This window comes from Spinacia oleracea, chromosome 6, assembly GCF_020520425.1.
Source record: "Spinacia oleracea cultivar Varoflay chromosome 6, BTI_SOV_V1, whole genome shotgun sequence".
Taxonomy (NCBI): Eukaryota; Viridiplantae; Streptophyta; class Magnoliopsida; order Caryophyllales; family Amaranthaceae; genus Spinacia; species Spinacia oleracea.
In genome coordinates, this window is record NC_079492.1 from 907,886 (window position 1) to 970,192 (window position 62,307).

At 37.6% G+C, this 62,307-nt stretch overlaps 3 protein-coding genes across 3 annotated transcripts; 2 read left to right on the plus strand and 1 right to left on the minus strand.

Annotated features, from left to right (window-relative positions):
* The first annotated feature begins 572 nt into the window (after positions 1-572).
* On the plus strand, positions 573-1,506 carry LOC110781180 (E3 ubiquitin-protein ligase BRE1). The gene has a single exon (XM_021985410.2). It carries the CDS (start codon positions 675-677, stop codon positions 1,332-1,334), a length of 660 nt encoding a protein of 219 aa, XP_021841102.2. The 5' UTR covers positions 573-674; the 3' UTR covers positions 1,335-1,506.
* A 24,178-nt stretch (positions 1,507-25,684) lies between these two features.
* Positions 25,685-27,536, plus strand: LOC110777334 (1-aminocyclopropane-1-carboxylate oxidase). The gene is made up of 4 exons (XM_021981942.2): positions 25,685-25,846; positions 25,941-26,167; positions 26,293-26,626; positions 27,006-27,536. The coding sequence occupies exons 1-4, from the start codon at positions 25,742-25,744 to the stop codon at positions 27,294-27,296; spliced, it is 957 nt and encodes a 318-aa protein (XP_021837634.1). The 5' UTR covers positions 25,685-25,741; the 3' UTR covers positions 27,297-27,536.
* A 3,815-nt stretch (positions 27,537-31,351) lies between these two features.
* On the minus strand, positions 31,352-34,487 carry LOC110777335 (protein CLMP1). Its single transcript, XM_021981943.2, has 2 exons — positions 34,231-34,487; positions 31,352-34,114 (listed from the first exon to the last, which is right to left on the minus strand). The coding sequence occupies exon 2, from the start codon at positions 34,087-34,089 to the stop codon at positions 31,741-31,743; it is 2,349 nt and encodes a 782-aa protein (XP_021837635.1). The 5' UTR covers positions 34,090-34,114; positions 34,231-34,487; the 3' UTR covers positions 31,352-31,740.
* Between the last annotated feature and the right edge of the window lie 27,820 nt (positions 34,488-62,307).

Consider the following 62,307-nt stretch of genomic DNA (forward strand, 5'->3'; position numbering starts at 1 on the left):
AAATTCAAGTATTATGACCAATTGATACAAGAAGTTGCGTCTAATGCATATTATACGTATAAACCTGGTTGATTACTCCCTCCGTCCCGGATACTTGACCTGTTTTCCTTATCGGGCCGTCCCTTAATACTTGACCTGTTTCTAAAAATGGAAATATTCTAACAATATTATATTATTTCTCACTCCACCCCTATTAACCCACCTACCCCCTACTCCATACAAAAAATAATTAAAAATTCAACCTCTACTCTTCCCTAACTCACCCCTTTACACATTTCCACTAACTACATTAAAATAATACCCCACTATCAACTACTACCTATTAAATTAAATAAGTCAATTCAAGTCCCTTAAACTCTGTGCCGGTCAAACCGGGTCGAGTATTCCGGGACGGAGGGAGTATTTAAAGTAGTCCGTAGTCCGTAGTCCGTAAGTAATAAATTAATTCCTTGAATTCTCACGAGTGTTACATGGTATGCCGTATGCACGTCCTTGTGAAAAGTGAAAAGTGAAAAGTGAAAACTAATAAAGACATTATAGCGCGCTATATATAAAAACAAAAGAAACAAACAGCCCTGTCTCTCTCTCTCTCTCAGTCTCTCTTAATTAGTTAATTATTTCTCTCTCAAAAACTTGTAAATTGTAAATAGAGAATAAAATCAATCAAAGTGAAGATGAGTCAAAGTCCGGCAAATGAAGAGCGTCCATTAATTTATGATCAAGGGAGGATGAGAAGCCTTGTTGATCTTCTGATGATTGAGAAAATGGAGGGTGTAGATGATAGGACGATGATGAGACAAGAAGGAGGCAATAATATGAGCAGGTGGAAGATTATAAGGGAAAGGCTAGGGTTGAATCATGGCAATGGCAATGGCATTAGTTGTTGCGGTATAGCTGGGTGGCGCTACGAGAATTCATCAATGGAAAACAGCGTTGAAGAAAGTGCAGGGACGACACGTGAGGTGGAGGTTCAAGTAGGGACGAATTTGGGAGCTGCGTTGGAAGTGGAGAGGCAATTCCGTTTCCGTGCGACAGAGAATAGAAATAGCGGTACTAGGGTGTCGCCACCGTTGAGGGTGTCGTTGATGAGATTATTGGAGGAAACAGAGACAGAGACAGAGACAGAGACAGGTGGTGGTGATGGAATAAGATCAAAGGAGGATGAAGGGAGTAGTGATAGTGTGTGCTGCGTGTGCATGGAAAGGAAGAAAGGAGGTGCGTTAATACCATGTGGTCATACGTATTGTAGGTTGTGTTGTAGGGATTTATGTATTAACCGAGGTTCATGTCCCCTCTGCAACCGTCGCATCCTCGACATCCTCCACATCTTCTAATTAATTATACCATTTAAATCATATAGGAACCAATGTGTTAATGTTGGACTTTATTACTGTCACTTCTTTTTTCCTTTTTGTTGCTCCAACCCATTTAATTTCCCATTTCGCATTTGTATTGTGAGTTGTCAATCATGTGTGACTTTGTGAAATACTACAATTTTACAGATCATTAACTTACTTTTTCTTTTACTTTAACCTTTTCCTGCACTACTTTAATACTAGTATACTACTTCCTCCGTCCCGGAATACTCGCAACGTTTTGACTGGACACGATTGTCAATGCACAACTTTGACCATCAATATCTTTAATTACATATTATAAAAACTTATAAAATATTAATATTTTGAAAATATATATTAAGATGAAGTCAACAATATATTATACGGATATTTCATGAAATACCCCCGAGTTTTGTCTTAATTCACCAAATGCCCATCAAGTTCCAATAATTCACCAAATACCCCTCACAAATGACTTAATACCCCAAATACCCCTCCATGACGTCATCATCCTTAATTAACTCAATTATCATCTAATTAACCCACCCATTTACACATTTTTCCTAATTAACCCGTTTTTTCCTAATTAACCCATCTTCTTCCTCTCACTCCTTCCGCCACCAACCCTTCTTCCTCTCCCTTCTTCCGCCACCACATCGCACCCGTTTTCTCCCTCCTCGACCCATCACCGCCGCCACCACCTCGCCCCCATTTACCATTGAAGCCCCTCGCCTTTTCCTCCTCCCTCACGCCCTCCCTCCCTACATTACCACCACCGCCGCCACTCATCACCACCATCTGATCTCCTCCCCCGACAACACCAACACCACTCATCATCACCATTTTTATTTCCTTTGCAAATTCCAATTCTTCAAAGCAAATGATGCGTCAAATCTCATCAATCGACATCCAAGAACAACTCTAAACCCAATTATCATCCTCCTCCAGATCCACTATCTTTCTTCAAAATAAACCCATCTTTTTCCATTATTGATTTCTTTGCATTATTTAGGTTTTCATCTCCAATTTTTTTTGGATGGATTCGCACTTTTCATCTCCCTATATCACACAAATCAAATTTTCATTCAATTCACACTTTTTCAATTAGTTAGTTCCAGCCAAAAATTCGTCTTAATCGAATAATTTTCAGCCAAAAATTCTAGTTGCTTCCTTCTCGTTTTCCAGCCAAAAATGGCGGTGCAAGGTGGGTTTGATAAATTGGTGGTGGTGATCGAATGGTCCAGAAAAGGGGAGAGAGTTTGAGTAGAATCTTGATTTTGTGGTCCTTGAGTTATGGTGGTTTCTAAGGTTCTTGGGCATTGAGTTCGACGAGGACGAAGGAGATGGCGGGGTGCTGGAGGCAGTAGCAGGGGGCTTCCATGGAGGAAAGGGAATGAGGAACAAGGGTGACCGAATCAATTGAGGTGGGTGGTGGGTTAATGGAAGAAGGAAGGGGAGTGAGAAAAGAAAAAGAAATGGGTGGGTTAATGGGTTAATGGGTGGGTAATTAAGGATTAGGGGGTTAATGAGGGATTAGGTGAGTAATTAGATCGTAATTGGTCGATTATGAGGATGATGACGTCATAGAGGGGTATTTGGGGTATTAAGTCATTTGTGAGGGGTATTTGGTGAATTATTGAAACTTGATGGGCATTTGGTGAATTAAGGTAAAACTCGGGGGTATTTCATGAAATATCCGTATATTATATACTAACATTTGTTTTCGTATACTTGAAATAAAATAGGGTCAAAGTGAATTATGTGAATAGTGCATAAAGTCAAACCGTTTCAAGTATTCCGGGACGGAGGGAGTACTACAGTACTACGTACTACGGACTACTTCGTATTTGTCAGGATCCAATTCAATTCTATAACAACCATCAAGGACGTAAACTACCCTCCTTGTTTATAAATTGGTAAGTGGTAACCAACTAACTAATCAAGTTTTAGTTGATTCTTCAAAATTAGTTCCCTCATAGTTTTTTTTAATGCAGAAATAGGAAATATATTACCAACTGAGGATTAAACCTCAAAGTTTAGGGTCATACATAGAAGCCAACAAGGGAAGGGTACCATCACAAAAACCAATATTGGTACCATTCTCAAATGAAGACCAGGCTTACAAAAGTTAAAATATAAACAAACCAAAAAAAGGATGTTAGTTCCATTGACGTTCTTCTTTATATACTGCAACCCGAGACTAACCAAGCTAGACAGTCGAAGCTTCCTCAGTAACCATCTCCATCTCGTAGTCATGAACTAAAGAAGTGGGAGGTTGAAAGTGGTATATCTTCATTGATTTCATCTTTCTCCCAATCTCCGCAAGACCATGAGCAATCTTATTAGCATCTCTCTTCACGTGGAGAATAATAACCACCCAGTTTCTCTGCAAAAGAGAGGTAATGTCCGTGATGATCGAAGAGAGATGATGATCTTTGTAGCTGTGAGGATGATTCAGCATGAACTTTAGAGCTTCAGCATCAGTTTCCAACTCCAGGTGGGTCATCTTCCTTTCCCAAGCGATAAGGAGACCCTCTTTGATAGCAGTGAGCTCAGCAGCAGCAGCACCTATACTGCTGAAATGGGAAGAAAATCCAATTTGCCATATTCCTTTGCTGCATCTAATGACTCCTCCACCCCCAGCATTGTTAATATCTAACCAAGAACCATCAGTATTGAGTTTGAAGAACTGCTTCTGAGGAGGTGCCCAAATTCTGACAGCAGTAGAACTATTCCTGATGACTGGGTCTTTAGACTGAACAATATTGTTAGTAAAGTTGAGATCGGCCCAGAATTTATTATAAAAAGTTAAGCAGTTTTCCATTTTTTGATTGAAAACTGCATTATTCCTATAGGACCAAATGTGCCATATAGCCATAGTAAACACCATTTGCCATTCAGTACACCCACTTAAATTGAAAGAAATCCAATCATGCCAGTTTAAAGAGTAAAAAGACTGTAAATTCAGATCAAAAGAGGAAGAGTGGTATTGAAAAATCATAGACCAGAACATGGATGAACTATGGCAAGTTCTGAACAGGTGAATATTATCTTCAGTAGAATTACAGCATCGAATACAAATAGGGTCAAAATTAGGAATTTTGTGAGAAAGAGTTAGGGCAACAGGGAGAATAGAATGACAGACGTTCCACAAAAGCATTTTATACTTGTATGGCACACTAATTTTCCACATTTTTTTCCAGTTGACATTAATTAAACATTGACTGAGGTCAGAGTTAGAGGAAGAGTGATAAGCAGATTTAATGGTGAAAGAGCCCTTATTATCAAGTCTCCAACTGATAGAGTCAACACAATCAGTAAGAGTAGGAAGGGGGGTAGCTTTGATAAGATTACAAATACAAGGAGGAAGCAGGTGCTCTACTCTAGACAAATCCCATTGTTTATTAGAGATGATATGAGAAACTCTTAAGTGAGCTATGGAATCAGGAATAACAATGTTAGGAAGAAGGTAAATAGGGCATTCACCCACCCAATGGTGGTACCAAAGAGAGGTATCTTTTCCATCCCCAATCCTTATAATAATTCCTTTTTTTAGAATCTCTCTTCCTTTGAGGATATCCTTCCAGATAATAGAAGAATTAGGGTTAGAGAGACAGTCCAAAAAATTAGAACTTTTAAGGTATCTAGAAGTAAGGATTTTAACCCAAAGTTTGTCAGGTTGAGTAAGAATTTTCCACCCTAATTTAGCCATAAAGGAAAGGTTCCATCTTTTTAAATCTCTAATACCTAGACCCCCTTTATTAATAGGATCACACACCCTATTCCAGTTGGTTCTAGGCACATATCTAGATCTATCAACTCTGTTCCAGAGGAACCTTTTACATTTACTTTCAAGATCTTGAATCACAGTGACAGGGAGCACAGAAGTTTGCATCACATAAAGAGGATAAGCATTAAGAACAGACTTAATGAGGGTGCATCTGCCAGCCATATTCAAGAGTTTTGCTTGTCAACCCCTAATTTTGCTAGAAGTTTTGTCTAAAAGATCGAAGAAGTCAGCTTTCTTAAGTCTAGTAGGAGAGATAGTACAACCTAGATATTTCCCAAAGGTGGTAGTGTCTTTGAAGGTGCACTCATTCCTAATATTACAACGAACATTATGATTCATTTTTTTAGGAAAAATAAGAGAAGATTTAGAGAAGTTAACTTGTAAACCTGACAATTGGCCAAAAGAATGAAGAGTCTCAAGCATCGTTTTCATGTTAGAAATGGTGGCAGACCCAAAGAGGAACACATCATCAGCATAAAACAGGTGAGAGATAGACACATCCTTAGACAATTTAAGAGGTTTCCAATTTTTATTATGAACATTATTTTCTATCATGTGAGATAATCTTTCAAGGCAAAGGACAAAAATATATGGGGATAAGGGGTCACCTTGCCTAATCCCTCTTGTAGGAAGAAAACTATCTGTTATTTGACCATTCCACAGAACAGAAATAGAAGAGGTAGTGATACAACTCATGATTAATTTGATCATGGAAGAAGGGAGATTAAACCAATGGAGAGTGTCATGAATAAAACTCCATTCAATACTATCAAAGGCTTTACTTAAATCAATCTTAAGTGCCATACATTTTGATTTAAAACTGGCCTTATTAAAAATATGAGCAATTTCTTTGATGATAATCACATTTTCATCAATGGTTCTATTCATGACAAAGCTTGACTGCAAGGGGCTGATAAGATTGGGGAGCAAAGGCTTAAGTCTATTTGAAATAATTTTAGTAATCAGTTTATAAATAGAATTACAAAGCCCAATGGGCCTGAATTCTTTCATACAACAAGGAATATTAGTTTTAGGAATCAGGCAAAGATAGGAATTATTAATATTATGGGGAATAGAACTTGAAGAAAAACATCTTTGCACAAAAGGAGTGATAGAAACATTTAAATCATTCCAAAACTTTTGGAAGAAAAGAGGTTGTAAACCATCAGGTCCTGGGCTTTTAATAGGGTTCATTTGGAATAAAACATCTTTAATTTCCTCAGCAGAAGGGCAGCTATTTAAAAAACTAACATCAGAACTAGGAATAATAAATAATGAATTGGGAATCTGCATGATTCTAGTGCTAGAAAGGTGAGAGGAAGTAAAAACCTTAATAAAATAATCTCTAGCCATAGATTTCAACATGTTCTGGTCATGAATCCAAGTATCATCATCATTTTTTAAACAAAGAATTTTACTTCTAGACTTTTTAACTTTAGCAATAGTATGAAAGTATTTAGTATTCCAATCAGCATACTTTCTCCAATTCAACCCAGCTTTTTGAGCCCAAATGATTCTTTCTTTCTGATAAATATTTTTAAGTTCAAAAAGAAGTTTCTTTTCAAGGTCAAAAATGAACTGGGAAAAACGTTTAGCCAAACTAATTTGACAACCATCAATTCTTTTGAGCAGATTAACTTTTTGTTTTCTTAAATTCCCAAAAATGTTGGTGTTCCAACTCTGGATAGAACTCAGAAAATTATTGCGGCCAGCTATAAAATTCATATCAGCAGCTATCCAATTACTAAGAAAATAATCCTTAAAAGCTTCATGAGAAAGCCATAGTTCTTTGCATCTAAAGGGAAAGGGACCAGCTAATTTTTCAGGAAAAATATTGACTAAAAGGGGACAGTGATCAGAATAGATTTTAGGTAAATGTAATACCTGAGTATGAGGATAAGTGTTAATCCAGCTTGGATTTGCAAGCGCCCTGTCCAAACGTTCACAAATCAAATCCATGCCTTCACGAGCATTGCTCCAGGTGAACGGATTCCCATTGAACCCAAGATCAACCAAAGACGCAGCATCAGCAAGCACATTAAGGTCAGCACATTGACTTCCCACAAACCTTCTTCCCCCAGACTTTTCAGCTTGACTTGTCACCTCATTAAGATCTCCTAAAACTAACCAAGGGGTAGTAGGAGGAGGGAGAGATGATTTTAGGTCTGCCCACAGCTCATGTCTCTTAGTGCTAGTGCTTGGGGCATAAACACCAGTAATAAGAACTTCTGGTTGAGATGGGTTGAGTTTAAACAGGGCATGAAAGTAATTAGGGGTTTTTTCAGTGTGCATTATAAGAGAAACAACATGAGGATTATAGAACATCCAAAGCCCACCCCTTCTGCCTTCAGCTGGCACAACCAAGACTTTATCAAAACCTAAGTGTTTAGCCACACAATTGGCTCTGTCTTCATTTTTTTTTAGTTTCAAGTAGAATGAAAATGGATGGTTTGTGATTGTTAATGACATCCCAAGCATAAGGAATAAACTCATTCTTAGTAGCACCTCTAATATTCCAAATTACAATCTTCATATTAAGATCAGGAAAAGAAGAAGGGGTGAAACCTGAAACTTTGAGATCATTGACTGGAATCCATGGAAAGAATCCCTCCCAGTCTTTCCACTTCGGTAGCATCTCCATCAGCACAATTTCCTTCATCTTGAGGGGTGACACCATTGCCTGTATCTCCTTCTCCCCTCCATTGATCACTCCCCAGTAATGGAGTTCTAGCTTGACACCCACTACCCCTTTTTGGATCGAGTAAGTTGTCGTATGGTTTGCTAGACGTTCTAAGTCTAGTTCTACTGGATTTGACTCCAATGCATAGTCTGCTGGGTTTCTTGGAGGTGGAATGAATGGTTGAGGAAGAAGAGCGGGTGGAGTAGGATGAATTGGTTGTTTCAGGGAAAGGTTGGTTCGTGGGTTGGTCAAGTTGGAGGATCGTGTTTGAAACTCCTGAAGACGGAGAAGAGAACTGTGCATTAATGCAATCTTTTGTGGAGTAGGTGGTGTTTCTATCGATGCCCATGGGAGTCGGAGCGTCGGCGCTGATGAGCTTCTTGGTGGAATGAATGGGTTGGCTGTCGGGTCGAGAGGTTTGGTTCTTCGAGTTATCGGTTTCTGCAGGTTGTAAGGAGAGAATGGAAGTCGAAACATTAGGGAAGTTCTGGAGTTCCCCGCATTGTGATTCTCCAAGTTGATGAAGTTGGTCGGAGTTGATGGTGGAGACAGTGGGGGTGGAGTTGCTGCATTGATGGGTGATGGGGATGAAAGCGGTGGGGATGATGATGGAGTTGGTGGGCGAGCTTTGGCTCTCCTTGATGCTCGTTGCTTGCGAAGGCGAGGGAATTGGGGTTTTCTCTCCATGGTTGTTTTTTTCATTGAGTTGTTGGGAAGACAGGGAAGAGGAGAAGACAGTGATTGAAGTTTTTCCAGGATTATTTGAAGGCGAAGATGAAGTGGTAGTGGAAGGGGCACCGGCTGAATTGGCCATTGTAGGTGCTGCAACGTGGCTTTGTAAAACTGGGGAATGAAAAGTTGGGGCTGAAGATGAAGGGTTTTCGTTTACTTGCTCAGAAGAGAGATTTAATGAGGGATTTTGATCATTCCCAAGGTTTTTTTCCCCAATTGCAGTAAAGGCAACTTCCTTTTCCATAATATTTTTCTCTGAATTTTCATTTTCCAGAATCTGCCAATGATTTCCTTTCCATGGAACTTTCGATTTATTTTTGTCTTTGTTTTTGTTGGGTTGAGGGATCAATGAGTTAGATTTAGTTTGGGTTATCGTGTTTTTTGGCTGGGTAGGTTTATTGGGCCTTGGGCCTCTCTTATTTATCACTGTAGTCCATGGACCATAAGAATCAATGTTTTGGTTTGATAAATCCAACAAGGCAACAGAAGAGGAATTGGTTTGACTTGTTGACATAAGGCAAGTGGGTTTGTTAATGGTTGGTGGGGTCTGATTTGTAGTGGATTTTTCGGTGGATTGAACATCAGAAGGTGGGCTTGAAACATGCAGCATCAAATTAGGAAAATGCGGTTTAGGATTAGGATTAATTGGGTTAAGTAGACACTTATCTTTTAAGTGTCCAATCTTCCCACAGGAGAAACAAAGAGAATGAATATTTTCATATTCAATTTTCTGCCATTGATTCCCAACCCATACCTTTGAAACAAGAGGAGAATTGAGATCAATAACCAGACAAACTCTAGCATACCTTGCGCGGGTTAGATGGTCCGTCGCATAATCGACCCGAATTGGTTGGCCAGCCTTTTTTGCGATTTCAAAAAGAGCTTGTTTATCATAATATTCCACTGGAAGTTCTGGAAATCGAATCCAAACTGTCATCGAGTCGAAAGGATTCATTGAAGGCCTGAAGTTAGGTTTCCATTTAGTTATCATCAGGTAATGGTCAAGAACAAACCATGGACCTCCCAAGAGTGCCTTATCATAATCATCCTGGAGTGAGAATCTAAAAAGATATACATTTTGGCCAAGATCTATGACCTCCAAACCTCCTTTTGGCCTCCACATAATTCTTACTCTTTGAGTAATAAAAGATGGACGAACTGATATTCCTAGACATTTACCCATAAGAGTGAGTTTCCAGGGTTGTCTAAGCTTGTTCAAAGTATCCCTTGGGAATTGAACAGCTTTAGAGAAGTCAGGAGGATCAACATCTTGATCTTCCCATTCCAGAGAAGTGATCTGAATTTTTTTTGCTTCCTCGAACCATTGGGAATTTCCTGCTACTACTTCTTTAAAGGACACAGGAAGCACGGCAGGGGATGAGTGAGGTTGTTGGGCATCATGATCGATCATATTAACGTCGTTAATTTGTTGATCCTCACTAGGATCATGACCCATGTCGATTGTTGTTGCTGCTTGATTTGTTTCCATACTGAAGACGAAGCTTGAAATGTGAACGAAATGGACTGGCACCTGCAAAACAAGAAGGAAAAAACACAAAAGAAATTGGAGAAGGAAACCCCTCCTTGAACCTAAGAAGACCCCTAGAGGCCTTCTCGCCAGAGGCGAGAAGGATAATCTCCAGTAATCAGACTTAGATCAAGAGAGAAGGTAGAGAAAAGATTTTAGAGAGAGAAACATTTCTTGACTCGTTAGAAATTGTTCTATGAGAAATTTGTATCCTAGTTCCCTCATAGTTGGTTCATGCTTGTCAAACAACTTTACTACTCAAATGGATAGTTTTCGACTCAAATACAAGTTTTCAAAACCAAATACAATTTCCTATCTTATCTTTTCAACACTTCTGCATTATTTTGACTTCTTTTTAAATAATATCTTTACCAAATTGATTCCAACATACAAAATGACGTACTCCTTTTTTTTTTTTATTGTCCCAACTAAATTTTATTCACCTTTGTTTAGGCTCCCACTTGATATTCAATTGGGCCACTAAGTCTAAAGCCCAATGGCTCTAAACAACAGCATCAAACCTTACCACTATGGCTATTCAGCCACCCATTAAGGCCCAAGCCCCAATAGCAATAAATGACCTATGGGCATTTATTATGCAAACACTATAAATAGGCCACCAAGGCTCACACCTCAAGGTACGTCCAATTTATCGCCTTAAGACTACTCTTTTAGAGAACTTCTCTCTAGAATCCGAGCATCGTTCTTACTTAGGCATCGGAGGGGCTTTCCTCGGAAACACCCCCGAGGCTAGTGACTTTGCTCTTGTGCAGGTGAATTCGGACTCGACTCATTCAAGCAAGCAAGATCTTCAACACATACGAAAGGGCCTTCATTCGAAGCCCATTGTTTCCATCTTTACAACACCGGAACAATTTGGCGCCGTCTGTGGGGAAGAACACTTCAAAGCCTTTGAAAGACATTAACCACCTCTTTCTGCAAAATGGTTAATGATGTTATCAACAACAATGATGACGATATGATAGTGCGGTCAGATTCGGAATCTGACGAAGAGGAGCACCCTCAATCGGTGGCGAGGTCACAGCCAAGCAGAGCTACGACCGCCACAAACGCAGGATCTCCGATTCCAACTAAGGAAGAGCTCACTGCGGCCATGACCATCATGCAAAACTTCCTCTTCAATGAGAAGCAGCAAGGATTGGCAAAAGACCGCAGAGAAGAGAGGAGGACCAGGCGAAGGCTGAACGAGCAGCCCAGTGTAGAAGTGTCCAGACCCGAACGAGAGCTCCTTCCCTTGACAGGAACACACCTGACGTCGAGATGGATGGAAAGCACGTGGGACACCCAAAAAAGGGCACAACAACAACCAGATTGGTTTGCAAAACCATCGCCCACTCCAACAGCTCTCCAAAGCGAATCGACTACTCATAATACTCGGATCCGGAGCTCGGTGCTCAGCAGGTTGAGGCCCTCGGTCCACTCAAGGTTAAGACCCTCGATCCACACGAGACTCGGGGTAGGCGAATCAAGAAGATCTGGCGAACGACCCGAGGTCAGTAGCCGAGAAAGAAGAAGAGACAGGAGGCATGATCGAACCCCTAGCCCCCATCGTACGCCCGAACGTTCTAATCACAGAACCTCGGCGAACGAAGGCATCAGGGCTAGACTCGGGAAAAGAATCATGACTCCCACGTCATCCCCTTTCTCGGACGAGCTGATCAGGGAAGAGATACCAAAGGTAAGACTGTCAGCACACCTGACATACAGCGGAATCACGGATCCGAGGGATCATGTCATCTCCTACGAGCAGCAAATGTTCTTGAGTCCCTACTCCGAAGCATGTTGGTGTAAATATTTCCCAACCACGCTAACCGGAGTGGCGGGAGAGTGGTTTAGATCGCTGCCGAAGGGATCGATCAAAAGCTGGAAGAAGCTGAAAAAGAGATTCTGCACACAGTTCGTGAGCAACAATCGCCCCGAGCGAACTACGGCAGAACTGACCTCAATCCAACAAGAAAGAGACGAAAGTCTAAGAGAGTTCATGGCCAGATTCATGAAGGAATCAACAAACATACCAAACTTGCAACCAGATGTGGCCATCTTCGCCTTGAAGCACGCGCTCCAGGAAGGGAAATGCTGTGATAAGCTCTCGATGAAAAACCCCTCCAAAATAGCCGACGTGCTCCAAATGGCTGATGCGTTCATCAGAACCGAAGAGTTCAACAAAGCCGCTGCAAGGTTGAAAGGATCGTCGGATCTGAGAGACACAAAAAATGCCCAGAGCAAGCCCGAGGGCGGCTCAAGGAAAGGGAAGGAGAAAGTAGGAGCTAGAGAGATGAGCCCGAAGAAAGACGGGAGAAGGGGTGAACTTCAACCCAGATACACTAACTACACTCCACTAACTCTGCCCCGAAAAGAAATCTTTAGCCTCAACAGAAATGATGAAAAGTGGAAACTACCTGGGAAGCTCAATTCCAACCCAGCTCGGAGAAACAAGAACAAATGGTGCGAGTTTCATGATGACTTCGGTCACCACACCGAAGAATGCAACTCGCTGAAAGACAACATTGAGGACCTCGTTCGCCGAGGCTACCTGAAACAATACTTGTTAGACCGAAGGGAGGAAAAAGAAAAGGCCGCAAGCGGCAAACAACACGAGCAACCCCAGAAAAGGGTCTACGAAGCAACAGGGCACAAGAAGAATGACATCCTAGTGGTGTTCGGGGGACAGAAGTCTGGCCAGGCCAGCAAGAAACACCTAAGAGCTCTCACCCATCGAGTCAACTTCAGTGCAGTGGGAGACAACCAACCACACCCCCCGAACATGACATTCACTGCCGATGATTGCTTCGGAGTTCAGTACAAACATGACGATCCTCTAGTCATTTCCATGGACCTCAATAACCACAACGTACACCGAGTATTGGTCGACGGAGGAAGTGCCGTCAACATCATCTTCAGAAACTGCTTCGAGCAACTGATCCTCGAAGAGTCAGAGGAAGCATTAACGAAAGTCAGTTACCCCCTGATCGGATTCAACGGATCCGCAGCTATCCCTCGAGGAAAGATCACCTTGCCAGTCACAGTGGGCGAAGGCCAAGCAGCAAAAACCCTTCGGGATGAATTTCTGGTGATGGACTGCGGCTCCGTATACAACGTAATCATGGGAAGAACCATGATTCACAAGATGCAGGCAGTCCCCTCCACATACCATCAGCTGATGATATACGTCTCGGACGCAGGATTCGCCGAACGAATTAGAGGTGATCAAGAGATTGCAAGAAGAACCTGCCACACCGCCATCAAAGCACATGCGTTGGCAGACTTCTTGGCCGAGTGCTCATACCAGGAAATGCTGGATGATACCAAAAGCACTTGGGAGGTCTTCACTGACGGATCTTCCACAGTAAACGGCTCAGGAGCAGGAGTTGTACTAATCCCCCCAACGGGGAAAAGCATAGAGTATGCATTGAAGTTCGGATTCAAAGCAACTAACAACGAGGCCGAATATGAGGCCGCAATCGCAGGGATAGAGCTTTGCTTATCCCTGGAGGCCGAGCATGTTTGCCTCAAAACTGATTCCCAGCTTGTAGCCAACCAGATCCGAGGGGAGTATGAGGCCAAGTGGCCCAGCATGACAGCTTACTTAGCAAAAATTAAATCCTTAACGTCAAAGTTAAGATCCTTTGAAGTCATTCTCATCCCCCGAGGACAAAACACGCAAGCAGACGCACTGTCAAAACTCGCAAGCTCAACACTCATCGACTTAAACAGGTCGGTCCACGTGGAAGTTCACCAAGAGAGAAGCATTGACTTGCTACCCACCACAGTATGCAGTTTACGTACCGAACCCAGCTGGATGGACGCAGTAATTGCATACAAAGAAAGGGTAGAACTTCCCGAAGATAAGCTACAGGCGAGAAAGCTGAAAAGATTCAACAAGTGGTTCATCATCAGCGCCGAGGGAGAGCTCATGAGGAAATCATTCTCCGCTCCACTGCTAAAATGTGTGGGTCCAACAGACGCTGACTACATCCTAAGAGAAATCCACCTCGGGATATGCGGAAACCACATCGGAGGCAGAACATTGGCACACAAAGCCCTTCGGGCCGGATACTGGTGGCCCACTATGGTTTCCGAGGCAAAGCAGATGGCAAGGAAATGCGAGAATGCCAAAAGTTCGCACCAGCTATCCATCAACCAGCTCAAACCTTACAATCAACACTGTATCCCTTACCATTCGCACAGTGGGGGTTAGACATCATTGGTCCCTTCCCCTCAGCTACGAACCAGAAGAAGTGGTTGATTGTAGGAGTCGACTATTTTAGCAAATGGGTCGAAGCTGAAGCTGTCTCCTCCATCACCGAACCTCAGGTCCGCAAGTTCATATGGCAGAACATCATCACAAGGTTCGGCATACCAAGACTGATGGTCTTCGACCACGGGAAACAGTTCGACAACACCCCACTACAAAAGTGGAGCAAACAGTTCGGCATACACCTAGCTTACTCGGCAGTTTGCCACCCACAAAGCAACGGGCAGGCCGAAGCTGCTAACAAACTTATCCTCAACGCACTCAAGAAAAGAGTCGAGGATAACAAAAACAAGTGGTTAGAAGATCTACCCGGAACGCTATGGTCCCTTCGGACCACCGAGAAAGAAGCTACTGGGCAAACACCGTTCCACCTTGTATACGGATCCGAAGCTGTCATCCCTGTGGAAATCGGAACAGAAAGCTTGAGGATCCAGGCATACAACAGGTATGATGGACTCCAAGGAGAAAGCAACAACCAACTTCTGTCCGAAACTCTCGACCTACTAGACGAAGCTCGGAACGACGCGAGGACACTCAACGCAGCTTATTTGCAGAGGGTCAACAAGCATTACAATCGAAGAGTCAACGCCAGACCCCTAAAAGTCGGTGATCTAGTACTCACAAACGCCGCCTCGGTTCAGAAAGGACGGATCCATGGCAAACTCTCAGCCACCTGGGAAGGACCATACATCATCCATTCCGAAAAAAGGCCAGGCACGTTTATGCTGAAACACTTGGATGGAACAATCTTGAAGAACCATTGGAATACCGATGTTCTCAAGAAATATTTTGTATGATCTCTGTCTCTAAACCAAGTAAGTTGTTTAATGAGAAGAGGAAAGCCGTTTGGCACCATGTGTTTCATTAAACCTATCTCTATATTTCATTGTCCCTTTATATATATACATGCAGCCTCGGATCTGATCAATCCGAGACTAAAAGCAGGTTGACTTGCCCATTCCTTGATAAAATGCAAGAAATGACCAAATCATACACTTCGGGGAATCGTCCAGAATCCTCGGATTCGCGATACCCAGATAAACCTTGTTCGCAACAAACAGTCGCTCGAATCAAGTTATAAAACTTCGGCTCAGATCCACGGATCGCCAAAGTCATAACTAAGAGGCAGACTAGCGATCTCTTGCCCAGGTTTCCGAACCACAAGAGATCGGAAGAGCAATCCAGACCTCTGAGCAGATCGACGGATTTGAAGAGTCTGGAAATTAAAGAGTCTCTTAGCAGATCTACGGATTTGAAGAACTCGCAAAATTAAAGAGTCTCTTAGCAGATCTACGGATTTGAAGAACTCGCAAAATTAAAGAGTCTCTTAGCAGATCTACGGATTTGAAGAACTCGCAAAATCAAAGGGTTTCTTAGCAGATCTACGGATTTGAAGAACTCGCAAAATTAAAGAGTCTCTTAGCAGATCTACGGATTTGAAGAACTCGCAAAATTAAGAGTCTCTTAGCAGATCTACGGATTTGAAGAACTCGCTTAAGACCGACAAGCCTTCTCGAATGAGTTCTACTATAGAAGCTTTCAGCGTAGACCGCTAAAAAAAGATTGAACATGTGAGAGGATCCGAACGAATTCTGCTTTGATGAAAGCGATCACCTCCCGTGGACAACCGAGCAGGAGCCCTAAGCTGTGAGTCTGCGGGGTCATAAGAGCAGCATCCCAATATGCCTTGTTCCTAGCAAACCACAGAAACCAAGGCAGCAAGACATGAGAACACAAAATCAAAGGGTTTCTTAGCAAGTCTACAAAAAGAAGAGCTCGAAAATCTACGGATTCAAAGACTTAAAACTTCGGAAGTGCAAAAAACTGAAAAGAGGCAGCCAAGTAACAAACATTCATTTTTCATTCAATATTTGGGGGAAGTACAAATACATCAAACAGCTCGGTATATACCCGAGGACCCTCAAAAATTGAAAACAAAATGAAACAGTTAAAATCGGCAGCCATCAACAGACAATACCGGCCTACCGAATTACTAAGAAAGCAAAAAGAAACAAGTACAACGCAGCGCCGAGGCAAAAGGGGGAAAGGCAAGCACACATTCGGAAGTTCTCAACTGGAACCAACCGACTCTGAAGAAGAAGACTGCCCGAATCCCTAACTCTTGGGAGTCTCAGGAGCAGCCCCTAGGGGAGCATCCTTCGAAGAACCCCCAGCAGTAGTGTCACCTTCGGAATTCGCCTTCTCGGCCCGAGCCTCTGCAAGAGCAGCTTGGCGTTCAGCTTCAGCTTCGTCTCGATCAGCTTGGCACTCCACCAAGTGATCCTGGGCCCGCATCCAGAGAGCAACTTTCTCATTCCAAGGGAAATGAGGCATATGCTTCGCAAACATGCGCCGAGCACCCAGGATGCCATTCCAATACTGCTCTCTACACTGATCAGCAGTGTAGAGGTCAACTCGCTCTTGCTCCAACTTCCGAATGGCCGCATCCTTCTCTCGGATCTTCAGCTGGAGAACAGGTACCTTATCGGCTTGGTTCTGAATAATCTCCCGATGCTTGACAAACTGCTGAAGCCTCGCCTCCGCATCCTGGCTCTGCTTAACGGTCGCCTCAAATTTAGACGTCATCTCCTTGAGAAAACTGTCTTTTTCTTCAAGTTCGCTCGCAAACTTGGCGGCCATATCTTTCCTCTCCTTGTCGAAAGAAGCTATTTTGTCAGCATCCTCTTCGACTCGGAAGGTGAGCTTTCCAACTTCGGCCCCGATCTGCTCAGCAGAAGCTCTAGCCTCACGACTGTACTGAAGGTACAGCTGCTTGACCTCCACAAGCTCGGAGAAGAGCTGCCCAGCCTTCTGGTCCAAGATAGGAATATCACGAGCATAAGCCTCCTTATATCTCCTCAGTTGTCTCTCCTCAACCGAGCTGCACTCGGAAGCGAACGAGGACCAGAAAACAGCCTGTGAGCGAAGGAAAGATGAGCAGAAGTAGGAAAAACATAAAACAAAAACACAACTCAAAGAGAAAATCCAACACTTACCTCATTCAGGTAGTACTGGGCCATCATAGCCGGGTTCCTCTCTTCAGACCCAGGAACCCTCCACTGCGGGTTGGCCCGAAGAAGATTCTCCCGAGCAGCTTCGGGACCCACCAAAGATCCCACGTGAGCCATGGGATTCTCTCCCAAAACTTGAGCCCTAGCATATCGAGCCATTGCCTCCCTTACTTCCTCGGGGATCCGCTTCAGCGGAACATCCGAGCAAGGGTCAGCATGGATCAATCTATCCAGGGCCGAAGTCGAAGTAGAGCCCAAAGTCGAGTGGCGCCTCTTCCTCGTCAAACCTTGTTCGGGCTGCTCCTCCTCAGCAGAGGGAACATCCTTCTCAGCCTCGGGAACATCCTTCTCAGCCTCGGGAACCTCAACATCGGGGCCTGTGAGATCCACCATCTCCTTATCTGGACTTCTCTCTCTTTCGAGAGAAACGTCAGCAAATTCCTTCTTCTCCTCGACCACGATAGGGGCATCCGAGCCAGGAACAAAGTCGGCTTCAATCGCCTCCATCACCTTGGTGATATCCTGGATCTCGATCCCTAAAGCAGTAGACGGCTTCAGCGGAGAGGGGATGGTATCTTCCTCGGCCAACGGTTGATCCACGGGCGGCGGTTCCGCAACCACCACACTCTTTAACTTCTGCCCTGGCAAGGGCATGAAGTGAAGGAGATTCTTGGGAGGAGGCATGTCTTCCGAAACCGTTTCCTACAAAACAAGCGTTCAAAGATCAGCTTCGAAAAAAGGGAAAGACGGACTACAAGAAAACCTCCGGGTCAGAGCAAATACCTTCTCCGAGGACTGAGAAGCCTTCGCCTTCTTCGGATGCGCGGAAGACCTCAGAAGAGTGCTACCCTTCCTTTTCCTTTGATCCTAAAAAGGGAGACCAAGGGTCAATAAATTTAGAGGAAGACAAAGGAGGAAATAAAGAAAAAAGGTGAAGTACCCGGTTCCTAGATAAAGAGATATCTATCCGAGCCGGAGATGAAACCGAAGGAACGGCACGCGGCACAGCGTCAGTCCCAGGACCCTAGAAAGATGGTCCAGGACCAAGACGTTAGCCGGCGGCCAACCAAAGAGAAAGAAAAGACAAGCAAAAACCGAGCCTATAGAAACACTCACCGGATCTGAAGTTGTCTTCAAATCAGGAAGCACGACCTTCACTGGAACAGCTTCAGGAGAGGAGGCAGAATCCCACGGATCAGCTCGAACTTCGGATATCCGGGCAACACCCGAAGGAGACAACACGTAATCCTTCAAACGAGGATTACGAGGATTCCCTTTCCCGAACTTGTAATCAGGAGCCGAGTCGTGAATAGTCTTCAGATCCAAAGAGATGCCCGAAATCGCAGGATCAAGACAGCTAAAGCCGTACTCTGCAAAAACAAAGCACAAAAACGAGTCAGTAAAACGAGGGAAGAAGGAAGAGGACAAACTCACTGAAACACGGTCCCAGCCGAAAGACACCTACCCCTGTCAAAAATCCTGCTGAGACCGGCGACAGCAAGAATGTCCTCCCGCAAGATGTAGTTGAGGTTCGGGAGCCAGCTAGACGGCAGTTTATAGTTATCCTCCCGAGCCAAAAACCACTGGAGGAGATCCACGTAGTGGTGATGGTTCCGATCCGGAGCAGCCACGCCTCCCATATCAGGATTAGGAGTCACAAACCACTTCGGAGGGCGATAAAAATTGGGATGCTTCGGATCCGTCGGCACGCGAACAAACAACCACTCCGTCTTCCAATTATGGTCAGAACTGAGGTAAGGGTATGCCGTAATATAGTTCGGCTCCCCTCTCCTTCGGGACTTTTTGTTGATGATGGTCCACCAACCATACCCATCACCTTTGGAAGCATGATTGAAAGACAGATCGTGGAGATCCCGAAAAACGGCGACAGAGCAGGGGAAGTTAACAAAGTCGCACACCCATCTAAATCCGATGATGTGCCTCATAGATTTGGGTGTAAGTTGGGCCAAACTGATGTTGTACGACACCAGGAGCTCGGAAATGAATGGATCCAAGAGAAAACGGAGACCGTTCTCCAAGTGATGAGTGTACACAGAGATAACCCCCTCGGTGGATGAGTCACCCGAGTACGCTCCTGATCGGGAAGCTCACACCAGTACCCCAAGGCGTGCTGGATTCCGTATAGCTCCTCGGCTCTCCGATGGTAGTTCCCCAACTTCGCCTCCACCAACCAGTCACCACTGACAGATTTCTCCAACGGACCATCGATCTTGGTGGTCTCATGCAAGATCGGGGCATACTTGCCCTTCGGATCAGCTTCAGTCCAATGAACTGGAAACTCAGGGTAAGAACGGCGTACACCCGAAGAACCAGCTTTCTTACCAGAAGTAGCACGTTCAGACACACCAGACCCGCCAACAGCACCATCTTTGGAAGCATCCCAACCAGTCGAACGTTTCTCCACCGGCCTCTCCGAGGGTCCACCCCTTGAATTCTTCTGTACCCTTCCCGAGGGCACATCCTCCCTCTCACTAGAGGAACCAATGACGAACTTACTTTTTCCTTTATTCTTTGCCATGATCGCGAATTCTCGGTCTAGGGTTTAGATTGAGGAGTAGAGGAAAGAGCGAAAAAGCAAGGAAAATTCAGAAGCAAGTTACCTTTTTCCGAAGCGCAATTCGCCGACAAAGCGAACGACACAAGTTCCCGAAGTCCAGAACTGACCGAATTCCGTAGATCTGAAGAAACTCGAAAACTGCGATCGCCAGAAAAAGAGAGGAAATGCGTTTGAAAGAGAGAGAAAGTAAAGTTTGAAGAGAGCAAAGCGCCCAATATTTATAGAAAAAAAAGGAGGCGCATCAACTTCTTTTCAAACCCACGATCTCCACGACACAATACAAGTCCCAACACTTGTCATCAATGCAAATCATCCCTTTTCAAAAAAAAAAAGAGGGAACTTTTGGACTTCTGACAGCTGGAAAACCCACCCATTTAATTCTAAATGGACCGGGTCTGGGGGGCATGTTGTTTAGGCTCCCACTTGATATTCAATTGGGCCACTAAGTCTAAAGCCCAATGGCTTTAAACAACAGCATCAAACCTTACCACTATGGCTATTCAGCCACCCATTAAGGCTCAAGGCCCAATAGCAATAAATGACCTATGGGCATTTATTATGCAAACACTATAAATAGGCCACCAAGGCTCACACCTCAAGGTACGTCCAATTTATCGCCTTAAGACTACTCTTTTAGAGAACTTCTCTCTAGAATCCGAGCATCGTTCTTACTTAGGCATCGGAGGGGCTTTCCTCGGAAACACCCCCGAGGCTAGTGACTTTGCTCTTGTGCAGGTGAATTCGGACTCGACTCATTCAAGCAAGCAAGATCTTCAACACATACGAAAGGGCCTTCATTCGAAGCCCATTGTTTCCATCTTTACAACACCGGAACAACCTTAATTTAACTATATTATCTTTTTTTAAGCTGTATAATTGTTAATTAGAGTGGGAATGGAGGAGGTGTAAGCTAAAACAAAAAAAACAAGTACGTAGTACTCCATGAAAGAGAAAGAGAGAGAAGAGAGCAGTCAATTAATTCAAAATCCGATTTTTAAAATGGTTGCGGAAATAAAAATTTAAAAATCTTACAGTATAAAGTTTCCAAACTTTTTGAAATAGCGGCCTGTACACTTGGGCTAAAGCCCATTAAATAACCAAGGTCATTTAAGTGCGACCACTTATTTCTAAATATCCCAGACTTGGGCCTTGGCATTGCTATATCATCTATTATTCATCTTGCAGCCCACTAATTTCCCAATCCCACCCACATAGACTCACATCCGCATTCCCACTCCCCTTTAAAACGATAAATGATACCAAGTACATTGTTAATAAGTCCGTGTCACTATCATTTTTTTAGTTTTTGGTTTAATAAGTCATATAATTTAGATTGAATTATGAACTAAAAATAAGCATATTTATACTCCGAAGCAATCATGTTAGATTTTTTAAATATCAACTTTTTATAATTCTTCTTATCAATAATTGAAAATATTAGAGTTTGAAATCGTGCATTGACAAACGTGCATAAATAATTGTGTCATACGGAGTATAAAAAAGAAGAGAGGAAATACTAGCTTGACCATGGCTTCCTCAGAGGTTGTCTACACTTTTTAACTACATCATCCCGCACCATATTATATTATTATAGGTCATCTTATACTCTCTACACCACCAAAGAAGAACATGGTTATTTCGTTTTTTTTTACTTTGTTTAATTTAGGGTTATACAAGAAAAGTACCTAAAGTAAGGTCACAAATTGGGCGTAGGCTAGTATTGGTTTCCACTTATAGAAAGAGCTAGGTACAAATAATGGTTAAAATTTCGCCAAGATTATCGGAGATGCTAATTATAATAAGTTAGGTACTTCTCTACCTACTTCAACATTTTTCAATACTCAAATTAATTGTGCTTGTTTTTTTTTTGAAGAAAATCATTATAGTAAGAAATTACTTAACTAATTAATCATTGTTTTTTCTATTTCTATTACTTCCTATGTTGTTCCAAACTAACGACTTTTAAAACTATGCATCTAATAACTGTAACAGTTTTAGATAAAAGTATTGATGATTTTGATATTGTAAGGTAAATACATACCATAAGAAATGCCCAAGCAAAATGAATAAAGGTAAGGGATCCCACATTCCACACATTCTCGTCCACTAGCTAGCTTGTCAAATCCTAAAAAGAAAAAAAAACATGTCATGTTCACAAAACATTTAGTTATATGCATTGCATGTGGGATCAATCTACATTATCCCATAAACATTGATTTATCTATCTTTCTATATATGCAACCCATACTTTGTATGATCAACAATCTACTTATAACTTGAGTGGCTAGGGAAATTACATGTATACGCTTATCACTGGTTTGAACCTTATTCATTTACAATTTTATTTATTTTTTGAAGGGTGGGGAAAATTTAATTTGTATTACCCGTATGCTCATTCGCATAAAATAAAAACAGTATTGTTCAGACAAAATTATATATGGATTATATTTTCAGTAGAAAGAATATAATATTACGTCATATATAGAACATTATATTATGCATGATCAAGAATTCAAGATAATTAAATTCATGCATATAAGCTAATTTCAAAGAAATCCATTGAATGTGAAACACTATACTGATATAATTTTTGATGCAATAATCTCAGATGGTAGGACATAATATAGCTCAGAAATTTTTGATGTGATTCATCTACATCAATTTGTCAAGTATAGTACTCCGTACATGTTTATATACTTGTTCCGTTCCTTGGTAGTTATGAAGCTAGGTATATAATGAAACTTCATAGAAGCTAGCTAAGTGATCCACTTGTTTGATCGAATAGGCATCCACTGCACGCTCGACAATTCCCTTTTCTCTTAATCTAAAAAGATCCAACAAGGCTAGGACACCAACACTAACACGAGGACAAACATGATACATACAATAAACCCATGCATGCTTATATCACAATCATATGGTTTTTTTTTAATAGGTAAGAAGAAGGGACCATACTGAACCATCACCTTGCACAGGTTAACCAGCCTAGATAAGCAGGTCTTCGCTTGAGCCACTCCAAACATTTTTGCAGCTGATGGGACTCCACTCTATAACCTCCAACTCCACCAACTTATGTTGGTTTCACAATCATATGGAGTACTTCATACAATATACGTACTATATATAAGTACTCCTTTTATCTTATTTTACTTGCACGAGCAACAATTAAATTAGGAAAGTAAAATGAGACGGAATTGAAGCAATAGCAAAACTTATTGAGTACTTAATTGTATTACTTGCATGTAACGTCTCTATTTGTATATCATCTACTACAACATGTTTGTGCAAGTAAAATGAGAGTGTTTGAAAACATAGTTAATGTGAAAATGTGAGAAAACGTAAAACTATTGCAATCTATAGAAATGAAATATGTGAAAATCTATAAATTTTAATTTTTTTGGTTAACTATTATGGAAAATAGAATATTACATATTTTTACTTCTTTAAATTTGTTTCCCACATGTTTCCACAGTTCTTCCATCACGGAAAAGTGTGAAAAATAAAACAGGCAAAATATAACTAATTGATTTCTCCATTACAAATTTTTATATAAGGCGGTTTTACACAAAAGACTACATTGGTGTCATATAAGTTAAAAAATAAAATCAATTAGTTAAGCACTACAACTTATTAGTTAAACACTAAAACCAATTAATTAAACAATGAAACTAATTAGTGAATAAATTGAACCAATTAGTTAAGTAATCAAAGTGGTCTTTTCGGTAAAGCGGTCTTACACAAAAGTTACCGTTTCTCCATATTTCAACAAACTTATTTTCTCACTTTTCTATTTAAAGTACCAAAAAAGATAAATTAAGGAATTATTATATTTCCATAATTTTACACACTTTTCCTCTTTAAACAGAGTTTCCAAACACACTGTAAATATACTTATTTTTTTCCGCATTGAGAATACAAAGGAGCATGCGTGGTAATATATACGGGGTAACAAACTCTCAACATTATCGTCTTAATTAAAAAATATTTAATATAGTCCTTAAAGGTTTATACCTTTTTCATTCTAAAAAATTTAAAATATAAATAGCCGCCCATTAGATTATTCTAAATTTAACAACTTAAAATTTTTAGCTACGACTTACTTGAACACTTGCATCTTCGTACAACTCTATGAAATTCTAAATTGATATCTTTTTTCCCTAATTAAAGACAAAAAAGAATTACCCTAAAGAGGAAGAAAGAGGAAGCTGGAAGTCTTGTTATTTTTTTTTTAAATCAAAACAAAATGAAAAAAGAAGAAATTTGAATGGCTATATATTCAACTATGTGAACATGAGTTGTTATCCAATATCCAATAATAACATTCTACAATTGGAAATTGATTAAACGTACACATTCTATAATAGATAAAAAGGTTTGTGTAGGTTTAGAAGACATCTTTACTTTTAACATCCATTCAAAACATTAATAATGACACATAAGCTACTTAAGTAATCGCCCATTAATAGACACTAAATTAATTAAGTATATAAAATCTAATTTAATCTTATACATGGCTGTACTCTAATACTTTCCTAGTTATCTTACTACGGAGTACTCCGTATAAAATTAGCAATAAAACATACTCTAAATAGATCGAAATAAAGAGGAAAGCAAAATTATTGTTCACTACGATACTAATTGTGACTTCTTGTGCATCATTAATAAGTTAACAATATATTTCCAAAAGTTTCATCTGCACAAAGGTTGTAACACGTGTAAAACGGAGAATGATAAAGTGATCGACCCTAAAGGTTGGTAACCCTTTCAATATTGAATTTTGATTGGTTACAAATGCATTAAAACTTTACTTACAACACTTTATCTCTCCAATTATTTGTGCTAATATATTATTTTATGTTATGTATCGACAACCCTTAGGGTCAACCAAACATTTTCCGTTTAAAACTCTTCGCTATGACAAACATGAGTGCATGGACACGTTGGGATAATAACAAAATTTACTCCATCCATATATGGAAAACATGATTACAAACCAACTTTAAGCTCCAATCAAGAATAAAATGAAGTTAATTATTATCCTTAATATTTAAGAGAGTGTAACGAAGTTTAAAAAATAAATTGGTCACGGTAAACAACTAGTTTGATCAAAATTATTGGTCAGAATCAGAACTCAGACTATTTGAAATGAGACATTCTAAATAAATTCTTATAAAAACATTTTGACGTGTCCTTATTCGCTAGACTATGCATTCTATATCAGTTAAACGAAATATAAAATTAATAAAGATAAATTAAGTTAGAGTACTTAGCTAGTTTGACAAACATGTAATCAATTCGTTAGAGATTGCTAATCATTAAAACATGAAAGAAAAGCAAAAGAATGGCGCATGCAATGGTGAAAAAAAAATAAAAAAATAAATAAAGAAGAGAGTAAGGTTTGACACTTTGGCCCCTACCCAAAAATCTAAAATAAAAAGATAAACTAAAATAAAATAAGGTGAGATGTCCTCTCACAATCTCACTTGCCAATTTGGGCTGTTCAATACTTGGGCATGGGCCCACACTCACACCCACTGAAGGAGAGATGGTCAAGGCCAGTTAGCCAATTAGTGATGATTTTATGGTCATGATGTGGCCCATTTAGATGTGTTCACATCTATGCTCCACGTGTACATATTAAATCCAAACTTTAATATTTTTTTTTATTTTAAAAATTATTCAGGTTTCTTACTTTCCTACAGGTTTCTCCATAAAGGTTTGAGCTTTATGTATATTGCCTATAAATAGAGCCCAAAACTTCACTAAGTTGCATACACTAATTAAGAGATAAAAAACAAAGGTAGAAAAAATGGAAAATTTCCCAATTGTTAATATGGAGAAGCTTAATGGTAATGAGAGGAATGTTACTATGGAGAAAATCAAGGATGCATGCGAAAATTGGGGTTTTTTTGAGGTAATTATAACAACTGAGGAAAAAAAAAAAAAGGGTACATTAATTATAAATTATAATATTATAGAGAAATACTTGATTTGTTTTATTTTTATAGGTGGTGAAGCATCCTATATCAACAGAATTGTTGGACACAGTGGAAAGGGTTACAAAAGAACACTACAAGAAGTGCATGGAGCAAAAGTTCAAGGAGATGGTTGTAATGAAAGGCCTTGAAAATGCTGAATCTGAGATTAGTGATATAGATTGGGAAAGCACTTTCTTCCTTCGTCATCGTCCCACCTCTAACATCGCCGAGGTCCCTGATCTCAGCGACGAATATCGGTAATACTTTTCTCTCTAAAACCTAATTTATTTATTATATGTATATATGTACTTTATGACTTAGTATGAGTAAGGTTGCATGTATCTGAACCTTTGTCGGCTCAAAATGATGTACCGTATTTCAGGAAGGTTATGAAGGAATTTGCAGGAGAATTAGAGAAGCTAGCAGAACAACTCCTGGATTTGCTGTGTGAGAACCTTGGGTTGGAAAAAGGATACCTAAAGAAGGCATTTTATGGAGCCAATGGACCCACCTTTGGTACTAAGGTTAGCAACTACCCACCATGTCCTAAACCAAATCTGATCAAAGGACTCAGGGCCCACACTGATGCTGGTGGCATCATCTTGCTCTTCCAAGATGACAAAGTCAGTGGTTTGCAGCTTCTCAAAGATGGTCAATGGCTTGATGTTCCACCTATCAACCACTCCATTGTCATTAACTTGGGTGACCAACTCGAGGTAAACTAATTATCTTTAAGCCCAGTCTAACACCTAGAGTCATAGGTACGTACTTTTAATTGTTAGATGTCAAGTATGTGTAACATAACACAAATATCATATCATATCATATCATAGAAGAACGACCAAAAACATAGAGCAAATACTTGGTTAAACGTGTTCATGTTATGTTTGTGCAAATTCCGTATTATTCACGAAATCTTCCATACAAAACTCAAGTGTAAAGAGTAACGCATAAACATGCCGTGTCAAGTTTGGTTTAGTTCATGTCACTTTATTTATCTTCACAAATTTTTCTCATGTTTTTAGCCATGTTATAATGTCTTGTCAAAACTACCAGTTATTTAAACAGAAAAGTTGAAACATTTATATGGTGTAGGTCATAACTAATGGAAAGTACAAGAGTGTGATGCACAGAGTGATAGCACAGACAGATGGAAACAGGATGTCAATAGCCTCATTCTACAACCCAGGTAGTGATGCCGTCATCTATCCGGCCCCGGAACTGGTTGCGAAACAGGACGAGAAAAGCTTAACCTACCCGAAATTCGTGTTCGAGGATTACATGAAACTCTATGCAGGCCTTAAGTTCCAGGAGAAAGAGCCAAGATTTGAGGCCATGAAGGCAGTTGAGAACACAGTCAATTTGGGTCCTATACCAACTGCTTAACTCATCCTTTCCTAATCAAGTCATTATTTACTATAATTACTTGTTTGGAACTCTGTTTACCATTAATATATTCTCATTTCTCAATGTTCGTGCTTTTTTTTGTTTATTTGTTGTAAAAAGTGACTATAAAAAAAAAAAAAAAGAGGAAGTTTATGCTTTTCAATGATAAATTAAAATGTACTAGTAGTCATTAAATATTCTCTTAATCTTACTAAAGAAAGTGACATGTTAAAAGTTGCATTTGATTGTTCCGTTGAAATTGTACTATACTTATCAACAGAAAATGAGCTGTAAGCTTTTAAAGTTATTTATTTTTAATTTTAAATAAAAAGGAAGAAAACAAACAGAATAATTAATTGCAAGAAGAAGAATGATCCCTCTTACCAATTCTGATGTGATCTTTTTTCTGGTATTCCAAAATCCTATCATTTCCTCAGCAATTAGCAAACAGAATCTTTCCCCAAGTTGTTACAATTGCTTTCTTCATGACTACAGTAATCAGTAATGCTACAAGAAAGAGAAAGACAGTCAACATTTTAATCATACAAGTTAAATGATTGTTGCCTATACTATTCAAGATCGAATATATATCTTTATGAAAAACTTATTGTTAGAAGAGAAATTAAAACCAAAATGACTATTTGGTATTAATTTCAAGTTGAGGGAGGACCACCAATCTGGATTGAAATGCATAGATAAAATATCGGAGTATGTCACATTCACTATTATCAAATGAGTAAAGTTACTCCGTACTTTCTACTCCTTTTGTACCTCAATAATAGAGTGAATATTATGATTAAAAACTCGTATCCAAGGAACTATATTTAAAAATTCATACCTTATATATCGTGAACTAGAAATGCGGCCTATTATTCTCGGACAACCCAGTCATCATCCTGTATACGATATACTAGGTCAAGTTAGGTGGTGCTTGCTGAATTTTCAAAGTGTTCAAACAGGTAAATCTGAACAGCAAATATCGGGTGGTCCAAGTACAAAGTATATTTAACTGAAAATTGCACACAAAGTCAGAAAATTGACCTCTTTCCATTGAAAAATGTTACAGTACTAGTTAGTACCCATGTTTAGAGAATTATGGACAGGAAAAACTTGTAGTTTGCAGACAGGAAATTAGGCAGTTGAAACCAGAAGAATTATACTACTCCAGTGTTTATTTAAGCATTAGAACATGCAGATTACAGACAGCTGGGAACCTACATCATTAAAGAGTACACACCCAAATTTAGGCAAGATTTGAAAACTATGGAAAAGTCTAAGCTCAAGTTTTCTACACCATAATTGAAAACTAGTCTTGGCAATAATTCACATATGAAAATAATCATCTACTTTCAGATTGGCAAAATATCTGCACAGCACCAATCAAGCCAGCTACGTAATTTTTCAGGGGCAATTGTTGACCGTTTTAGTCTTAGGCTAAAGTGTTTATGAATCGAATTCAAGTGAATGTCAAATTATATCCAAGTCAAATAAGATAAGGCCAGACGACATCTCCTGTGTTGTAAACATAAGAAAAACTTAAATACTTAAAACGGCTTTTTGAGAGGCTCTCTAGACAATCAACTAATGTCAAATGATCCGACCATAACAAAAGATGCAATGTGAACATCAATTAAGATTTATTTAATTACCTCTTAAACAACTCCCATGGTCCCATCCCGTCATGGGCAAGGTAAGGGGATTGAGTGTACTCACAAGTAACAGCCTTGTTCAATAAACAGAGTGGCCATGTACGTTATTCAAACTACTCCAAGATAACAATCATTCAACCACCAATTATATCGGCCATACAAGTTTAGGGGGTAGCCTTACTCCTGCAATAACAGAGACACTTCGTTATTCAGGCGGATCAAAAATAATGTTAGGTCCACTTGTATACCAAATAAAACACGACAATAATCACATTCAACCACCATTCCCTATCAGTTATAGATGCTGAGAATGGCCCAGTGAATAAATTTGATTTTAAAGACAATGGGCCAACATCACACATTTCTTCCTCGAACAGTTAACTGTAATCAACTCGTAAAGCATGTAATCATCAGAATCCACTAATAAAGATTAACTTTGTACAACGACCAAACAAACATTCGTCACTCAATTATCATAAAAATATACTTGATGCTCTTGGTGGCTATAAACAAGACTAACAAGTACATATTCTTTACTTATTACAAAAGACAAGAATCATATTCATATGCTATATGATTTATATACGGCGCGAGGATAAAGTTCAGATAATTAAACAAAAAATTACATACTGTTTATCCTCAAAGTCAGATAGTTTCCTAATTGTTTGTGCTTATCAGATTAATACTCCACTATTATAACACTATGACAGCAGTCGAGTTGCAGATAATACTATGTTTGTTCAAGTCTTGAATTACCATGACATCTGCCTCAACTATATCTTCCTTTGGAATTGAACTCGGATTCTTCATTTCACTTCAATCCTCGACAATCTGGGATGGGTACAGAGTACAGACTCATGATACTTCTTTTCTGGACCAAAAACTTGAATTTTTTGGCAAGATAACAGGATGGAGTAACATAGCCCTACAAATGACCAAATGAGTAAGAGAATCTAAAAATCAGCTAATCCATCATAACAAAATACTCTCCACAATGTGATTAGACATATCTTTTTGTGTCTCCTAAGTCCTAACTCCTAAGTGACTAAAATATTTGAAGAATAACAAGATATTTAGCATCAATTCTATCCTAATTACCTTTCTAACTAACAAGGGTATCTTTGGTGGTCCAATTACTACCTAATCCGCCACTAAACAAACGAAAATCCTCCAAAATAGCACTAAGATAGTATATAACTGACATGATGGATCGCAAAACACAAGGGGAATTCAACCCAATTATGTAAAGCTCCAAAGCCTCTGTTTGTCTTTCTACTATCAAGAGAACATAATGGAATGAAGGAAACAAACTCTTTGATCATAATTAACATAAATTGCAATTATTCAAGGAAATACTCTGTCCCCTGACTCTTTGTGAATTGTATGCCATCTGAACCAAGTAACCAGATAAGAGGGGATAATAGACAATCAAATAACAGCTAAAGTACACAGCGATATTCTAAAAGGTAAGGGAGATTAAATACTCCAGAAAGTAAATTGCAATCAAGTTGTAAACCACATAAACAAATACGAGTATTACCTTATCTCCAGCAAAAACGGATCCCATGAATTTAACAGAATAACAGGCCTCTGCATATGCTTACGCTTGTACAAACTTTGAAGAGTTGGTGATTTGGTTGCCTCCTAGACCTCTGTATATGCTTTGGTAAGTAAAGTTAACAAAGGCAAATAGGCCATAGAGTGATGAAAAACACTGAAAGTATATGTTCAAAGTCAGCCCATTATCCTTCAGCACTAGCGAGTGTGCAGCTAAGATGTAAGAAGGGTCTTCAAGATTATACAAACATGAAGCAGAAAATCTTCAAGGACCCTTGAATAACCTCGCTTTCACAAGCAAGCAAACACAGCAGCAGTTAACGTCTGAATTCAAAAGAGAGCAGGCATACATTTGCCATTTCAATTCCTAAAGATATCATCTTTAGAACATATATTGGCCGTTGATTGACAATACCAGCAACGAGATCTGAAAAATACAGACAACAAAAATAGCAAGTAAAGTTGGCTAAAGTATTCAACCTGCAACTACATTGCATAATATGTTTCTTCGGGAGAGCTCACTCGCCATCAACAAACTCAATACATTTATCCAAACACTATTCAATATTAATTTTGTTGGCATGTGTGTCCTGCAACGAGTCATTCAAGAATTCTCATCATTCAAGCTATTAGCTTTCTGACTCCTCTCATGTTATAATCCTAAATGATCAACTGGATAGCAACTTTGAGAAACAACAATGACATTATGAGAGGCAGTCAGGCAGGGTAACAAGAATCGAAATATTGCTTAAAGTTGTACAGAAACAAGTGTGCTTAATAACACTCAACTTGGGCTAAGATCACAAAAACTGTGAAACTATGTAAGCACTGATGCATAAGAAACATTACTGAAACATAAAACCCAAAAATTGAGACATTACAAATATGAAAAATTCGGCACCCAAAAATTCAATATTAAGTTTAAGCAAGCCAAACAAATGGGGAAAAGAAAGAAAAAAAAATCTATCAGTAAAAGGTTCTAATTATTAAAAAAAAAAAAGAACAAAACTGCTACAATTGTGTAACATAATCATCACATAACACAGGTTATCCTGAAATCATCAACCGCTAGTCTTGCATGAGTACCAAACCACCAACTTCTGAGCCTGGCTTATGCATTTGAAAGGGATGAAATCTACCGTGTCTTTACCTTAGGACATCCTAAGTTATCATCTCATGCTAGTGATAAATTCTGGGATGCTTGAAAAACTGGCAAGCTTGTTATTTTATCAACTAAATCATGTTCCTTCAGCCTGGACACCTGCTTCAGCAGACACAATTACATTATTATCTTTCTTCTCCTCTCCTCCCGCTAGATCTCCATTAGAGCAATGATTGCTTGTAACTGTAGAAATATCAGCTTCTGAAGCTCCTGCTAACTTAAAACGTTCAACAGCAGCATCGAGATTCTTATTCCAATCAGCAACTTCCAATCTAAATTCAATTTGAGACCGCTCAAATAGCATATTACCCCAGAAGAGATGAATCTGTGATCTCATTACAACTGCTTGCTCAGCTAGTTCCTCAGGAGTAGGCTCACTAGGGATCTTACCTGAGGATTCCCCATCATTTCCTGGTTTCTTTCTTCTCTTTAGCAACTCCTCCACCTTACTTGAACTTGGGTCTTTTAGCTCATTGGCTCTCTGCTCCTCTAACTTTTCCCACATTTCAGTAGCAGCTTTCATCTTCTCCTCTGCACTGTCAAAGAGTTGGAATGTTTCAGATGAGTCCCAGCTTGAAAGATCGTCTTTCTTAGCCTGCGCGTATGACCAGTGAAGCTTTGCCATCTCAAATTGCTGCTGCCCCATTGCAAGTAACCCTTCATAGAAGTCAGGCTTAATCGAAAGTGCCTCTTCATACTTCTCTTTGGCTAAGGAATACTTTTCCTTAACCCAATGGTATGCTTTCTGCAGCTGTGCAGCTTTCACCTCCTGAGAAGCATTCTCATCTACTGGGATCTTTTTCCTTGCAGCACACATATGAACATTTCCCCAGTTGAAGAAAGCCAATGCAGCAACCTCTTGAAACTTCAGCGCAGCCTTGTCAAAGAGAAGCTGTGCCTCTTCACTTGTGACCGTCTCTTCAAGAGCCTCAGAACAAAGCTCCATTCCAATCTCATGCAAGTCTACATGAGCATCAGGGTCAATGCCAACATTGTTTCGGAACAGCTGAGCAAACTCAAACAACCAATCATCCATCTCTACTTCCTTGCATTCTGCTTCTTCTGATACCTCTGGTTTCCCTTTGTGGATTTCTATTGATGTCTTGTCCTCTGTCTTGTCTGCCTCGGTCTCAATTGAATCCACTCCAAAATCTCCAAGCGAAGAAGGCGAACCACTCTCATCTCCCTTAATATCCTCGCTATTCATAGGTTTCTCTTCCTCTTCTTCTTCTTCTACCAAAGGCGGTTCTTGTTCAGGGTTCACCTCTACAATATGCAACCTTAACAGTCCAACGGAATCTATCTTATCACTTTCTGGATCTTTTGGCACAAGGTTATCCACACAAGCTTCTGCTAACTTAAGCTCACTGGTACAAGTTATAGTCACCAAATCACCATCAGTATCTTTGTACTTGATTAACACAGATTTTGATGATGGAAATCGTTGCCCCACTATCTCCCTTAAAACTCTGAAGCTGCAATTCACCGGCATTTGGGCTAGTCTTATATCATGATCATACACAAGCTTCAGTTGCCTCCACTGAATGGCCACCTCTTGAGATGGCCTAAGAGCAGACAGGGAAGTGGATGATGATGATGCAGGTGCTTGCTCCATTAGGCTATCCTTCAATGATTTAATATTGGGCTTAAACGAACCAGTCGCAGGTTTCAACACAACTTTTGGCATTTGTGTTTTGACATCAGGACCATTTTCTATTGCTACGACTTGTGCCTTTTCACCCTTGATACTAGATACACCATTGGTTCCCCCACCAGCAACTCCTCCACCTTTCTTAGTCGGAGGCGGCCTAGCAGGCAAACACGGGCCAAGCCCTGCAATAGGTGCACCTCTAACAGCAGAAGCTCCAAGAGCAGCAGGCGAAGGACGGCTCTGGAGATCCTGTTGAGCCTCCTGACGAGGCCCAAGAGCCGCTCGAAGCCTCCTGGCTATATCCAACGCATCCCCATGATTAGGATCAGAACCCAACAGAATCTGGACATCTGCCATGCCCATATCATACTTCCCTACAGCCTCATAAGCACGAGCCCTTCGGAGAAGGGCCCGAACAAACCGAGGTTGAACCTGAAGCGCCATAGTGCACTCGGAAATGACACTGTCATAATCAATAGGCCTCATTTGCATCAAACAAGCTGCCCTATTGCTGTGAAATACAGCCCTATCAGGGTGGGTTTTAGGGATAAGCTTAATAGCATTTTCATATTGCTCAAGGGCACCCACATAGTCCTTAGCCTGAAATCTCTTATTCCCTTCCTCTTTTAGCTCATGGGCTCTTTTAAGAAACACTGCTGAATCCAAATCTATGTTTCCATTATTAGCAGCATTGGCATCATTGTTATTATGAGCATCAACAGCTGAAACTTGGTTTCCTGCCCCCTTCTTTCTCCTTCCTCCAGACTTCCCCATACAATTTCAAAATAATCCCAGAATTCTAGAAAAAATTACTGAAATTATGATAATTTTAACAAAAAAAATACAATCTTTACAAGATGATGTATTTTGATAGAGAAAAAATGAAGAAAAGAGAAACAAAGATAACCAACTTACAAGTAAATGAAGTTGCGACCTTTGATGATAGAATTAGTGTAATCTGATAGCAGGAATCAGTCTTGAGATTGCCCAGAAAAAATGGTGGATTTAATTGGGAAATGATAAACACCCGAATGTTCTAGAGAGGTGTGAGATGGGGTTTAGGGAAGGGAAGAGTTTTCGGAAGAAAGAGAGAGGAAAGTGAAACCCTAAAAAGGGGTAAAATTTGGGTTCAAGAACAAGTCATCAAACTCAATCTCTTCGTTTTGCTTTTGCCCATTCCAAAAATGTATTTATCCTTTTTCCTAACTCCATTATTTTATTTTTGTATTGTTGATATTCTTTGTGGTACCGATTAATCTCCTTATTAAGCGTTTAAAAAGTAACTGTACCAACATTTTATTTTTTTTACTTTTTACTTTTGAAATATAACATTTTATTTGTTAAAATAACGTTAGGCAAAGGCAGTGACATTATTGTAAATGGATTAAAAAAAAAGGAAAAGTTCATACATAAAATTTTGAATTACACTCGTGTATCTCATCTTGCACTCGATGAATTAGCATATCCCTTAACTCTTTTAGCACGAATAAAGCGAAATAACCAAACACAATTGCCCACTAATGTTGTTAATTTATTAAGAAACATTGACTGCATTACTTTGAGCCACACTCAATCAAACTAATATGTCATGATTGTGTTTTTTTTCCATATATGAAATTACAATTATATAAATTTTTTTCTTACATCTGCTCATATCTTCACACTTTTCCTCCTTTGTTTAAATTTTGTGCAAATAATATGAGCTAGTTGTTAAGAACTTGTGAAAAGGAGGTTGTATAACCCAAGAGTGGCAAGTTGATCTCTTTCAATGTTGAATGGGCTAACTAAGAGCAACTAGGGTTGTACATATTTAGGACCTATTTAAAATAATAATAAAAAAATATATAGGCTACAAGTTCACCATTGGGAAAAAAATAAAAAATTGAGTAGCTTGCAAGCTGTTGTAGCCCAAACAATTCACAAGTTTGATTGAAAAACATAAATACAAAGTCTACTCAAAATGTGACAAGTGTGAATTTTTTATATTTTGGACAAGTTACAAATTTACAATGTATTAAATATTTACAGTTAACCGTTCGAGCATCTTGTAACTAAAAAGTATAGTAAATTGAAATTTTGATATGGCAATACAAGCTAAAAATCTTATATTGTTAGGCCCTGTTCTTTTGGACTTTTTTGCAGTTCCATTAAGTTCAGTTCAGTTCAGTTCAGCTCCATTAAGTTCAGTTCAGTTCAGTTCAGTTTAGTTCAGTTCAGTTCAGCTCCATTAAGTTCAGTTCAGTTCAGTTCAGTTCAGCTCAGCTTCATTCAGTTCAATTCAGTTCAGTTCAAAAGAACGGATTCATCTTTCTTTGTAATTATTTTTATTCTTGATATTGCAATTAAAATTGACATTTATTACTTATATATATAATAATTATTATTATCGTTATTATTACTTAAATATTACTATTATTATATTAATATTATATGTAATTATTGTTATTAATAAATAATTATAATTATTGTAGTTATTATTTATTATTATGAGTATTGTTATAAATATTAATTATTAATTATTTAATTATTTATTATTTATTATTTATTATTTATTATTTATTATTTATTATTTATTATTTATTATTTATTATTTATTATTTATTATTTATTATTTATTATTTATTATTTATTATTTATTATTTATTATTTATTATTTATTATTTATTATTTATTATTTATTATTTATTATTTATTATTTATTATTTATTATTTATTATTTATTATTTATTATTTATTATTTATTATTTATTATTTATTATTTATTATTTATTATTTATTATTTATTATTTATTATTTATTATTTATTATTTATTATTATTATTTATTATTTATTATTTATTATTTATTATTTATTATTTATTATTTATTATTTATTATTTATTATTTATTATTTATTATTTATTATTTATTATTTATTATTTATTATTTATTATTTATTATTTATTATTTATTATTTATTATTTATTATTTATTATTTATTATTTATTATTTATTATTTATTATTTATTATTTATTATTTATTATTTATTATTTATTATTTATTATTTATTATTTATTATTTATTATTTATTATTTATTATTTATTATTTATTATTTATTATTATTATTTATTATTTATTATTTATTATTTATTATTTATTATTTATTATTTATTATTTATTATTTATTATTTATTATTTATTATTTATTATTTATTATTTATTATTTATTATTTATTATTTATTATTTATTATTTATTATTTATTATTTATTATTTATTATTATTATTTATTATTTATTATTTATTATTTATTATTTATTATTTATTATTTATTATTTATTATTTATTATTTATTATTTATTATTTATTATTTATTATTTATTATTTATTATTTATTATTTATTATTTATTATTATTATTTATTATTTATTATTTATTATTTATTATTTATTATTATTATTATTATTTATTATTTATTATTTATTATTTATTATTTATTATTTATTATTATTATTTATTATTTATTATTTATATTATTATTTATTATTTATTATTTATTATTTATTATTTTTATTTATTATTATTATTTATTATTTATTATTATTTTTTATTTTTTATTTTTTATTTTTTATTTTTTATTTTTATTTATTATTTTTTATTTTTTATTTTTTATTTTTTATTTTATTATTATTATTTATTTATTATTTAGTATTTATTATTTATTATTTATTATTTATTATTTATTATTTATTATTTATTATTTATTATTTATTATTTATTATTTATTATTTATTATTTATTATTTATTATTTATTATTTTTATTTTTTATTTTTTATTTTTTATTTTTTAATTTTTATTTTTTATTTTTTATTTTTTATTTGTTATTTTTTATTTGTTATTTGTTATTTGTTATTTGTTATTTGTTATTTATTATTTATTATTTATTATTTACTATTCATTCAGTTCCATTCAGTTCAGCTCCATTAAGTTCAGTTCAGTTCAGTTCAGTTCAGCTCCGTTAAGTTCAGTTCAGTTCAGTTCAGTTTAGTTCAGTTCAGCTCCATTAAGTTCAGTTCAGCTCAGCTCAGCCAAATAAAGTTCAGAAGAATAGGGCCTTATAGGTTACCATTGAAGATTGAAGATGATCTAATAAGAACAACTCCAATGGTTAGCTGTAGACACCTACTTTTGTCCCCATTCCCGAAAGGGAAGGTTCGATGATGAGAACATAAATCTCCACTTGACAACGCATCTCCTATAAAATAACGAATCTTAATCACCCTTTTCATTTCACCCGAAACCTGCTATTTATAGAAACCTGCTATTTATGGAAACCTTCTAAAAATAGTAACTGCCGTAATGGGTAGCTGTTAAAAGTGGTAAGTCATAAAAGATAGAAACCTGTCAGAATTAGGTGTTGCACTCCAACATAAATCCTAAATGAGATAGAAATTGCGAGAGAATCCTATTCCTAATATGATTCGAAAATAAGGGTTACGTATTAATTAAAATCCTAACGAGCCTAGAGTTCGTCACGGGCCCAGACGCATCCCGTCATAAAATTAATACGCACTAAAAGACTCGATTAAATCTCATACACTCCGGATTCTAAGAGTCTGAATCTGACAAAGAAACGGCCCAGACCCTATTTTCAACGCCTGGCTCTGGGCGCCGAAATCTTCGGCGCCCAGCCCTGGGCGCTGAAATTACCTGGGACGTGTTCTTTCCTAATTCCTCGTGGGTTAGAGTTCTACAATTCTATCTGTCCACGAACTCTTTTCTATAAATATAGCCCCAAGTTCGACGTGAAAAAGACACACACACAGTTCATTATTCTGAGTATTGACTCCAACCCCTAAGCTTAAGCCTCACGCTGCGAAATTGATCACGCGTTCTGTCGCAATCGATCCAAAAATCGAACAGAACGTATCCTGTCCCGTAACTTGAGATTCGTTAAATAAAAGGAGAAATAGCAAAGTCAAAGTGGTTAGTTTTCTGAGAACTGTGACGCACCTCTCAAGGGTGCGTCGTAATGTGTCCCTTTTCCATGATTTAATTGCTTTCCTCGCCCTTTTATGAACTGTTAAACTAATCAAATCTGATTGTTCTATCACGCCTAATAAAAATAATATTTTGTGAAATTGGATTATCATGCTAGGTCCCTTAAAACAATCTAAATCAGATAATCGCGATCGATCTAGTATTATATGTTGCATATTGTTAAAATCAACTCAGATTAGTTTAATAGTTAACGCATGTCCCTTCAATTATTTATGATGAGCTAGTAAGGATATCCTGCCTCTGGAGTTATCGAAGAGCGAGTACTCCTCTCGGTAGTTACAGTCTCCCGAACCCTCAATCTCTACCTTGCGGGTGTATGTTGAGAGATCCCCACACCAGGGATCACAAGGGAACCTACGGCCGTCGTGGTCAAACATAATTGCACTCCCTTTATGTCATGATAACCGGGTTTTGTCAGTTTTTCTCATTGTCGTTAAAAACTGAATGGCGACTCCTATATTACTAGTCAATTGGGTGTAAACTCACAGGAAATCCAATTACACTTGATTTGACAAAAAGAAACGTCACACCCACGAGGGACGAGGTCACGCATTAGCCTCATGCTTTTTCGACCCCCTCACATTAGCTACAAGGTGATGTAGCTAAATTTTTCACATCAAATTTAAGCTATAATGTTTTTAAGCTACAAAGTTTTCCATTGGTTGACTACAATACTTTGTAGCTCCTTGTAATATTTTATTTAGTATACAATTTTATTTATTTTACTTTTTTCTACTTTTTTTTGTGAGCTACCTGCCCAAAATAGCTACAAGATTTTAATAGTTGCTTATGTCATTTATGTACCAATGGTTTGGCTACATGCTCACATATTTTTATTTTTGTGAGTATATCCTTTTTTTTAATCACTAAAGTTTCTCTAATGTATGACTCGAACTACAAAAAGTGAAAATTTATTCATGGACATCATAAAATATTTGATCTCATCATAAAACATAAAGGAAAATCTATAACTACATATAAAAGAGAATACATGGTTTGAGTCTAAAACCCATTTGAACAGTGTAGTCTTTTTCAAAAATTCCTTCCATGTCCCTCTAGGACCAGCTGTCCTCTTTCCATTCCACCATTTATTTATTTTCTCTTTCACTGTAATTACGTCTGTATAAGTAGTACCCACCCCTTCTGATTTCCTCCTTTTCTGGACACGTGTCAACATTGACAGCATTGTTACTGTTTGTTGTCAGCCTGCGAATTCTATATAACAATCAAGTTGATTGCTACTCACTCCGTCTCGGAATACTTGATCTGTTTTTCTTATCGGACCGTCACTTAATACTTGACCTGTTTCTAAAAATGGAAATATTCTAACAATATTATATTATTTCTCACTCCACCCCTATTAACCCACCTACCACTACTCCATACAAAAAATAATTAAAAATTCAACCCCTACTCTCCCTCAACCCTACCTCTTAACCCACCTCCCACTAACTACATTAAAATAATACCCCACTATCAACTACTACCTATTAAATTAAATAAGTCAATTCAAATCCCCTAAACTCTGTGCCGGTCAAACCGGATCGAGTATTCTGAGACGAAGGGAGTATAATAATGCATTCTGATAGGGTGTCCCCTAGATTAGGCTCACCTAATGCTATTTTGGTCACTATTTAATGAAGAAGTTAAATCGTAAGTTTGTTTACTATTTTGGTCACTATTCATTCCTCATTTTTGTGGATCAGTAAAACATGGTGTAAAGTATTATTATTGAGAGCACAAAAGCCTGAAAGATCTGATTATTATTTGAGCAATGCCCATGAATATATATGCAATTATTCATGTAAACAAACTATCCTAATACTATTAGATTTAGCCTACCAATCTTTCCATGATAAGTGCTACATGAGTTATTATCCAAGACTAACTCTAATATAATGCTTCGTATAATTATGTGACCAAAACTCTAATACATATCAAATACCTCCTCAACACCCCCCTCAAGTTGGAGCATGGTGAGGATCGAGAATGCCCAACTTGGATAGCAGAAAATCAAACTGACTTTTTCCTAGAGCCTTAGTGAAAATGTCAGCCAGTTGAGAAGTAGTCGCGACATAAGACGGGGAAATAATCCCTTCTGTGACGGCATCACGAACAAAGTGGCAATCTATCTCAATATGCTTGGTACGCTCATGAAAGATTGCATTTTTTGCAATATGAATAGCAGACTGACTGTCACAAAAAAGTGGGATAGCCTTAGGATGGTGAACTCCAAGACTTAACAATAGCCCCTTCAACCATTTGAGTTCGCATGTAAGAGCTGCCATAGAACGATATTCGGCCTCTGCTGAGGAACGAGAAACCGTATATTGCTTTTTTGTTTTCCATGAAATAGGAGATTGGCCTAGAAAAACAAGCCAACCAGAAAGTGATCGACGAGTAATCGGGCAAGCAGCCCAATCTGAATCGCACCAACCTTGAAGAGTAAGTTCACTATCAGCGCGAAGTAGAATACCTTGACCTGGAGTGCCCTTGAGATAACGAAAAACGCGTAACGCAGCATCCCAATGAGCTACTCGAGGTTCCTGCAAGAATTACGACAAGACATGCACAGAATAAGCAAGATCAGGGCGAGTAACAGCCAAATAAACCAGCCGACCAACGAGGCGACGATAGGCCTCGGGATTAGGGAGAATTGGGCCATCTGCAAGGGCCAAACGATGGTTTTGCTCTATCGGAAAGCCACAAGGCTTAGCGCCAGACAATCCTGTTAGGTTATGATACATATGACAATTCATAAATCATGCGGAAAAACCATAAACCCAGGAATACATATTATTTACACATAATCATTTAGCATAGAATAGATGCATACTCTTTGTTGCGTGCCTTCCCTAGCTGCGCCCGAACCGAACAAGAACAAGTCTTTAGGACTCCAAGTGTCGTCCCTCCGTAGATAGTCCACAGCACGTCCGGATCCGCCTTAAGATTGACCAACTAGAATCGCCCTTAAGGTACTAGAAAATTTCGGCAATTTGAGCAAGATGTGTGTTTGAATTTTCTCTCAAAAACTCACTTTGAATACTTTGAAACTTGTGTTATAAATTGTGAGCCCTAGCCTCATATTTATAGCGGTATGGAAAAGGAATCGAAATCCTATTCAGATACAAATTAATCAAACCTAGAATCCTACAAGAACTCTAATTTAATTAATTTATCAAATAGAATTAGGAATTTAATCATTAACCGAACTCTACATGTTTTAGGAAACGTGCACGAACACAAACACTTGCACACACACGCACGACAGCCACGATGGGCCTCATGCGTGCGCGCGAGCAGCAGCCCACTCAGCGCCCGCGCGCGCTGTGCGCTGCGCGTGCTGTGCGCGCTGTGCGCGCTGCGCGCTGCGCGCAGCCTGCTGGGCCTGGCCTTGCTGTTTGTGCGGCGCGCTTGGCTTGCTGGGCGATGGCCTAGCTTCGTGCTGGGCCTCGTCCGGCAGGCCTCGTCCGATGCTTATTCGTACGATGCGCTTCCGATTAAATTTTCCGATTCCGGAATTCATTTCCGATACGAACAATATTTAATATTTCCGATTCCGGAATTAATTTCCGTTTCGAACAAATATTTAATATTTCCGTTTCCGGAATTATTTTCCGATTCCGGTTAATATTTCCGATTCTGACAATATTTCCGTTTCCGGCAATATTTCCGATTCTGGCAATATTTCCATTTCCGATAATATTTTCCGATACGTACCATGTTTCCGTTTCCGGCAACATCTACGACTTGGATAATATTTATATTTCCGATACGATCCATATTTCCGTTTCCGGCAATATCATCGTTTCCGGAGTATTCATTTCTTGCCTGTGACGATCTTAGCTCCCACTGAAACCAAGATCCGTCGGTTCCGAATATTCATAGATAGAGTATCTAATGCCATTAGATACTTGATCCGTTTACGTACTATTTGTGTGACCCTACGGGTTCAGTCAAGAGTAAGCTGTGGATTAATATCATTAATTCCACTTGAACTGAAGCGGCCTCTAGCTAGGCATTCAGCTCACTTGATCTCACTGAATTATTAACTTGTCAATTAATACTGAACCGCATTTATTAGACTTAACATAGAATGCATACTTGGACCAAGGGCATTATTTCCTTCAGTCTCCCACTTGTCCTTAGGGACAAGTGTGCATTTCCTAATTCCTTTGTCGCTCGATGCTTGCTCTTGAACATAAGGTAAGAGTTGTCATCCTTATTATGTCCAGAGGTGTTCCTCGGTTTCAGAGTTCAACTGATCAAATAAACAGATAATCATAGCCTATGATTCATCCGAGCACGGCCATGCATTTCACAGTTTCTAGCTCTCCGAGTGGCCTTGTACAACTTTTAAGCATCTCATCCCGATTTATGGGAGGACAATCCCAATCTTGCGATCTTGAGATTAGACTTCGTTTGATAGGTGATTACCTGAGCGTTGCCTTTATAGCCTCCTTTTACGGTGCGACGGTTGGTCAACGTCAAAGCAACCAGTTCTCAAACAAGTAATCTCAAATTACTCAGGTATTGAGGATTTAGTGTCTAATAATTTAATGAAATTTACTTATGACAGACTTTCATCTCTTACAGTAAAGTTTCATAGGTCTTGTCCGATACTAGTCTTCCCAAAGTAAGTATCTATGCAAATGATTATGACATTGCCATGTCCACATAGTTCAAGAAACAGAACTACTAGTCATCTTGCATTCTAATCGTCTAACGTTTTCTATGCGTCCAATTTTACAGAAAACTCCGACTAGGGACCATTTTCAACCTTTGACATTCAAGTTCACTTGATAGACATTTCTTAGTCACAGGACTGGTCCTGACAGTCTATCTTGAATATATCGTCAAATTGAAGGGACTCATCATTTAATACTAAACCAAGATTAAATGGAATATGAAAATACATTTCATATATGATAAATGTTCAACCCAAATGTTTTATAACCATGGGCCTCAAACCCATCTTCTAAAACAATTCATGGAATTCAAAGCTATGCTTGATTTCCAGTGCTACAACGTGAGTGTTGCTTCTCACTTGTTGCATAGGTTTAGTTATCATGCTTTGCCAATCTTAATATCCTTTTCATCGAATGTTCTTCGAGATATGATGATAAGATCTTTTCGAGTTTGTTTATTATGTGATCTAGTCTTTCTCGCTACAATGGTGGTTCTACGCATTTCTCAATGAAGAACCATCAAGTTAGCAGACGTTTTTCTTGCTTCAAGAGTGGTTCTACGCATTTTTCAATGAAGAACCATCAAGCCAGCAGATAGGTGATCTACCCAAGTTCAGTGAAGAACTTTAAACAACCCTGTTTTATTGCTTCTTAGGCAATAATTACTTTTACTTCAACTGTTTAGTTTGCTAGTGATGCTTTGTTTGGATTTGCTTATCCAAGCAGTTCACAGATATGTGGAAGACTTTCCAGCTATATCTTAGAACATATTTAATTTCCCACGCAACAACTCATGGTCTTCAATCCATGTTGCCATTTCAAAACACGATGCTCTTTAGCTCGTCCTTGTCAATGGTTAACTCCAAAGGGTCTTGCTTGATCCTTTGCCAGTGTTTATGCGTGTAGCATCAATATTTAGCATATCTTTATTTCCTTGAATCAAGAAGTAATCCTATGTACCTTTTCAGGTACCATAAGTTTTTCTTGATCTCAATCTAATTGGTCTTCACTTAGATCAATAGAGATTGGTATATGTTCGTCATGCCTAAAGTCATACGATACGTTTTTGGCGATCCTCATATTATATCATACATGATAAATTCTTTTGTAGAATAATTCCCAATTGAATTCTATTCATGTAACTTTAGCTCATTCAATTTCAGTAGATACTGAATCCAGCTAAATTCTTTGACATATAATATAGGTGAAGAATCTCTTTAGATTCTTTGATGTTAACTTAGTAAATGCTTATACATAGTTCAAACATCCTTTACTTAGATTTATTCACATGGGTCGAATATTTCCAATTGAGACTTTCGTGTTTGATTTAGTAAATTCCATTACTTAATCTAAAACAATATTATAAGATCTTTGTAAATAGATCTTAATACCCAATATGTACTAAGTTTCGCCATGGTCCATTATTGATGAATAATTTCAAATCTAAGTCATTAGCATTTGAATGTTATTTCACAATAGAGAGATATGTGTGTGATACACATAGGACCAAATAAGTTTTTATGTACTCCCACTAAACTTCTTATACATCTATAAGAATCATGTGTATTTTATGAAACTACAATTCTTATTAGCTTCACTTAAAATACAGTTCCAATTCCCAATTGCTTGCTTAAATCTGTACTTAGATTTTATAAACTAGCTTTTCTTTTCAAGCATTTATTTGGATCCACAAATCCTATGACATACCATGTACATAGTTTTCTTCCAACATTTGATTGAGGAAAATGTTTTGTCATCCAATTGCCATATGTACCAATATGCAATCATTGCTTGATTTATAGACTTGAGCATTACGATTATGTATGAGGTTTCAACACAATCCATGTCATGAATTTGCTTGTAACCTTTAGCAACTAATCTAGCTTTGCGTGTGAACACAATTTCATGTTTGATGGTTTTTATCCTTAAAACAAACTTGCAACCAATAGATGTGAAACTATTCTTGCAAATCAACAAAATTTTAATTTTGTCATCAAAACATTGAGTATGTTTTATGGCCTCTAACCATTTTAGGGAATCTGGGTTTCGTCATAGCTTTCTTACAAGTCACAAACTCATTAATCTACATGATAATAGTTTGACTGCAAGTTGTAGGTTTCTTCACTATCTAATGGAAGAATCGCATAGCTTCAATGACCTGAACTCCACGTTTCTTCACTATCTAATAGAAGAATCTCATAGTTCCAGTGACTTGAACTCTATGCCTACTAGGGTATCAAACAATAGAATATCAATAGCCACTTGAAAGTCCTTTGAATATTCTGTTCTCCTTGAAGCACTTGTAAAGTCTTCTAAGAGATGTCTATTCTTAAAAGCCACTTCTAAAGTCCTTAAAGAATAAGTTTGGATTTTCTGAAGCACTTCGAAAAGCCTCCGGAATGTCCGTTTATGTTTGTTGTTCGCCTCGAAAACTTTCGAGGTCTATTTTCTCCCACTTGTCATTTTGGAAACGAATTTCCAAAAAGGACATTATTTCGAGCAAACAAACATTATGTTCTCAAAAATTTGTGGTAGAAACAATACCCTTGTGTTTCATCATAATGAAACATATATCTATACTTGAGCCTTAGTTTGTCGAATGACAAACACTAAGCTCCCACTGAGTTTTGCAACTCTCTAGATATATTTTGAAAAGATATTCTGAAATTACTTTTCAATAGCATTGACGAATTTGGTTTAGTTTGGTGGTAGTTGAGCATTTTGTTTTAGAAATTATAGGAAAAGTCTTTATGATTCATCATTGATCGAATCAAGTATTAATTGACTTCGATCATTCCAACGTAGATATGCCATATCTTATGGAGCTAGATTGTGAAATTACAACACACAATCATTGATGATCATATTTGGTCTTAAGTAATCATCAACATGATCTAACCTAGATCTTTATGATTTCTTGCGAAGTGGTTTTTATACTTCTGAATCTTTGAACTAGCCAAACAGATTCAACTTATATCACATTTGAGTAAATAAACCTATATTCACTCAAATCCATGTGAAATAATAAAGTCATAAAACCTTTCTTTAGCTTTGAACTCTATCGTCTAGGTGTTCTAACAATAGTTCATATTCTTTGTTACTTTCAACAAGTAAGACTGGTTGTCTTAAAATGATCTAGAAATCAATCAACTTTCAAAAGTCCATTAAAATAGAGCTTTTGAATGTTAACTTGTTGATATGGTCTAAGCAACAATGCCAAAGATTAGTGGAACTCAAATCAAGGGGTTGATTTGAACCTAGTAAAGTTCTTTAAAGAGTTGTTTGTTTTAATCAAGCATATTGACTCATTTTGTAAATGACCATTTCATTCAAATAAACAAACAAACATTGTTTTTGTTTTTCTTTGAATGTGAGTCTTTCTGTGTTTGAAGTAGAAATTTAGGTATGCTGATTATGGAACAAAATAGCCATTAAGTTCCAGCCTTTGAAAGGACTTAAAACAAACTTAGATGACCCTACAATTAATGTAGCAATGCCATGCTTCATTTCCCACTTGTAGGTCATTAGTGTATCCTAGCTTCCATTGTTTGAGTTATTACCGAAGTAAGAACCTCAAGCGGTATATGATACCAAGGAAGTTTGATTGCTAGGTCACTTCTCTTTAAACATAAATTTATAGGTAGAAACGGAATCGTAAATTCCTTTCATTTGTTCCTCGTTTTCCTATTTCTTGTACCCTTTCTTATAGTCTTAAGAATTGAATTCTTTAGTGTTGACTTTTATACTTTGTTAGACATGTCCAATGTCACCAACAAGGTTCTTTACCATTTTAATTTATGTTGAATATTCTGTTTCAACTAGATGATCTTACCAGAAGCTTCTAAAGTTCTCTAAGCATCGATCTATTCGAATGTCTAGGGACTAGACTCATTCGAGAATTAAATGGACAAAGATATTAGGTTGTTAACCATTGGTAAAGCTGAGCGTATTAAACTCAATGCTTTATGATCTCAAAACTACATTGTATTTTGAATTCACAAGCACCAATTGGTTTGCCATTCGATTTTGATATTCGAAAACAACCATAAAAGTCGCTATAAGAAACGTACATTTTAAATTGCTCATTTTCTCTCATTTCCGTGAATCGTTTTGGATTCACTACCAATCGAGGAAATTTACTGTTACCTTTCTAAAAGGATTTATTGCAGTGCAAGATATTTAATTATAAACAATAATTAAAACATACATTGAAGCATGCAAAGTCTAAACATTTATCATGAATAATAACTTGAAATTAAAGCAACCATGCAATTTAAACAAGTTATTAGCATTTTATTCGAATTATGTGTTCCGGCAGGTGTGAATAAAATGATTCCAAGACCCTAAAATCATTGAAGAACTAAGCACAATTTGTCGACTTAATCCTAAAACATTTTAGGTAAGCAAAAGCCTTTTGCCAATAGTCTAGAAACTACTCTTGGTTGATAGGTACGTCTAAGAACTTATTAGGTAAACCTATCGATTTTGCCACGACATAAAAGGACTCCTTACTTATATCGTTGAGTTTCACCAAAACTAACGTGTACTCACAATTATTTGTGTACCTTGCCCCTTTAGGACCAATAAGTAACACCTCGCTGAGCGAAAACTATTACTAGATTGATGTAAAGGATATCCAAGCAAGTGTATATTTTGGCATGGCACCTTTTAACTCAATTTTTAAGTTTGGAAGGCTCTTACTATGTTGGTTAGATTTTAAGTGAACTAAAATCCTTAATCATGCAACATAATCAAGCTTTTGATCTCATGCATTTTAAGACATATTTAAAAGCAATAAATAACTTAAAACATGCATAAGATATTTGTGATCTAGTATGGCCCGACTTCACCTTGAAGCTTTGACTTCAAAGTCCGTCTTGAAAATCTCCGTGGGAGGCACCATTTTCTTCAAATAGGATAAGCTATAACTAATTACAACTATTTGATGGTACGCAGACCATATTTGAATTGAAAAATAACTTTGGTACTTTAGACCAATTACATTCAAATTAATGGTACGCAGACCATATTTTCTATCCTATTTGGGCCATACTAGTCACTTCATAACCTGCAAAACAGTACATACACAATATATACCATTCACCCATTCATTATCATGAATGGCCCACATAGCTGGTTAGTAAAACACATTATGCATCACGTAAACATTTGTAGCAATTAATCAAGGGCACCAATAATCTACCAATTATTCAGTCCTTATTAATTCTAATCAAGTTGTTTTAACCTTAAGGATTTGTAGACCTAATCAAGAGTTTATGACTAAAAAGCGCTCCCACTTAAACCAATAAATTCATATGCTTTACCAATTTTAAACATAAAAATGTATTTCTAGTCCAACCGGAAACATACAAATTTAATTAAAATTTAAAGCTCATATCAATTTATAATTGAATCCAAAAAATTTAATTTAATTTCAGTCGTATTTAAATTAATTCATGATTTTAATTTTAGTAAAATAATTAGAATAAATAACATTTATTATAATTATAATATTCAAAATTAAAATCCAAGAAAATAATTCAAATTATTAATTTTAAAATTAATTAAAATTACGTGAACTGAAATTTTCAAATTAAACATTCAAAACGATCTAATCGTAACGCAAACACCCTACGCGTTGCACGCCCATGGGCCGTACGCACACAGCCATTGCTGGCCATGTGCGCGCAGCCCATGCGCTCGTCGCATAGCTGCTGCTTCCCTATCGCAAGCCTCCGCACGCATTGGTGCTCGCTGCGCGCGCCAGCGCTCATCGCACGCGAGCTATCGCTCGCAGTGCGCGCGCGCGACATCGCTCGCTGGGCGCGCGACATCGCTCGCTGGGCGCGCGAGCCATCGCTCGCTGGGCGCGCGACATCGCTCGCTGGGCGCGCGACATCGCTCGCTGTGCGCGCGAGCCATCGCTCGCTGGGGCGCGACATCGCTCGCTGGGCGGGCGACATCGCTCGCTGTGCGCGCGAGTAATGCTGGGCGCAGCGCTCGTGGCACGCGAGCTTGCGCTCGCTGCGCGCGAGGCTGCGCGCTCTTGTGCGAGGCAGCGCGCGTTGTGGCGCAGCTCGCTTGCTGCCCACACGCGACTGCCTTGGCTCGCCCTACGCCCATGCCCATTCGTCCATTGGTCGTGGCACACGACACAAGGCAGGGCTGCTGCCTTGTGCTCGTGCACTACGCCCTTGCTCATTGCATTCGTGCCGCACGGGCGACGAGCTCCCTTGCTCGTCGTCGCATGCCCGCATTATACAACACCCCTTAAGGGTAACACGAAGCGTCCATTGCTTCGTGCGTGCAAGTTATATGAACGAATCGCATAAAAATTTAAAATTTATATTTAAAATTAATGACAAATTAATAAATAATATTAATTTCATAATTTTAGGGCGAAAAAATCGAAAATTTATTATCCAATTGATTTCCGATTGTTATGGATTCAAGTCTAGGTCATAAAAATTTAAAATTTATCGTAAATTTACAATTTTTATGGTGGTTTTTAATCATAGGTTTCTAATTAAATTACAATTAATTATGAAAATCAAATTAATTCTAAATTATTCTAATTTTCAACAAATTAATCATAATTACAAATTAGATTGCATAATTAACAAGACTAGGCATTCAAACTTGTTAAACATATGCAGTAGGTCAATCAAAAATTCAAGATTTATCAACAAGAATCGCAAATATTTAATTTAACATCTTAAATTTATGAAATTTTGCATTCGAAAAACTAAAACCTTCGAAAAGTCATAGTTAGGCTTCGAATTTGAGAATTCTGGGTTCGGCAAAAAACTACTTTTCTTGTCAAAATTTTAGAATGCCTTTTACATGCGGAATTGACACAAAAATCACTCAATTCGGATGAGTAACGAAGAAACTGCCGAAAAACTGCGTACGTATAATTAAATAAACGCAATTTGCAATTAATTAACAATTACGAAAATTAATCACCCCTTTTAATTCTTGCAAATTTGTAATATTTAACCATGTTCATGCAATTTAGATTATGAAAATAATAAGGGGCTCGTGATACCACTGTTAGGTTATGATACATATGACAATTCATAAATCATGCGGAAAAACCATAAACCCAGGAATACATATTATTTACACATAATCATTTAGCATAGAATAGATGCATACTCTTTGTTGCGTGCCTTCCCTAGCTGCGCCCGAACCGAACAAGAACAAGTCTTTAGGACTCCAAGTGTCGTCCCTCCGTAGATAGTCCACAGCACGTCCGGATCCGCCTTAAGATTGACCAACTAGAATCGCCCTTAAGGTACTAGAAAATTTCGGCAATTTGAGCAAGATGTGTGTTTGAATTTTCTCTCAAAAACTCACTTTGAATACTTTGAAACTTGTGTTATAAATTGTGAGCCCTAGCCTCATATTTATAGCGGTATGGAAAAGGAATCGAAATCCTATTCAGATACAAATTAATCAAACCTAGAATCCTACAAGAACTCTAATTTAATTAATTTATCAAATAGAATTAGGAATTTAATCATTAACCGAACTCTGCATGTTTTAGGAAACGTGCACGAACACAAACACTTGCACACACACGCACGACAGCCACGATGGGCCTCATGCGTGCGCGCGAGCAGCAGCCCACTCAGCGCCCGCGCGCGCTGCGCGCAGCCTGCTGGGCCTGGCCTTGCTGTTTGTGCGGCGCGCTTGGCTTGCTGGGCGATGGCCTGGCTTCGTGCTGGGCCTCGTCCGGCAGGCCTCGTCCGATGCTTATTCGTACGATGCGCTTCCGATTAAATTTTCCGATTCCGGAATTCATTTCCGATACGAACAATATTTAATATTTCCGATTCCGGAATTAATTTCCGTTTCGAACAAATATTTAATATTTCCGTTTCCGGAATTATTTTCCGATTCCGGTTAATATTTCCGATTCTGACAATATTTCCGTTTCCGGCAATATTTCCGATTCTGGCAATATTTCCATTTCCGATAATATTTTCCGATACGTACCATGTTTCCGTTTCCGGCAACATCTACGACTTGGATAATATTTATATTTCCGATACGATCCATATTTCCGTTTCCGGCAATATCATCGTTTCCGGAGTATTCATTTCTTGCCTGTGACGATCTTAGCTCCCACTGAAACCAAGATCCGTCGGTTCCGAATATTCATAGATAGAGTATCTAATGCCATTAGATACTTGATCCGTTTACGTACTATTTGTGTGACCCTACGGGTTCAGTCAAGAGTAAGCTGTGGATTAATATCATTAATTCCACTTGAACTGAAGCGGCCTCTAGCTAGGCATTCAGCTCACTTGATCTCACTGAATTATTAACTTGTCAATTAATACTGAACCGCATTTATTAGACTTAACATAGAATGCATACTTGGACCAAGGGCATTATTTCCTTCAAATCCTGCTTCAGAGAGAATATCTAGAGTATACTTGCGTTGGCATAAGAATATTCCTGAACCACTACGGGCCACTTCAATGCCAAGAAAATACTTCAACGAGCCCAAATCCTTCATTTTAAAGCAGTCACTTAAATATGATTTGAATGTAGCAATTGCAGTGGAATCATTCCCAGAAATAATAAGATCATCAACATAAAACTAAAACATTTATTTGAACGGTGCCTTTGGTGTAGGTAAACAAAGAATAGTCTGAATAAGACTGAAGAAAACCAAAATTTTTAAGAGCCTGGACCAACTTCTCAAACCAACATCTAAGAGCTTGTTTTAATCCGTACAAAGATTTGCGAAGTCGACATACCATTTTTGGGTTGGAGCACTCAAACCCGGGGGGTAATTTCATGTAAACTTCTTCATCAAGATCACCATGTAGAAAGGCGTTGTGCACATCCATTTGATGGAGATGCCAATTTTTTGAAGCTGCTATAGCAAGAAAGGTACGAACAGTGGTCATTTTAGCAATTGGAGCAAATGTTTCATTATAATCAATACCTTCTTTTTGATGATTTCCCAGAACAACCAATCGAGATTTGAGACGTTCAATATCACCAGTGGAGAAAAATTTGGTTCTGTAGACCCATTGGCTGCCCAAAGCACGTTTTCCAGGAGGAAGTTCCTCTAGAGTCCATGTCTCATCATCTTCCAAGGCTCGAATTTCTTCATGCATAGATTTCTTCCATCCCTCATCTTTCATCGCCTCCCTGAAAGATTTTGGATCTTTGGCAGAAATAATAGATGCAAGAAACTTACGATAATTTACAGAAAAATTGTCACAGTTAATATAATGTGCTATAGGATAAGGAGTACATGGGAGTGATGTGGAGACGGAGAAGAAGAAGATGGACTTTCAGCAATTACTGTGTGAGTAACGAAATCACGTAACCAAGAAGGTGGAGCCTTGTCCCTTAGGCCGCGGCCCAATTCAGGAGATGGGGTTTCAATAGTAGCTGGTGGGCTAGGGGTAGAAATAACTGGCGCTTGGTTGCTGGAGCGTTTTCAGCTTCGGTTGAGGGATTGTGTTGGGCTTCAGGTTGGGGATTATGGGCGGCAAACACCTGATCCAAAATAGGGGTATGATGTTGTTGATCTAATATTTCAGCTTCGTCAGCGTGTGGCTCATTTGGTGGATTATTATGGTGGGTTATTATGTTAGGTAGTATAGTGGGCTCATTTAAATTAGGCTCAATTTCTGCAGATTCGTTACAAGCTAAAAAATCAACATCAACCTCATCTTCACAAATATATGGCACAATTGTATTTGGTTCAATATTGACGTCCTCCGGGTCAATAAACGGGAATATTTCCTCAAAAAATTTCACATCCCGAGACTCTAAAAATTCCTTTTTATCAAGATCGTATACTAACCAACCCTTCTTGCCAAATGGATACCCCACAAAAATACATTTTCTACTCCTACTTTCAAATTTATCTCCTTTGGTTTTTTGATTGTGAGCAAAACATAGACACCCATAGGTATGTATAGTATCATAAAAAGGCGGGACACCAAACAAGATTTCATATGGTATTTTATTATTTAATAAAGGTGAGGGAGTTCTATTAATTAAGTGTGCGGAACCGAGAACACACTCCCCCCAAAATTAAATAGGTAATTTTGCTTGAAATCTCAAAGCTCGGGCAACATTTAGAATGTGTTTATGCTTTCCCTCAACCCGCCCATTTTGTTGTGGAGTTCCGACACATGAAGAAAAAAATAAAATGCCAGTAGCGGAAAAATAATCACGCAAATAATTAAATTCCGTGCCATTATCACTTTGCACAATTTTAATAGTTTGAGAAAATTGGCGATCAATCATGGCAATGAAATTCATAAAAGTACGAAAAACCTCTGTTTTATCATCCAACAAATATACCCACACGGCTCTAGAAAAATCATCAACTATAGTAAAAAAAATAACGCGCTCCACAAGAAGAAGTATGTCTATATGATTCCCACAAATCACAATGAATTTTCTCAAAAATACGACTAGCTTTATTTTCACTAATAGGAAATTTGTCTCTAGAATGCTTGGCACGTAAACAAACTTCACAAGCTTTATTCAAACTACCCTTAAGGTCAATAGTGGGAGAAAGTAACTTTACTACCTTTTCTGAGGGGTGCCCCATCCTTTTGTGCCACAACTCCAATGTCGATGTTGCTCCATTTACCAAAACATGTTGTACCGAGTCAGCTTCTCCGAAGTAGTAAAGTCCATCTTGTCTAACTCCCGTTCCAATCACCTCCCCCGTTTTGTCCTGTATATAGAAGAATTAAATTTGACAATGCTTTGTAAATCATCATTTAATTGAGAAACCGAAAGTAAATTGCATCTAAATTGAGGAACATAAAGAACATTTTTAAGAACAATATTTTCTGATAATCAAACCGAGCCTCCCTGAGTTGCATTCTCCCTTTTGCCGTTGGGAAGGGCGACAGGGCAATCATAAATATCCGAAATATCAAATAATAAAGTTTTATCACATGTAACATGATGTGTTGCTCCGGTGTCAATTATCCAAAAATTGGTATTAAACGTGCCATTAAGACGATGATCCGGAACGGATTTACTGCCAAACAGGCCTGCTATGGCCTTCCATTGATCTGGTGTGAAGAGATGTTGGGCCTGATATATGGAGGAGTGTGGACCCTGATTTGATGTAATAAGAGTATTTGTGCTGACAGATTGGGCTGCATTAGTGTGAATTGGGCCACGTGAGCCAGTTGATCTCCTACGCCCACGTGATGATCTGCTGTGGGTACCACCTCCACGCCCACGAGATGGGCTTGTGTTTTTGGACTGTTCAGTCCGGTCTTCTGGGTAGCCCAAAATCTCATAACAATGTTCACTCGCATGGCTTGATTTTTTACAATGAACACAAGGATATAAGACCCAACAAGTTGTAATATCATGACCTTGTTTTTGACAAGTCGTGCAAAAAGGAACCTCGCCATTGCTAGCCCGTTCCTTATAATTATTATTACGGATTCTAGTTGGAATGATAAAATCACCCAGACGATCCTGACTACCTAGATAAAACGGAGAATCTGATTTGATTTTCTTAGGTGGGGGAGGCGGTATGGCTTCATCGCCTGCCATTGAGAAAAAAAAAAGGTTTTATAGAAACCTTGCTCTTGATACCATGTAAAGTATTATTATTGAGAGCACAAAAGTCTGAAAGATCTGATTATTATTTGAGCAATGCCTATGAATATATATGCAATTATTCACGTAAACAAACTATCCTAATACTACTAGATTTAGCCTACCAATCTTTCCATGATAAGTGCTACATGAGTTATTATCCAAGACTAACTCTAATATACTGCTTCGTATAATTATGTGACCAAAACTCTAATACATACTATCAAATACCTCCTCAACACATGGTCTCACTGATCAATGTTGTACGGCGCATTGCATTATTAGTTTATTACCACTTTGGCGACACAGCTTGTACTCCATTGGTTTTCGTTGTTATTCTACACATGGAAGGTAATTAACTATGCCATTGTCTCATTGGGCTTGCAAATTCTATTCGCTAGTTAAAATAATTTATAGTTAAGGCACCTAATTGATTTTGTTTATATTGTTACTCTCTTCAAGCCTAAAAGATTATCTCATACATATCTTGTTTAGGAGATGGTCCTCACATGTCTCTCCTCACATATTACAATTTAATATGACTAAAAGATAAATCTATCTATCTATTTAGTATTGATTATACTTAATTCTTAATAAAGTGAACTTTTCTTGTGGGGCACTATTTTTGAGACGCAGATAGTAGTTGGTTAGTGTAATACCTCGTATTTTTATAATAATTATAAATATATTTTATTATATTTATAAAGCATTTTACGATTTATTAACATTTAAATAATATTTAAATGTATTTATTTAATGTATTTTAATTAATTAGAATATTTATTATTTTAATTAATTACGAAACGAATTTAATTCTTGAGTCGGGAAATTAAATTAGTTGCAAATGATTTTTATGTGCTTCGGGTTTTAAATAAAAAGTCCAATTCGTTTTATTAAACGAGCCCAATCAAACGAGTTTAAATTAAATCCTAAGCTAGCCCAATCATTTGTTTCCTAAGTGTTAGGTTATGATACATATGACAAAACATAAATCATGCGGAAAACCTTAATGCCAGGAAACATATTATTTACACATAATCATTTAGCATGATTTAGGAGTATACACTTTGTAGCGTGCCCTCCCTAGCTGCGCCCGAACCGAACAAGAACAAGTCTTTAGGACTCCAAATGTCGTCCCTCCGTAGATAGTCCACGGTACGTCCGGATCCGCCTCAAGTTAGACCAATTAGAATCGCCCTTAAGGTTACTAGGAATTTCGGCTATTGTGTTTGTAAGTGTATGGCTGATTTTTCTTTCAAAAACTTACCCTTTGAATACTTCAATCGTATCTATAAATTATGACCCTAGTCACTTATTTATAGAGGTATGGAAAAGGAATTCTAATCCTATTAGGATATTAATTAGTTTAATTAGAATCCTGCTAGGACTCTATTAAATAATCATTATCTAATAGTTTTAGGATTTAATCATATTTCGAATCCCGATTGCTTTAGGATTCCCGCACAAGCATTGCACGAGCACCGTACACCCGCGCAAGCCTTGCGGCCCACGCTAGGCGCACAACGCTCGGCCCACTGCTGCTGTGCTCTCGCGCGCGCGCCCCAGACCTTGGCTGGGCCTGTCCTTGCGTTGGGCCTGGTCGAGGCTTGGCGTGCGATGGTGCGTGTTGGCTCGCTGGGCGATGGCCTGGCTTCGTGCTGGGCCTTCGCCTAGCGGGCCTCGTGCGATGCTAATTCGTACGATACGCTTCCGATTAAATTCCCGATTTCTGAATTCATTTCCGATACGAACAATATTTAATATTTCCGATTCCGGAATTAATTTCCGTTTCGAACAAATATTTAATATTTCCGTTTCCGGCATTATTTTCCGATTCCGATAATATTTCCGATTCTGACAATATATCCGTTTCCGGCAATATTTCGGATTCCGGCAATATTTCCATTTCCGATAATATTTTCCGATACGTACCATGTTTCCGTTTCCGGCAACATCTACGACTTGGATAATATTTATATTTCCGATACGATCCATATTTCCGTTTCCGGCAATATCATCGTTTCCGGAGTATTCATTTCTTGCTTGTGACGATCTCAGCTCCCACTGAAACCAAGATCCGTCGATTCCGAATATCCATAGATAGAGTATTTAATACCATTAAATACTTGATCCGTTTACGTACTATTTGTGTGACCCTACGGGTTCAGTCAAGAGTAAGCCGTGGATTAATATCATTAATTCCACTTGAACTGAAGCGGCCTCTAGCTAGGCATTCAGCTCACTTGATCTCACTGAATTATTAACTTGTTAATTAATACTGAACCGCATTTATTAGTCTTAACATTGAATGCATACTTGGACCGAGGGCATTATTTCCTTCAGTCTCCCACTTTTCCTTAGGGACAAGTGTGCATTTCCTAATTCCTTTGTCACTCGATGCTTGCTCTTGAACATAAGGTAAGAGTTGTCATCCTTATTATGTCCAGAGGTGTTTCTCGGTTTCAGAGTTCAACTGATCAAATAAACAGATAATCATAGCCTATGATTCATCCGAGCACGGCCATGCATTTCACAGTTTCTAGCTCTCCGAGTGGCCTTGTACAACTTTTAAGCATTTCATCCCGATTTATGGGAGGACAATCCCAAACTTGCGATCTTGAGATTAGACTTCGTTTGATAGGTGATTACCTGAGCGTTGCCTTTATAGCCTCCTTTTACGGTGCGACGGTTGGTCAACGTCAAAGTAACCAGTTCTCAAACAAGTAATCTCAAATCACTCAGGTATTGAGGATTTAGTGTCTAATAATTTTAATGAAATTTACTTATGACAGATTTTCATCTCTTACAGTAAAGTTTCATAAGTCTGTCCGATACTAGTCTTCTCAAAGTAAGTATCTATGCAAATGATTATGACATTGCCATGTCCACATAGTTCAAGAAACAGAACTACTAGTCATCTTGCATTCTAGTCGTCTAACGTTTTCTATGCGTCCAATTTTATAGAAAACTCCGACCAGGGACCATTCTCAACCTTTGACATTCAAGTTCACTTGATAGACATTTCTTAGTCACAGGACTGGTCCTGACAGTCTATCTTGAATATTTCGTCAAATTGAAGGGACTCATCATTTAATACAAAACCAAGATTAAATGGAATATGAAAATACATTTCATATATGATAAATGTTCAACCCCATTGTTTTACAACCATGGGCCTCAAACCCATCTTTAAAACAATTCATGGAATTCAAAGTTATGCTTAATTTCCAGTGCTACAATGTGAGTGTTGCTTCTCACTTGTTGCATAGGTTTAGTTATCATTCTTTGCCAATCTTGATATCCTTTTCTCGAATGTTCTTCGAGATATGAGGATAAGATCTTCTGAGTATGTTTATTTTGTGATCTAGTCTGTCCAGCTACAAGAGTGGTTCTACGCATTTTTCAATGAAGAATCATCAAGTCAGCAGACATGTGATCTACCTAAGTTCAATGAAGAATTCATTAATACAAACAACTCTGTTTTATTGCTTCTTAGACAATAGGTACTTCTACTTCAACTGTTTAGGTTGCTAGTGATGCTTTGTTTGGATTTACTTATCCAAGCAGTTCACAAATATGTGGAAGACTTTCCAGCTGTATCTTTGAACATAGAAATTAATATTTTAATTTCCCACGCAACAACTCATGGTCTTCAATCCATGTTGCTATTTTCGAAACACGATGCTCTATAGCTCGTCCTTGCCAATGGTTAACTCCAAAGGGATCTTGCTTGATCCTTTACCAGTGTTTATGCGTGTAGCATCAATATTTAGCATATCTTTATTTCCTTGAATCAAGAACTATTCCTATGTACCTTTTCAAGTACCATAAGTATTCTTGATCTCAATCTAGTTGATCTTCACTTAGATCAATAGAGATTGGTATATGTTCGTCATGCCTAAAGTCATACGATACGCTTTTGGCGATCCTCATATTATATCATACATGATAAATTCTTTTGCAGAATAATTCCCAATTGAATTCTATTCATGTAACTTTAGCTCATCTAGTTTCAGTAGATACTAAATCCAACTAAATTCTTTGACATATAATATAGGTTAAGAATCTTACTTAGATCCTTTGATGTTTAACTTAGTAAATGCTTATACATAGTTCAAACATTTTGTACTTAGATTTTTTCACTTGGGTCGAATATCTCCAATGGAGTCTTTCGTGTTTGATTTAGTAATGCCATTACTAATCTAAAACAATATTATAAGATCTTTGAAAATAGATCTTAATACCCATTATGTACTAAGTTTCGCCTTGGTCCGTCATTGATGAATAATTTCAAATCTAAGTCATTAGCATTTGAATGTTATTTTACAATAGAGAGATATGTGTGTGATACACATAGGACCAATTAAGTTTTACGTACTCCCACTAAACTTCTTATATATCTATAAGAATTATGTACATTTTATGAAACTAAAATATTTATTAGCTTCACTAAGATACATTTCCAATTCCCAATTGCTTGCTTAAATCTGTAGTTAGATTTCATAAGCTAGCATTCATTTTCAAGCATTTATTTGGATCCACAAATCCTATGACATGCCATGTACATAGTTTTCTTCCAACATTTGATTGAAGAATACGTTTTGTCATCCAATTGCCATATGTACCAATATGCAATTATTGCTTGAATTATAGACTTAAGCATTACGATTTTGCATGAGGTTTCAACATAATCCACACCGTGAATTTGCTTGTAACCTTTAGCAACTAATCTAGCTTTGTGTGTGAACACAATTTCATGTTTGATGGTTTTTATCCTTAAAACAAACTTGCAACCAATAGGTGTGAAACTATTCTTGCAAATCAACAAAATTTCAATTTTGTCATCAAAACATTGAGTATGTTTTATGGCCTCTAACCATTTAAAACATTTGAGTCTATATATGGCCTCTAACCATTTTAGGGAATCTGGGTTTCGTCATAGATTTCTTACAGGTCACAAACTCATTAATCTACATGATAATAGTTTGACTGCAAGTTGTAGGTTTCTTTACTATTTAATAGAAGAATCTCATAGTTTCATTGACCAGAACTCTATGTTTCTTCACTATCTAATAGAAGAATCTCATAGTTCCAGTGACTTGAACTCTATGCCTACTAGGGTATAGAACATCAAAAAATAGAATATCAACAGCCACTTGAAAGTCCTTTGAATATTCTGTTCTCCTTGAAGCACTTGTAAAGTCTTCTAAGAGATGTCAATTCTTTAAAGCCACTTCTAAATTCCTTAAAGAATAAGTTCGGATTTTCGAAAGCACTTCAAAAAGCCTCCGGAATGTCCGTTTATGTTTGTTGTTCGCCTCGAAGACTTTCGAGGTCTATTTTCTCCCACTTGTCATTTTGGAAACGAATCTCCAAAAGGACATTATTTCGAGCAAACAAACATTATGTTCTCAAAAATTCGTGGTAGAAACAAAACCCTTGTGTCTCATTTGAATAAATCACAATGAAACATATATCTATACTTGGGCCTTAGTTTGTCGAATGACAAACACTAAGCTCCCACTGAGTTTTGCAACTCTCTAGATATATTTTATGAAAAGTTATTCTGAAATTACTTTTCAATAGCTTTGACGAATTTGGTTTAATTTGGTGGTAGTTGAGCATTTTGTTTTAGAAATTATAGGAAAAGTCTTTATGAGTCATCATTAATCGAATCAAGTACTAATTGACCTCGATTATTCCAACTAAGATATGCCATATCTTATGGACCTAGATTGTGAAATTACAACACACAATCATTGATGATCATATTTGGTCTCAAGTAATCATCAACATGATCTAACCTAGATCTTTATGATTTCTTGCCAAGTGGATTTTATACTTCTGAATCTTTGAACTAGCCAAACAGATTCAACTTATATCACATTTGAGTAAATAGACCTATATTCACTCAAATCCATGTGAAATAATAAAGTCATAAAATCTTTCTTTAGCTTTGAACTCTATTGTCTAGGCGTTCTAACAATAGTTCATATCTTTTGTTACTTTCAACAAGTAAGACTAGTTGTCTTAAATTGATCTAGAAATCAATCAACTTTCAAAAGTCCATCAAAATAGAGCTTTTGAATGTTAACTTGTTGATATGTTCTAAGCAACAATGCTAAAGGTTAGTGGAACTCAAATCAATAGATTGATTTGAACCTAGTAAAGTTCTTATTGTTAAAAAGTTGTTTGTTTTAATCAAGAATATTGACTCAACACGTAAATGACCATTTCATTCAAATAAACAAACAAACATTGTTTTTGTTTTTTCTTGAATGTGAGTCTTTCTGTTTTTGAAGCAGAAATTTAGGTATGTTGATTATGGAACAAAATAGCCATTAAGTTCCAGCCTTGAAAGGACTTAAAACAAACCACATGACCCTACAACTAATGTAGCATTGCCATGCTTCATTTCCCACTTGTAGGTCATTAGTGAATCCTAGCTTCCATTGTTTGAGTTATTACCGAAGTAAGAACCTCAAGCGGTATATGATACCAAGGAAGTTTGATTGCTAGGTCACTTCTCTTTAAACATTAACTTTTAGGTAGAATCGGAATTGTAAATTCCTTTCATTTGTTCCTTTGTTTTCCTATTTCTTGTACCCTTTCTTATAGTCTTAAGAATTGAATTCTTTAGTGTTGACTTTTATACTTTGTTAGATATGTCCAATGTCACTCCAACAAGGTTCTTACCATTTTAATTTATGTTGAATATTTTGTTTCAACTAGATGATCTTACCAGAAGCTTCTAAAGTTCTCTAAGCATCGATCTATTCGAATGTCTAGGGACTAGACTCATTCGAGAATTAAATGGACAAAGATGTTAGGTTGTTAACCATTGGTAAAGCTGAGCGTTTAAGCTCAATGCTTTATGATCTCAAAACTACAGTGTATTTTGAATTCACAAGCACCAATGGTTTGCCATTCGATTTTGATACTCGAAAACCATAAAAGTCGCTAAAAGAAACGTACATTTTAAATTGCTCATTTTCTCTCATTTCCGTGAATCGTTCTTGGATTCACTACCAATCGAGGAAATTTACTGTTACCTTTCTAAAAGGATTTACTGCAGTGCAAGATATTTAATTATAAACAATAATTAAAACATTTATTGAAGCATGCAAAGTCTAAACATTTATCATGAATAATAACTTGAAAAATTAAAGCAATCATGCAATTGAAACAAGTTATTAGCATTTTATTCGATTTAATTTTTCCGGCAGGTGTGAATAAAATGATTCCAAGATCCTAAAACCATCGAAGAATTAAGCACAGTTTGTCGACTCAATTCTAAAACATTTTAGGTAAGCAAAAGCCTTTTGCTAATAGTCTAGAAACTACTCTTGGTTGATAGGTACGTCTAAGAACTTATTAGGTAAACCTATCGATTTTGCCACGACATAAAAGGACTCCTTACTTATATCGTTGAGTTTTACCAAAACTAACATGTACTCACAATTATTTGTGTACCTTGCCCCTTTAGGACCAATAAGTAACACCTCGCTGAGCGAAAACTATTACTAGATTGATGTAAAGGATATCCAAGCAAGTGTATATTTTGGCATGGCACCTTTTAACTCAATTTTTAAGTTTGGAACTTAAGGCTCTTACTATGTTGGTTAGATTTTAAGTGAACTAAAATCCTTAAT

Excerpts from the sequence above, each read along its gene's own strand:
- LOC110781180 (XM_021985410.2), top strand. The coding sequence starts at position 675 with ATGAGTCAAAGTCCGGCAAATGAAGAGCGTCCATTAATTTATGATCAA.
- LOC110777334 (XM_021981942.2), top strand. The coding sequence starts at position 25,742 with ATGGAAAATTTCCCAATTGTTAATATGGAGAAGCTTAATGGTAATGAG. Across the intron at positions 26,168-26,292 it reads GATCTCAGCGACGAATATCG|GAAGGTTATGAAGGAATTTG; the intron begins GTAATACTTTTC and ends ACCGTATTTCAG. Across the intron at positions 26,627-27,005 it reads ACTTGGGTGACCAACTCGAG|GTCATAACTAATGGAAAGTA; the intron begins GTAAACTAATTA and ends TATATGGTGTAG.
- LOC110777335 (XM_021981943.2), bottom strand. The coding sequence starts at position 34,089 with ATGGGGAAGTCTGGAGGAAGGAGAAAGAAGGGGGCAGGAAACCAAGTT.